At 43.2% G+C, this 54,676-nt stretch overlaps 2 protein-coding genes, 1 non-coding gene and 2 pseudogenes across 3 annotated transcripts in view; 3 read left to right on the top strand and 2 right to left on the bottom strand.

Annotated features, from left to right (window-relative positions):
- Positions 1 to 4,912, bottom strand: part of LOC135970301 (coiled-coil domain-containing protein 162-like) — a 28,729-nt gene extending 23,817 nt beyond the window's left edge. Inside the window, 2 exon segments of the mRNA XM_065542886.2 lie at positions 1,369 to 1,478; positions 4,701 to 4,912. Of these exon segments, the coding sequence (XP_065398958.1) occupies positions 1,369 to 1,398 (30 nt within the window). The 5' untranslated portion in view covers positions 1,399 to 1,478; positions 4,701 to 4,912.
- Positions 2,425 to 3,422, top strand: LOC107129399 (ribosomal protein uL30-like; annotated as a pseudogene).
- A 16,982-nt stretch (positions 4,913 to 21,894) lies between the features above and the next one.
- On the bottom strand, positions 21,895 to 49,275 carry LOC135970302 (coiled-coil domain-containing protein 162-like). Its single transcript, XM_065542887.2, has 9 exons — positions 49,051 to 49,275; positions 47,191 to 47,302; positions 45,741 to 45,790; positions 45,246 to 45,422; positions 35,424 to 35,538; positions 34,189 to 34,354; positions 29,526 to 29,664; positions 24,343 to 24,496; positions 21,895 to 22,480 (listed from the first exon to the last, which is right to left on the bottom strand). Exons 1-9 carry the CDS (start codon positions 49,173 to 49,175, stop codon positions 22,376 to 22,378), a joined length of 1,143 nt encoding a protein of 380 aa, XP_065398959.1. The 5' UTR covers positions 49,176 to 49,275; the 3' UTR covers positions 21,895 to 22,375.
- Positions 38,344 to 38,447, top strand: LOC123573255 (small nucleolar RNA U13). Its single transcript, XR_006697982.2, has one exon. It is a non-coding gene; the product is annotated as a small nucleolar RNA U13 (small nucleolar RNA).
- LOC135970364 (patched domain-containing protein 3-like) lies at positions 39,035 to 41,867 on the top strand (annotated as a pseudogene).
- Positions 49,276 to 54,676: the final 5,401 nt, after the last annotated feature.

Raw genomic sequence — 54,676 nt, 5'->3', positions numbered from 1 at the left:
ACTTCCTTGTCTCAAGGATGGGAAACTACTTCACCCACTCAGGGTATCCAGTATCATGTTTGTTTATGATTGAAAGCTTAAACTAATACATGTAAGTCATCAAGTTCTGAGGAAAAATGTATCCCCAACCAAGCTTGTGAATTCTCTACCTCATAAGAACTGAGATGTGTATTAGAAAATAATGGAGAACATCTGAAGAACTTGGAAAAATGTAAGTTTGGAGAAGGCATTTTAAAAAATGAAGTACGTTTTGTCAAGTCAAATTTCTTTAAATGGTTAAGTTTCACAGGAAACTGGATTCACAGTTACCTAAAAGCACTTGTTAACACTCCTCAAAACTCTGTTACAGTCAAATATCCATGTCTACTCTCTTATCCTGTCTTTTCAGTGGGTTGATTTGATTTAGCAAGGCACTTCCTGACAAGAATAAACATGTTTCAAAACCCAAGGACTGTGTATATGTGTGTGTGCATGTATTAAATGTATATTATTATTTAATATAATATATGGAGTTGTTATGGATTCGAATATTTTTTCTGGAAGGACACACACAGATTGCTGAAGCTGGCTTCCTTTGCAGAGAGGAAGCTGGAGATGGTGGCATGGGGATGGGTGAAAATGATACCTTTCTGTGCTGTTGGCTTTTTTTCATATGCTACATTTTAATGTTTTCTAGGTAACAGCATTACAGGCTATTTTGGTTCTCCTCACTTAGGCTTTTCATACTAACAAATCAACAACAGAATATGTTGCTAAAAATCAACTCATTCATAAACTCTAAGGTTACTTTAAAAAATTGACCAAATTTGAAATTTGCCAACATATATATTCTAATGACTCAGATCTTTACTAGAAATCAATTTTTTCCCAAAATTAAAAACTAATGATTATAGCTGGGCATGGTGGCTCACACCTGTAATCCCAGCACTTTAGTAGGCCAAGGCAGGTGGATCATCTGAGGTCAGGAGTTCGAGACCAGTCTGGCCAACTTGGTGAAACCCCGTCTCTAGTAAAAATACACAAAAATTAGCAGGGCGTGGTGGCACACGCCTGTGGTCCCAGCTACTCAGGAGGCTGAGGCAGGAGAATCGCTTGAACCTGGGAGGCAGAGGTTGCAGTGAGCCGAGATCGCGCCAGTATACTCAAGCCTGGAAGACTCTGTCTCAAAAATAAATAAATAAATAAATAAATAAATAAAGGAAAAAACCAAACAACTGACAATTGCTCTGTTTTGGGCTTAGCCTCAGTATTCATATAATCATTCTTAGGGAATAAGGGAAGCATTAGGAGAGCAGTTAAATGAGAAAGTTTTCCTTGTTTGGGATGATGTTATAAAAACCAACAGAATGACTAATTCTCAATACATACCTCTACTCCATCATCCGGATAATTCTGCATTAATCTCTATCTAAATTTTTCAACTATTTGTGGTCTTGAGACTGAAAAGTTTTCTTTCATGACTTGGTGTTTCCAGAGATCTAGGGGGAAAAACATGCTGGCACTAGTATCACAAAACATTGTGCTGTCATTGATGGCTGTAAAATGGCGACTCTGAGACAGAACACGGGACACAATAAGCTGTTTCCAAATTCAGCTGCCCCTTGATACATGCAGGGGCCTGGGAATTGTTTCCAGGAACACCCTCGGATCCTGAATCCATGCATATTCAAGTCCTGCCGTCAGCCCTGGGGAACTCGTGGATACAAATATCTGCCCTCTGCACACATGGTTTTCACATCCCGAACGCTGTATTTTCTATCCTTGTCTGTTCAAAAAAAATCTGTGTATCAGTGGACCTGCACAGTTCAAACCATGTTGTTCAAAGGTCAACTGTATGTAAAAACTAATGGGGGTTGGGTAACTGGGACCCTCTGGAACATGGGAACTAGGAAGATCTCTCACCTGACTCCTAATGCAAAGATTTGGAAGAGCACCTATGAAATCCGGGGAACAATATTCCATTACTATAACTAAAAACCCCAAATCAAATATTAGTATTAATCCTACATGATGTTTATTTTTACTAAGGCCTTCTATGTATCTGCCAATTATTTTGGTCTAAAACAATGATCAGAAATAAATGAAGAGCTGTTTATCTGCTTAAGTTCCTAATGCTAGAGGGCAAAATTAACTTGAATATATAGTAATAAAAAAGGAGAGAAAATTCTCCTTTTTTAGAAGAGAGAAGATAGAGTTACAGATTAGAAATGTTGACAGACTGAACTTTAGCTCCAAGATTGAAGCAGCAATATGGCTGACCCAGATGGGATGAGGCACGTACAAAGCTCCCCTGAGGCCAGGAGTTCAGCCAGGGCAACATAGTGAGACTCCATCTCCACAAAACATTTAAAATGGACAGGCGAGGTGGTGCATGCCTGTAGTTCTAGCTACTCGGGAAGCTGAGGTGGGAGAATCCCTTGAGCCCAGGAGGTCAAGGCTACAGTGAACCATGATTACATCACTGCACTCCAGCCTGGGAAACAGGTTGAGACCCTCGCTGTAAAAGAAAAATTTAAAGGGGTTGCATGTGATCAGTAGCTGCAACACTAGAAAGATGGCAGAACAAGAGCAAAGAAAAACCCCTTTGGTTCCAGAAAATCTCCTGAAAAAGAGGAAGGCTTATCAAGCCCTCAAAGCCACCCAGGCAAAGCAGGCACTTTTGGCAAAGAAGGAGCAGAGGAAAGGAAAAGGGCTCGGGTTTAAATGACTGGAATCATTCCTCCGTGATTCCTGGCGGCAGAAACGTGACAAGGTGCGTCTCAGACAACTAGAAGTGAAACTTCACGCCTTGGAATTGCCAGATAAACATTTCTTGGCCTTTGTTGAATGCATCGAAAGGATTAATGGTGTGAGTTTACTGGTACAGAGAACCATTGCAATACTTCGCCTAAGAAAATGTTCAGTGGTGTCTTTGTAAAAGTAACCTCCCAGAACCTAAAAATACTGTGTATGGTGGAACCTTATGTGACCCGGAGGTTTCAAATCTGAAGTCTGTCTGGGAACTCATTTTGAAACATGGACAATCTGAGGTCAAGAATAAGACCATCCCTCTGACAGGCAACACAGTGATTGAGGAGCACCTGGGGAAGGTTGGCATCATTTGCTTGGAAGACCCCATTCATGGAATTGCCTTCCTAGAGAAGCATTTCCAGGAGATCTCATGGTTCTTGCACCCTTTCCACCTCTCTGTGGCCTGTAATGCTACCTAAATTAGAGTGGGCTTCCTCAAGGAGATGGGCACACCTGGCTACTGAGATGAACACATCAATCAGCTCATCTGCCAGCTGAACTAGACCCAGGTGTCAAACCGCAGTACATTTTTGTCAATGAAGTGGGAGCATGTGTTTTTGTTTTTTGGGAATTTTTATCAAGTATCTTCAGATAAGATTATTTCCTGCTTTATCTTCAAAACTGGAAAGGAAGCGCCAAAGAAAAGATAGTAGCTGGCCGGGCATGGTGGCTCACGCCTGTAATTCCAACAATTTGGGAGACTGAGGCAGGCAGATCACCTGAGGTCGGGAGTTCAACATCAGCCTGACCAACATGAAAAACCCTGTCTCTATTAAAAACACGAAAATTAGCTGGGCATGATGGCGCATACCTATAATCCCAGCTCGGGAGGCTGAGGCAGGAGAATCACTTGAACCCGGGAGGCGGAGGTTGCTGTGAGTCAAGATCGCACCACTGCACTCCAGCCTTGGCAGTAAGAGGGAAACTCCATCTCAGAAAAACAAAACAACAACAACAACAACAACAACAACAACAAAACAACCCAAAAAACAAAAGACAGTAGCTTATGTTCATGGCAAGCACCTCTCATCACAATCGAGCTCCAAGAAAAAATTTTAGTGTTTTCTGCATTGGCTGCTGCCCCATCTGAAATCAGCACATTCCATGGAGGAAGGAGTGCTGCTTTGCTGCATCTTCTATCCTAGGATTTAATGTTGGTAAATGAGTAACTCTAGCATCTGTACAAGGCTCCCTAAGACTCCCACAGCAGTCGACCAAGCCCAGAGACATAATGGATTCTGGAGATTCCTGGGGCCTTGTTTTGAAAAAGACTTGAAATACACATAGGAAGAAACTCACAAAAATACATGTTCACTTGTCTCTGCAAAAAAAAAATAATAATAATAAATTAAATAAAATTAAAATAAAATAAAAAAGTTAAAGAAAATAACCAGTTATTCAGAGGAACATTGGTTATGGCAGCAAAAGCTTGGAAACACACAAGTGTCCAGCCTTCAGGGCGTAGTTATTTAAACTATGGCCTACCCTTCCAATGAAATAGTATGCAGTTGTGAAAAAAAGAAAAATTCTCCATATACTGTTATGAAAAGAAGCACAGATTGTTAAATGAAAAAGGCAAGGTGCAGAACAGTGGCTATAAAGCGACACATTTTATAAGAAAGATAACTACAATGATAATAAAAGGGGAAGATATTCCCTCAAACCTACTAGGATTACTACTCCAGAAACTCCCCTTTCTTCTCTATCATCATTTCTCCCCTCTTTCCTGGATCACTCACAAGAGTACAGCTTATTTCTCCCATCTCACAAAAACCTTTCTCTTGACCCCACTTCACCCATCAGCTATTGCCTCATTTCTTTGTATCCTTTTGTAGCAAAACTCCCAGAAAGAGAAGTCTACACTTAAACTGCCCTTGATGTCTTACCAATTCCCTCTTAACCCCACTTACCTGGTTTTCACTTCCACCACTTTACTGAAATTGATTTTGTCACAAACACCAGTGATCTTCATGTGGCTAAAGCTAGTGGTTTTACTCAACTACCAACAGCATTTCACACAATTTGTCACTTCCTCCTGCTTGAGAAATCTCCTTCACTAGGCATTGGGACACTGCGGTGCCCTAGTTTTCCTAACTCACTGTTTGTTCCTTCTATTCCTTCTAGATGTCTTTTGCTATTTCTCCTCTCCTGCCACCCCCAGCTGTTAACATTAGAGTGTCCCAGGTTTCAGCCGTGGTCCACCTCCTCACTTCTATATATATTCATTCCCTTGCTGTTCTCATCTCGTCTCACAGCTAAATAGCATTCATATCCTGACAACTCGCAAATTTAGATCCAATACTCACTTGGCATGTCTTCTTGGATGTCTAAAAGGCATTTAAAACTTAATTTGTGCATAATCAAATTCCCAATCTTCCCTCCCTAACTTGTTTCACAGTTTTCCTCTCAGTTGATAGAAATTCTATCTTCCCAATTGAAAACACTGGAGTCATAACTGGCTCTTCTCTTTCTCACACACTTAATAATACTCAACCTATTAGTGCCTACTTCACAATAAGCCCAGAGTCTGACCACTCAGTGTTTCCATTGCTCCCAACTTTGAACCACCATCACTCCTTTCTTCAGTAATTGCAATAACCTCCACACCAGCTTCTTTCTTCTTTCACCCTTTCTTCCTTCACAGCCTATTCTCCACACCTTAGCCAGAGACATTCTGTCAAAATATAAGCCAGATTATGATGTTCAAAATCTGAGACTGTGTCCCCACTGCATTTGGAGTAAACACAAAAGCCTCAAAAGGTCTTGCATGGTCTGCCTCCTTCCCCCTCCCTCTCTGACTTCAACGCTTACTACTTTCTCTCCCTCATGGTCTCCACTCCAGTCACACTTAGGTCCTTGCTATTCCTTGAATATAATAGGCATGCTCTGCATAGGGCCTTTGTATGGCTTGTTCCTTCTGTCTGAAATGCTCTTCCTTTAGATACCCTCATAGCTCAATTCCTCACCTTATTACAAACTTTTGCTCAAAACATCACTCAGTGAGGTCTACCCTAATCACCCTATTTAAAATTGCAATGGGCCCCCTTCAAACCTCCGCAACACCACCCTTCCTTACTCCATTATTTTCTTCTTTCTTATGTTATCGCTTGTTGTCTACCCCTTCCTAGATTATAAACTCAATGAAAGTAAGAATTTTTGCTTAATGAAAGGAAGAATATATTCCTAAAATATTTCCTAAAATATAGTAGCCTAGGACATGGAATAGTTCCTATAATGAAAGAATGTAAATATTTATTGAATAGTCATTGAATGAAAGAATGAATATATGCACAAAGCAGCACTGAAAGGACATATAGAAAACTAATGAAAGTGGTTACATACAGGCAGCAGACTAGGGTGCAAGGGGGTTCATGGTGACAACAAGACTCTAAATGTATATTTTTCATCATTTTGAGTTTGGAACCATGTGCATATATTATCTGTTAAAAATAAGATATTTAAAAATAACATGACAGTGGTGGAACGATGTGAGAATGTCAGCACTGTTTGACTTCCATTCACATGGAAGAGCAAAAGCACATGTACATGGTAATTATATTGGTAAGAACTGGCTGGATAGGGCCTACCTCCTCGTGGTGGTCCCGGGGGATACTGAAAGGAAGAGATCTGTGGAGTTGGACTTAGGAGCCACGCTCCACCTTGTTCTATTTTCTGTTAATGGGGGGTGCTGGTCATCAGCAGGATACCTGCCAGCCTGCTCCCACCCTTGCTGTTTCTAATTTCAGATAAGACTTTCTACCTGCACACTCAATTGTCTGACAGGAGGCTCAGTGCTCCCAAGACGAAACACCTAGCACAGTCCACCCAGAAATGTGGGCACAACAGAGTCAGAAGCTCTGGTATTTGTACCTATACTATTTATGGCCAAGTCCTGGTTTTGAAAATGGGATTCTACGTTTCTTCAACAACTGACTACTTTCCATAATAAACATATAAATCTGTTTTTGCTTTTCCTTTAGGAAATAAAGGCCAGAAGACATATCGCCACTGTCCCAGTACAGATGAAATGCAAAATCCAAGAGTTAATGTGCCCAGCAATTGACACTTCTTAAGATGTTTAAGACTTTTTAAAAGTCTAAGCTATGACAAGACAGGGCTCATGTGTATTTCAGATGAGAAGTTGGATATCTTTCCAGGGTGCTGTTGTGGCAGGTCTCCAGCTCACAGATAAGCCTGATGAGAGACCACATCTGTTGCACACTTCTAGTTTGGGGACCCTCACCTGGCAAATCCCCAGTGAGCTGGTTTGGGGTTTAGCTCTGCACTCAGCTGAAGGGAAAACTTAACAGAGCGCTGGGCCGCACTCTCTCCTTGCTCGTGAATTCAGGTTCAGACATGCATTTGCATCTCCAGGCAGAAGTCAGGGAGCCAGGGAAAGCGGAATCCATCCAAAAGAAACAATTCCTGGCAAAGAGGAGTTGGCTGTCTCCAAATGGGTCTCATTTTCACTGTGTGTTTGGTCATGGCTTCTTTAAGAGGAGGCAGCAGTTTTTGACAGAAGCATGGAAGTAGGAAGGAGACAGCACACTGGAGGTTGAATTAGGACTCCATTTTCTCCTCTCTGTTCAGGTCATTTGACTAGAGGAAACTTTGACTTCCTGTTAGCCAAACCACTTCCCCTCTCTCCCTCGCTGCACACCACCCCCAGCCTCCTCCCTCTAGGAAGGACATCTTGGCTGGGTAACATTCTACTTCCCTAACCTTTGGTGCCTACAACCACCAGCCTTTGGTGCTTCAGTGGTTCCTGGGTCCCAAACCAAGGCAGAACTGAAACTCGAAGGCATACAACTGCCAATCAAGGCTGTTCTCCCAACCAGCTGGGGTGCCCCAATAAGTGGGTAGGTTGAAAGCCTTATTGCAGTGTATGTATGCATCTTATACTCCTGTGGTTTTCAAACTGCTCCCCAGAGCACTAATTCTTTGCGTTGATAACAAATGTTTCCAAGGAGAGAAAAAGGTTTTGTGGTCAAATAAATAAAGAAGTAAATAAAATAAAAAATTAAAAACATTGCATATTCTCTCTCCTTTGGAGATACACAGTGCATAGTTGGATAGTAAAGGCTCTACAGTAGAGGAAACTGTTTAGCATTATTTACCCTGAGTTTCCCAAAATTATTTTGAACAAAAGACAAATGAACAAAACTCTTCTCCACCAACCCTGAAAAACATGGTAGAAATCCTCCTATCCAATGCAATCAAGACTAAGAGTTAGTTGGTTAGTAAAAAAAAAAAAAAAAAAAAAAAAAAAAAGTCAGTTAAAGCAGAGAATGCTTTACACATAACATGTACTATCTAAAACATTTTATTTAACTAAAAAATACGTAAATTTACAAACATCTGCCAGTCATCTAACATACATCCTAGGCCTCTTCATTGTAAGTACCCACTGACTGAAGTTCTGCACCATCTTTCTTCTAAAAACCTTGGTTGATAGTTTCTAGTTTTGTTTGTTTGATTTTAGAGAGAGAAAACTTAAATACCATGGAAATCCAAACACATCATTTTACACAATTTCACAATTTTACCTAGTCTTTTCAGTCATCTGTCTCATAACCAATTTGATAACTTTTCTTTTTTCTACACAACTAGCCTTTTATTGAGGTTTTCCAAATCCTTTCAACATAATTTTTTTTTACTTTCTTTTCTTTTTCTTTTTTTTCTTTTCTTTTCTTTTTTTTTTTTTTGAGACGGAGTTTTGCTCTTGTTGCCCAGGCTGGAGTACAACGGCACAGTCTCGGCCCACTGCCTCAGCCTCTTGAATAGCTGGGATTACAGGTGCCCGCCACCACGCCTGGCTAATTTTTGTATTTTGAGTAGAGACAGAGTTTCACCATGCTGGCCAAGACAAAGTGCTGGGATCACAGGTGTGAGCCACCACGCCTGGGCATTTTACTTTATTTTCTTTTTCAAATACATTTAAATTTTTAAGAGCAATTTTAGGTTCATAGCAAAATGGAGGGAATGTATTGAGAGGGCCCATAAGCTCCCAGTCCTCACACACATTCTCTACCATCAATGTCCTGCCCCAGAGGGTGCATTTGTTACCATCAGTGAACCTACATTGACATGTCATTATCATCCAAAGATGGTTTACTCCTAGTGTCCTACATCCTATGGGCTTGGACAATGTATAATGACATGGATACACCATGTTAGTATCATACAGAATAGTTTCACTGCCCCCAAATCCTCTGTGCTCTGCCTAGTCCTCCTTCCTACCCTCCTAAATGGTGGCAGGCACTGATCTTTTTACTCTCTCCATAGTTTCACCTTTTCCAGAATGTCATATTTGTAATCATACAATATGTTGCCTTTTCAAATTGGCTTCTTTCACTTAGTAATATGCATTTAAGCCTCTTCCATGTCTTTTCATGGCTTGACAGCTCATTTCTTTTTAATGCTTGATAATGTTTCACTGACTAGATGTGCTACAGATGATCAATTTCAATTTAGTTTTTCTACAATCAACAGATCTCTTTCTTTTTGTATTTCTATTACACTGGTTTACATAGTTTTTAATTAAATTATCTCAACACAATGACAGTTAAAACAGGCACAAACAGGTTTGGAGCAAACAATGATTCGTGATGCTAGGTAAAACACATGCAACCCAAAAACTGTGATTAGTGAGCACTTTGCTGGCTCATGTTACCAGGAGAATGGAAAGCGTCAGGTCACCCAGAAGCCTGTTAGCAAAGAAGGGCTGGGAGAACTACTGCTTTAATGTCTTGAGGAACTTGTGTTCCATGGCACTGCTGGGGAAATGCTGGCTGACACGATGCTCTTCTAAGAACTGTTTTGATTATGCTCTCTTGAAGCAAAACATTGTTGATATCTCACCTTTAATAATATATGTATACTTACATTTTGATTATATTTATTATCCTATACTATTATTTTCATATATTTTATATTTTATTTTATTTATGTGTATTTATAACTACCTACAATACTACCAATAGTGAATATCACAAAGCATGATATACTTAGGGTAGGATTCTTCAACAATGAGAATGGATCTCAATCCACATTCCCAATAGTTTCCTTGACTTTTTACAATTTTTTTTGTCTGCCAGGCAGGTGGCTTACACCTATAATCTCAGCACTTTGGGAGGCAGAGGTGGGAAGATCACTCGAAGAGTTCAAGACCAGCCTGGGCAACACAGCAAGAGGATGGCTCTACAAAAAATTTTTAAAAATTAGTTGGGCATGGTGGTGTGCACTGGTGATTCTAGCAACTTGGAAGGCTGAGGTAGGAGGATCGTTTGAGCCCAGAAGTTCAAGGCTGCAGTGAGCTATGGTGGCACCACTGAACTCCAGCCTGGGTGGCAGTGTGAGATACTGTCTCAAAAAAAAAGATACTGTCTCAAAAAAAAATTTATTGTCTATCTTCTTATCAGATATGATTAGATCATCTTTTCTGACCTCATAATGTGGCTGAGGATAAGCATGCACTAGGATTAGAAGTGTCACCTCTACTATTCTCCCATTACTTGTGGATTGCCTGCCCATGGTCACTTCAGGACACCTCAGTGTAGAGTGTGCATGTGACTCCTTACATATGGCTCTAATCTATTTAGAAGTTCTAATATTTTCTTCCCACACCCCTGTGATATATGCATTCTACTTTGGAGACTGCTGGCCTTAAAACTGCTCAGAGAAAATTAGAAAATCAACTAAAAATCACTTCAATGCCAAAACATCAAAGATGAGGGATGGCAGAATCTTTGTGAACCAATGGGGCCATCTCTGCTAAGATAAGCCCCGGGGGTTGAACAAAGATGTCTGGAGCTACTTTAGATAGTTTTCAGGGGGCTACTAGTTCAGCTACCGAGACCTAGCACCAGGGCCAGGTCTGGATGCCACATCCTCAGAGGCTCAATGACAAACCGGAAACTCATTCAGAAGCTGTATGATCAAGCTCCAAAACAAGGTGAGGGGGAAGGAAGGAGGGAGAGGGAGAGAAGTATTCCAGGGTTCCTTTTTTTTTTTTTTCTTTTTGTACAGAGTCTTGCTCTGTCACTCAGGCTGGAGTATAGTGGCACGATCTTGGCTCACTGCAGCCTCAACATCCCAGGCTCAAGCAATCCTCCCACCTCAGCATCCTGAGTAGCTGGGACTACAGGTGTGCACCGCCACACCCAGCTAAATTTTTTTCACTTTTTGTAGAGTCAGGGTTTTACCATGTTGCTCAGGCTGGTCTCAAATTCCTGAACTCAAGTGATCCACCTGCCTCAGCCTCCCAGGTGCTTCTGGGCTCCAGGAGTGTGCCACCATACCTGGCTCAGGGTTTCTTTTTGGCAGATATAAATGTCAACACTACAGTCAGTCAGCCCATAGGGAAGGAGAAGACCCTGAGGAAAAGGATATGGGCTTTTGCTGTCCCCCTGGTTCTCAATACTCTCCATTCCTAACTTCCTCTGGAGAAACCTCCAGTCCCAAGCTAACCTTGGCCACAAAGGGTGATCTCTGCATGAAGAGGCAGCCCCTGCTTGGAAGCCCTGTTCACTATGGCTACTTCTTGCTGCCAAGATAAACCATAGGTAGGTGGGGATTCCAATATGTTATTGCCTTCTTTGAAGGCACCAAGCCCACAGTGGTCTCAGGAAGATGACACGGAAGAAGTGTATACCAAAGCACCTTGGCACACAGTGAGGACTCAATCGCTTGAATTAGGAGAACTCAGTAGAGGTGGAGATCCAGGTCTCCACACCAAGTCATGCCTGACAGACCAAAGAACAAAACAAAATGGAACCAGAAACAACCACCCTTTCCCTTCGATATTGGCATGGAGTTTAAAAGTCTTATAAGTATAGAATCAAACAAGAGTTTAGAATTGGCCAGCACACTCCATCCAAGGTGAGGCTTTGTAATATCAACCTTGCCACTGTTAAAAATAACTCTACCCCTCCCCTCTGCCTGCCCCCCACTGCATTGAAGGCCCTTTGCAAGCACAGCTGACAGGCACCCTGCACACAGCAGCACAACCACAAAGCAAAGATGCTTCCCCACAGCCCCTCACCCCGGGTGTCTCATAGGAACCACGGCCCCAACATGTGCAGATGGTTGCACCTGCTGTAGGCTTGTGGGTTTTCTCCAAGGAATCGGAAGGGAGCCGCCTGGATGCAGCAAACACAGCACAAACAACAGGCGCTTTGTGTCTTGTTGAATGTTCTGTAACTAGAGCTCAACCACACTCAGCTCTCTGGTGGCATTAGAGACACCCAGCTGGGGAGGGGCTCGCACTTTCATTGCACAGGGTCCTGTTTACAGAATTCAGTTACTTGAAGCACTAATAAAATGACTATGTCTTAGGTGAGGACAGAGGTTATTAATTAACATTACAATGTCTGTGGACTTTGTCTCAAAAGGAAAACCTAATTTAAGTTTGTAGTCAGACAACTCCTCCCTAGCTCAAAGGTTATGAATTTCCTACAGAATATTCAAAGTTAAGAATAGATATTATAGTTCAGACAGGACTAGCTACATAACGCAGGGGCCTGGTGCAAAATAAAAATGTAGGACCTCTTTCTAAAAGCAGGAAAAAGTGTTGCACAGGTACTAAAAGATAAACCTTTTCCCTTTCTTCTGCAGTCTCTCTCTTGACCTGTCATGGTGCTTTTATTCGCTTTTAACGTTGCACTCTCTTGGTCATGGGAATACGTGCAGGGCAAGTGAGACCCCCATAAGCATCCAGTGGCCCCACCTGTGACTCAGTGTGTGAATATGCATGACCCACCAGTCACCAGACTGAGGCACCAGGCCCTGCCTGGGGATGAGAAGTTGAGTCAGGCATCTCCCCTTCCCACCACCCCAATCCGCCGTGGAAAGGCAACCCCCAAGAGTACTGCAACCTCTGTCCTGGGAGATTCCAGGTACCCAAGGTGGGCAGGAGGCTCACCCTCACCGAGCTACCCATCGAACACATGGCAGTGCTGCCAGCCTAAGACCCCTGAGATGCTGCTGAGTGCACAGGCCTGACCTTGACCCTCCCTGTGCCAAGGTTCCCCTCCCCTCTGGGTGCGGGGAGGGTCAAGGTCAGGCGTGTGCACCCAGCAGCATCTCAGGGGTCCCAGGCTGGTAGCAACACCATGTGTTCAACGGGTAGCTCAGTGAGGACAAGCCCCCTGCCCACCTTAGGTACCTGGAATTGTAACTTTGAACACATTCAAAGTTACACCATTAAAAGTTTCAGGATGGTGACCACAGAACATGAAACCCCAAGTGTCCCTCTGCATCCTGCGCGTCACATGCCCATGAAGTGGCCTCAAGTTTGGGCCTCAGATGGAAGGAAACCATTCTGATTGCCTTCACACCCTACATTTACGAATTTGACACATCATAACTTACGTACGTTACAAATAAGAAAGGCTTTAGGTTTTCCCTTCATTTCAACTCTATTTCAGTTACGAGTTAATCAGTAGAGTTGAAACTATGTTTTCTATTTTTTTAAAAAAAGCCTTTGTACAGGGAAAGAAATATACCAAAGTGCTTTGTGTCTTGTTGCAAGTTCTATAACTAGAGCTCAGCCACACTCAGCTCTCGGGTGGCAGTTAGAGACGCCCAGCTGGGGATAGGCTCGCCCTTTCATTGCACAGGGTCAAGGTGTAAAAAGTCATTTTTATATCATCTTCTGGGCATTGCACTGATTTTTTGGTTTTTGCTTGTTTTTACAACAAATGTCGATACATGAATTGCTTTCGTAATTAGGAAATTATTTTGTGAAGTAGCAAAATAAAGGTACTTTACCTGTAGGGAGAGAACACTCCTTCTTGGACTTTTCTGATAAAAGCAGTATCATCTCTCTGTTAACTTTTCTTAGTACCTCTTGGATCATATGAATTTCAAAATTTTCCAGAAGTTTTTGAAGCTAGAGTAAGCATAGGTTGAGGGTCACTCTCTACATTCAGCTTATATTTTGGGTCCCGTGTCATATTCCTGAAAAAGGGCTTTGAGCTAGGGCCTGCCCCTCAGCTACTCTCCCGAGAAAGAAGGAACGCTTCCCTTCTAGGTCTCCCAAGTGCTTCTGGGGGCACAGATGTACCTCTCTGGAGAACAACACCTGTTCTTCCTGGTTTACATCCTCATTGATAAAATATAATCTTTTTTTCAAACCAAGTTTTGCTAAATTGCAAAGTGTTCAATACCTGGGGTGACCTCATGTCTTTTGGAGTCTCTAAATGTGGCTAGGATTTTTTGAGTTCTCATTATAAGAGAAGCTCTCAGCTGGGCGCGATGGCTCACACCTGTAATCCCAGCACTTTGGGAGGCCGAGGCGATTAGATTACGAGGTCAGGAGTTTGGGAGGCCGAGGCGGGTGGATCACAAGGTCAGGAATTCAAGACCAGCCTAGCCAAGATGGTGAAACCCCATCTCCACTAAAAATAAAAAAATTAGCTGGGCACCTGTAATCCCAGCTACTTGGGAGGCTGAGGCAGGAGAATTACTTGAACCTGAGAGGCGGAGATTGCAGTGAGCCGAGATCGTGCCACTGCACTCTAGCCTGAGCAACAGAGCAGGACTCCATCTCAAAAAAAAAAAAAAAAAAAAGAAGAAGAAGAAGCCCTCAGGTATAAAACTTGATTTAGATACCAAGGAAGATTTTACAAGATTTAAAACTCCATGTAGAACCAACAGAAAAGTCTTCCAAAAACTGTGAGCCCTTACTCAATCTATTACGCTTGCAGAGCGCATGTTTCTCCCTGTTGAAGGCCCCCAGGTGCTGGAAAGGAATAGGGCTTAGAAGGGTAAGCAGTGAGCTTGGCACTGGGGCCTGACAGGGGCTGACTTCTCCTTGTTGCTCAGCGGATGGGCATCTCTGCATTGACAACCAAACAGCCGAGGCTTTGCTTGCCTGGTACAATAAGCCCAGCCACAGAAAGCTTGAGTCCCAGGACCAAGCTGAATAAAGACTCGGGAAAACAACTTCTCCACACAGATCATCTTACACATATCGAGTGGGCATTTTCTTATTCTCAGAAAAATAATTACAGGGCGCTTTTAAAAATATTTTATTTCCATGTGGCTACCTGCATGCTAAATTTTATGCTTAAGATAGTGGTTATGTTTTCTATCATCATTCTTATGAAGGTACACATCAATTTGAGGAAAATCAAAATGATAAAAATCCAAACTTATAGAACAGGGACATTAAGGGAAGTAATTTGCTTCATCAAAGCCCCACACGCCTTTAAATACTTAGTCCCGCCCTCCCTCCAGCCCATTCAATGATTTGCAACCCTGCAATTTACACTTAGCTTCTTAGAAAAAATACCATTTTGGTATGTCTGTAGTTTTACATGCTAATGCCATAAAGGACGTTTTCAAAGGCAAATTTAAAATATATCCTGCATACCTGGTGAGTTTTTATTTCAATTTCTGAGGCTCCACTGGGGGGAAGAACAGACTGATTATTTACTATAAATCCTTCAAATTCATCTTCTTTCCCCATCTGCCTAGCTATAGCTTTCATGCTGGGGTAGAGAATGTCAGTTCTATTAAAGAAGAAAGACAGAAATTAGCAAACATATTTTTTCTCATTTTAATTCTCTGATAATTATTTTCATTCATTTTATCTTTCCTATCATCAGTATCCTAACCCATTCACAGATATATCAACATCTAAATTCACCACAGTTATCATTTCTTAGCCACTTGAAATAGTGAGGCTTTTTCCCATTGGGTGCATATAACCTCAGTCCTCACTCTTCAAAATATTGACAAGTCTTCACATTTCCTAGTTATCAGGGACACTGACTATAATAATTTCACAAGATAAACAATCTGGCTGTACCAACTTTCTGTTGTTGTTGTTTGTTTTTGTTTTTTGAGAGAGAGTTTCACTCTTGTTGCCCAGGCTAGAATGCAATGGTGTGATTTCAGCTCACTGCAACCTCTGCCTCCTGGGTTCAAACCATTCTCCTGCCTCAGCCTCCCGAGTAGCTGGGATTACAGGTACCCACCATCACATCCGGCTAATTTTTTGTATTTTTAGTAGAGACAGGGTTTCACCATGTTGGCCAGGCTGGTCTCAAACTTCTGACCTCAGGTAATCCCCCCGCCTCAACCTCCCAAAGTGCTGGGATTACAGCCGTGAGCCACCACGCCGGCCTAAAGCAAACATTCTTAAGCTTGGTAAGGCCCAGGGTGTATGGGGGTGCTTAGTAAATGTTTGTTAACAGACACATGGCAGAAGCAACACGCCTTCCCAGCCAGCTACGTCATTCGAGCCAGGGCCTGCAGCTGCTAGCATGCCTCCCATTCCCCAGACCTGTGCCCCATGTGCCATCTGTATATCTCTGGCTGCAGTGCCACAAGCACTCAGAGACCCAGCCCATGGGTCTAATGGGTCATGTTAGGATTCATGGACCAAATCTCGCCCTCAGATAAAGGGGCAGGAAGCTGCCATCCCCAAGGTTCTAGTCATGGCCATGAATTTCAGCCTCAGCAACACTCACTCGTAGAGCTCTGAAAACTGTTTGTGGAGAGAGACAGAGTTGATATCCTGGCCTTGCAGCTTGAGTCGGCCCCAGTGCTCCTTTAGCACTTCCAGCTGCTTCCACAGTATCAGAAATGATCTCAGCAAAGCAAGGGACATCACCGCATCGCACGGGCCCTCCAGCAACTTGGAGGCTTTTGGGCTGTTTCGGAACTGACTTCTGAATCCTGGCACTTTGGACCAATCTGGCTGAAAGCATTATGGAAATCCTTCTTTACTGATCATGAACCAACACAGGCTAACCTTTTACTTGCAGCTTGTGCAAAACAAAGTCTTTGGAGAATTAACTTTTTCCCCAGGAGGAATGGTTCACAGGCCTACAGCACATGTCGAGTTGAGGGAGATTGACCATCCTTCATGAACAGTTTATGGAAAGGATAGGAATGTATCAACTGCAGCTTTCTGCTTGGGTCTGGAACCATTCATTTTGAAAACTCTCTTACTTGCATACTAACGTTTTATCCGCCTTTGAAAAACTGAGCCTTTTGTGTTTTCCCTCTGCATTCTGGAAAGTACTCTTCAATACACCTGAGATTAAAGTTCCCATCATGGTGGAGCCATGAAGTAACTTTCCTTTGAGGATTTTACCCATCTTATGGGTAAAGAAATGGAAATTTAAGTTTATCCTACCTCCTGTTTCTTCTCATCTTTTAGAAGTTAGGCAGAAAACATTTCTCTTAATTAGAATTTATCATTCAATAAGAAAGATTACTTTAAAATTATGATTTCTTCATTTATTCATTGGTGCTTTCCTTAAGTAAATAATTGTGGAGGGGCTGCTATGAACCCTGCAGGACGTAGAGGAAACAAGGTATTCAGGTCCTTGTTTGTCCTGCTGTCCTGCAGCCAGCAGTCTGAGGGCCAAGGTCACCCAGAGTGAGGAACAAAATGAAGACCAGATTCAGGCCCACTGCCTGTCCACAGTGTCTCAGTCACAGAAAAAGGAGCTCTTCTTGGCAGACCAGGATGGCAAATCCCATGATGTTATGATAAAAAGAGGCTTAAAGAGCATTTAGGTGACAGCACCTGAGACACTCAAGTTTCCTGGCTAGAAACAGGAAGAACAACCTGGTATAACTGGATCCTAGAGCAGTGGTATTAACATACATAAGGAAAAGCCTGCCTGCCAGGAAGAGCGTTGGTCAAATTGTCCAAGGAAGAATTGATAAGCAAGACCCAGGGGAGAGTGAGTTCCTATAGATTGCTGGTAACTCCTCAGTCTTGTAGCCTGCCTCCCCAACAATCAGCTAGTGCATGGATTTCCAGATTTCATTTTATCCTCAGAGCTCTTTCATTAAATGAATTCTTATGCACTGGCCCAAATATTCAACAGACCAAGGACAAGCATGGTGACATGAAGGGGACAGCCTGGAGGCCATGTAATTGCACGCCACCCCCAGCTCAAGAAGCCCCAAGGTGTCTCTTAGGAACCCCAGGGCTCCTTGGACCACAATTTTAAAAGCCCTGAGCCAATTCATCACCTTTACTTTGGAGCTTTGGAGACTGAGGCCTAGTGAGATAAAAAAACTTGTGGCATAACTGGGGCAGGAACTCAGGAGTCCTGACTCTCAGGGCAGTATAAATTCTGCTGATTTCTATCGTCTATGAATAGCTAAATACTCCTAAATAAAAACACATGAAATAAAATTAATTAAATAATAATTTTAAAGCAAATTTGTTTGTTTATATGTTCATATGATGAGAAGTCTTTTCTACCTACGTGCTTTAATTTAAAAGACAAAAGAAGGAACAGGAGCCAAGATAAATAACAAGGTGGAGGATGGTGGGGAATGTCAGAAAAAGATGGTAATCCATCACAGACAGGGCCAAAAAATGGCAAACAGAAGGACCTGAGGGCCCAGCATGTTTTTTGATCTTGGCACAATTTGATCTATATCCAGCTTTGCAAATGATCATACTGGGGGGCTTCTACAAAATATTCCCCTCCTTGATAAAAAGATAGCTCTCCAAGGAGAAAGCTTTTTTGCTCCTGTTTTTATCTTACAAAAATGAGGGAGATGTTTGCCGACACAGCTACATGGCAGACCTTGAGTCCTTGAAGTCACTGTTGAGGGGCTACACCAACCTGAACTGCCTCCTTCTAGACTTCTTATTATGGAGGATTAATATGCTCCCCTAATTTAAGTTATAGCTAATGGGACAACCTGTTACTTGCACCAGAAGCACTCTAATTGGCACAGAGAAGCATCGGGGGTAAGGGTGGATGATCAGAAAAATCTTCCTAAAGACAGTGGTTTTGAAGTGGAAATCTGAAGGATAACTAAGTAAGGATAAGAGTTAATCAGGTGATGAAGCAGAAAAAGGAAGGAGAGGGAAGTTTTCCACTAGAGGGACCAGCTTGGGAGAAGTACAGAGGAGAGCATGGTGCACTTGACAAATCAAAAGACGTTGAGGGTAGAAATATTGGCAGGAGTCAAGTCACGAGGGGCTGATGAAAGCATTTGGACTTTTCTCAGGGCATCTGGAATCCATTGAAGAGTTGTAGTGAAGGAAGTGACATAATCAGGCTTGCATTTAAAAATATTACCCTCGTGAATGGATTGGAAAGAGGTGAGAGTAAGTGTACGGAATCCAATTGGAGGTCACGATCATAGCCTAGTGATCAGGGATGATGATGGTTTGGACTCGTAGAAGTGGGTACTGTGGGGGAACGGAGAAAGAAGACAAACTTGAAAGATATTAAAATAACTGATAGTAAAACTTGGTGACTGGTTGTGGGGTATGGGACAGAAGTCAAAGATGGTGCCCAGAGTTTTTGGCTTGACCATCTGACAGAGACTATGGGGGAGGGGCAAGATTTAGGGAGTAAGATGACCTTAGCTTAGGACACGCTGTCTCTGAGGTGGAATAAGTGGAGCTATCCAGCAGGCAATTGAACATGTGAGTCTGATAGGATTGATATTTGGGCTAGACATATAGATTTGGATCATGGCATGTGAATGTCATCAAAGTTATAAAAGTGGATGGGTTTTCCTAGGGAGAGAGTGAGGAATGGAGCAAACTAGTAGAGAAGAGGATGAGGGAGCTCCAGGACCAGAACGTTGGGTTGGAGTCTGAGCTTGTCTCCACATTACCCATGTGACTTTGGCCATGTTACTTAACCTTTTTAAGCCTTAGTATTCTTAACTATAAAATGAGAACAATGAAACAACCTATCTCATGGAATTATTGTGGGGACTAAATAAATGAATACATCAAAAGCAATCTGAACAGACCTCAACTTGTAGGCAATAATAGTAGTGGTATTAGTAGCATTCAGGGCTGACTTAATGGCTTGGACAGAGGAGGCACAGTGCCTAGGGCTCACAAAATGCCTTATTTTTTTTTTAATCAGAAAAAAAGACCTTTTAGGCTAAAGAAAATGCCTTAATATATGATTTTAATATCTTTTTCTTTGTACTAGCACAATGTTAAAATATAACTTTTAAAGGTTTTTCATGGCGGAGGGAGGAGCCCACAAAGGTAAAAGTGTTAGGGCCTGTGGAAGTCAAAATGTGGCCCTGGTAGCAGTGGTGGGATAGATTATAAAAAACATTTTAGGGTTGGCAGAGGTAGAGGACCCTACAGAAGGGTCTGAGAAGGAGGGCTCAGCAATGTCAGAGGAAAGGTAGGAGAGACTCATGCTGTGGAAGCCAAGGGCAGAAAGGCTTTGAGAAGGACTCTGTCAAATGCTGCCAAGGGGTTAGGTAGGAAGGTGACTGAAAGTACCCAGGGGATTTAGTGACAAGGATCACCTCTTGATGAGACACGTTTCAGTAGCAAGATTGGGAAGACAGACTGTAGTGCTGCAAGGAGTAGCAGGAAGGTAAGAAAATGAAGATGACAGATTTAGGCATTGCTCAGAAAGTTTGGCTCAGACAGAAAAAGTCTTCAAGTGGGGGCACCAGCTAGTTTGTCTGGCATCCAAACATGTCTCTGCCTAGTTCCCAGATACATGCAAAATTGTTTAAAGTCATGATACTAGGAGGGCTAGTGGCTCTTGCACCTTAGAGCTTCAGAGTGATAAACCCAGAGGAGGCAGTGCCTGCCCAGGAGGCCATAGGCCAGTAGTTGAGTGTGAGGACAAGAGCCCAGGCCTGAGATGTCCACCTGGGGCTTCTATCAGACCCCTCTGGCCCTTCCAACTCCAGTCCTAGATGTGTGACTCACAAAGAAAGCATTCAGTTGGTGTTTTTGTTTCATTTGTTTCAATAGACCTCCTACAACTTTTGTCCCATTTTAAAAATTAAAATAGTTGGATAGACCATAATCATGGAACTTAGAAAATGCTTTGCAGTGGCTACCCCTGCTCCACTGTTGCTCCCAGGTGGTGTTGGCACAGTCCTGGGACCTACTGAGAGAGGCTATGGGAACATGTGGCTCCCTGGACCATCTCCCCAGCAGAGAAGTCCTTCAGCCCAATACAGTACTGGTCAATATGGAAACGATTCCCCAAGAATACCTGTGCATTTTTGCCCAGTGTGGCTTGCTGTCTTGGGGGGGCCTCCATGGTCACATGATAGCTACTCAGAACATCTTCCAGTAGCAGTTGCACACCCACCAGTTCTCCATGAGCCACCTTGTGGTCACGGTCACTCAACCCACAGAGGCACAGCTAAAAAAACAAAAAAACCTTCCATTTGAAGACCATATATATATATTTTACATATGGTTTTTAGGAAGAAAACTAGGAGTAACTGTATTTACAGGAACCCATCCTCTCAACTGCTAGAAAATTCATAAAAACCAGAGTAACATTTCTAACTTAAAGTTTTCTTTGAGCACATCAAACTTTTGGCTCTGTATGAAAATGCCAAGTTTCCAGCCCTTACAGCAGATCTGACATGGTGAATGTATAGTGTGATATCAATTTTTCCTTAAAAGTACAGATATAAACACACATACGCAGAGAGAAAATACCAGGGAAATAAAATGTGAACTGTAATTGTCTCTTAGTTGTGGGACGATGGTTGATTTTTAATTTTATTTTACCATTTTATTTTATTTTATTTTATTTTATTTTATTTTATTTTATTTTATTTTTTAAGAGTCTCACACTGTCACCAGGCTGGAGTGCAGTGGTACGATCTCAGCTCACTGCAACCTCCATCTCCTGGGTTCAAGTGATTCTCATGCTTCAGCCTCCTGAGTAGCTGGGACTATAGGCGTGTGCCATCACACCCAGATAATTTTTGTATTTTCAGTAGAGACAGGCTTTCACCTTGTTGCCCAGGCCAGTCTTGAACTCCTGAGCTCAAGTGATCTGCCCACCTTGGCCTCCCAAAGTGCTGGGATTACAGGTGTGAGTCACACCCAGCCATATGGTAAATTTTTTAAGACCATTTTTACTATTTTACTTAAAAAACCTGTTCTACTTATGGATAATTTTGAATATATAGAAATCAAACAGAAAAGTTCCTATCACACAGCCCCAAGAACCATTAACCCATGGCCAGTCCCATCCCATCCACCCACTCCCCCACCTCCATATGGTTTTGAAGCGTATTTATGGTTGATTTTCATGTTGTTCTTAATACTTTTCTATGCTTTCTATTTTTTAAATAAAAACAATATTTACTTAAATAATCAGGGGAAAACATTTAATAATGAAAAGAATCTAACAATTTAAAAGAAGTTAACGGCGGAAAAGAAAACAATGAAAAGAAATTCTCCCGACGAGTCCTGCTTTAAAAAGTTCCCTTCCCACCACTATTTATGGACAGGTCAGGAGTCACACATCTCTGAGCCTCCAGCCTGGGAGTTTCTCTAGGAGGCCCAGCCCATGACTGGAGATGATTGGCCATTCTCCCAGATCACTACTGTTACGAGAACTGCAGTTGAGTCTACAACCCAGGCCCACGCCAGTTGAGAGCATGCTTCTCTTCTATCATAAGAAAATGTGACTCACCTCGTGGTCCCAGGTTTACAGCTTCAAAATCAAACACCCTGCTTATCTCACACATTTTTCATCATGGGTGAGAGTAGGAGGATCTGACCTGTGGACCCAATGGCAACCATCTTTGCAGTCTGCACTCGAGAAGTTCTCTCTGTAACAATGGAGAAGACCTATCCTACCTGCATATTATATTCTAGGGTGTCTGGGCTGCTACTCATAGCTGGGAATAGTCCTCCATCTTCCAGAAATGCTCTCCAAGGAAACAGCTCAAATGCCTAAGAGAACAAAATAATAAACATGATAATGCTGTACTTTGTGTTCAAAATTAATAGATATCTGTATATGAATAGGATATCTGTGTCTGCACCCCAAAACAATTTTGGATGACTTATTTATTACATGGAAGTATTTCTTGAAACTTCCTAGTGATACAGGAGAGAGTAATAATCTATTTTTTAAATAGTTTTCTCAGCAGATGGTGAAACACAGAAGAGTACTTAAGATTTCAGTGTAATTAATCAGCACCAGTGTTCAGAAGTTCCAGAGCAGTATAACACCAATGGGACACATTTAAAATCAATAAAAATAAATTTACTCAAATGCTCTCAATATCAGGAACCTTAAAAAGTTGTCCTTCATCACCATTGTGCTCCAGTTCTAGGTAACAACTCAAGACCAGCGCCACAAATTATTACATGTGAGTCTCCGTCTCCTCCGTATCACTAACCAATAGCTAAGGCATCCTCTGTCCCTTGTGATACCGTGTGCAGCCCTGGAACCAGTGAGCCTGCCTATCTGACCCCATTCTACACTTCCAGACCTGGTTCTGGTTTTAGTCAAGTCCTGGAGTTGCAGTTGATTCTGACAGCAAGAAGCCAGGACTCTTGTATCCACCTAATCCCAGGCAACACCCAAAGGTAGCAAGAGCAGATCCAGTGGTCACGGTCCAGCCCTGTCTTCTGGGTCTAAATGAGGGCCAAGGCTTGGGCCCAAAGTCACTGTCTTGCAGCCACTGCAGGTAGAAATGTTGGTGTCCCTTAGCTTAGCACTATAAGATCAGAATATTAAGTTGGAAATTTTGGAGTCAAAAGACCAGGGATTGTGAGGTAGTTTGAAAGAGATATCCACTAGTTCCTTGATACTCCTCCTGTAAAGAGGTGGAGCTTAATTCCACACCATCCCCCCTACTTGAATGTGTGCTGGACTTAGTGACTCACTTCCAGTGAAAAGAATATGACAGAAGTGATGAGAGTCACTTCTGAAATCTGGTAATAAAAACACTGTGACTTCCATCTTGGGTTCTCTCTTGGACTGTTTGTGCTGGGGGAAGCCATCTACTGTGTTGCAAGGAAGCTCGGTGGAGAAGCATATGTGGATAAGCCTGGAAGTGGATCTTCTGGTGCCCACCAGCAGCCATAGGAGTGGGCTTGGAGGCAGGTTGTCCTCCAGTCAAGCCTTGAGATGATTACAGCCCTGGCCAACATCTTGACTCATGAGAGACCCTGAGCCAGAACTGCCCACCTAAGCTGCTCCCAGATTCCTGATCCTCAGAAACTATGTGAGATAATGAATGTCTATTACTTTAATCTGCCAAACTTTAGGGTAAATCATTATGCAGCAATAAGTAACTAATACAGCTTGCAACCTGGTGCTGCCATGACTCTGGAATAGTCCGATCTCTGGCCTTCCTGAATCTTGAACTCTTTGGTTATAGAAGGTCGGTAATATTGTTCCTGCCTAGGAGCAACAATAGTTGCCAGGCTTGCCTTCAACAACAGGGGCTATAACCAGGGCTATTGAAAACCCAGCTGCTGACTTCATTTATGCATTGCAATTGCTATCATGACTATTTATTACATGGAGAAGATTAAGTGTTTGTTTTGCTATCAACTGTGAACAGACAAGCTGTTGCCCCGATCAGCCTGTTGAGGGTTTGGAGGCCAAGACCCTGACTGGGAATCACAGCTGGCCCTGGGGCCCAGACTGTTCCACTGTGCAAGTGAAGCTGAGCCAGTGAAGACAGAGGGCATTAAAGTCTTGAAAGCCCCTGCAGAATCTAAACCAAATGGAAACAAACAGCCTAAATTCCCTACACACAGCACACCATTTACAGTATAAAAATACGTCAGAAACACACCTGGAGGCTCCGTGGATCCAGTGGCTGGGGCAGGCTGAGCTGCGAGGCAAAAATGCTCTTCCTGAGACAGTTGCTCAGTGCTGGTAGCCCATGGCACATGCCGTCTGTGACAGACTGGTAGGCAGGAACATTTCCAGCTGCCAAAAACGTTCTTCTACCAAAACATGGGGTCGGGGGGGCATTTCATTAAAAGCAGTTACTTACATTTCTAAAGTTCAAAACTTTCCTCAAAGTTACGGAAGCAAGAAAACATTTCGAGATATTAACAGGTTCCTTCTTCAGCCACATCAACCCCCGTGCCCATTACCCTTGACTTTCACAGTTCATAGCCCTCATGGGGAGGGTTGGCATACTCTCGACTAGCACTGTCTAGCAGAACAGTCTGCAATGGTGGAAATGTCCTAAATTTGCACTATCCAATAGAGTAGCCTCTGGCCACGTGTGGCAGTTGTACACTTGAAATGTGACTACTGTGACTGAGGGAATGAATTTTTAATTTTCTTTTTCTTCTTTTTCTTTTTTTAAAGGCTAGTCAAGCGAAGCAGTGTGAGTGGAGAAAGAATAAAGCAATCTGTAACTGGTTGTAATCAATTAGTTGTAAACACGACTGCACTCAGACCAGCCCAAATTTTTAATTTTCTTTCATTTAAATTAATAATAATTTTAATTAAATTAAATAGCCACATGTGGCTACTGAATAGTGCAGCTGTAGCTCTAGAAAAAAGCTATCAATTGTTTATTGAATGAATTATTTTAAGACCAAAAGCTGAGACAACACTTCTTTATAAAAACTAAATTTAAAGTTTTAAGCCTCCTTGGGGTTTGGGGGAGAAAAGTTCTTGTTTGGTTTTAAACAAAACTTGGCTTTGTATACCAAGAACCACAAACCCTGAAGACTGGAGCATGAAATTTATACCATAAGTCAGAGAGAAGGAAGTATGCATGATAAATTAGAATGATTTTTCTTGCCTAAAAGGAAATAAGAGTTAAACAAGGAAAGACTACTAGAGCTGAGTTCTAGTGGATGCCTCTGGATAAGTTGGAGGAGGGTATCCCAGAGCAGAAGGTCCTTTTGCTTGGATTCTCTGTGAGGTGGCCTCCCAGGAAGACTAGCAGCCCCTCAAAGTGGGGAGAAGGACCCTCACACGTGGGTATCCAGAGGAATGCTGAGCAGCAGGCTAAACAGAAGAGGCCTGGGGTGAGCCAGCTCACCCACCGCAGAGGTAAAGGAAGTGGCTGTGTCTTCCCAGCTGCCAGGAAGATTCGAAAGCACTGACAGAAACTTAGATCACCTCCGAGAGGATGGTAGAATGAGAAGAGTGTTGTGTGAGGCCTAAACTTAAGGTCCAAAATTTGTGCTGCCTTGACTTCTGGCAAAACCAGGAGGCCTCAAATAGCTTAGCCACAAGGTCCCCCACTCCCCACTCTGTTCCCACAGATAAGGTCTCCAGGTTTAACGACCCTCCTTATCAAAGGAACCAGGTGCAATTCCTGCTTATCCTTGAGTAGCGGTTTCAGTTCCCTGCCAGACCACAGCATTATTCAAATCAATCACCCCTTCCTGTGTGAAGCACGGAACATCACTCTCTCCTGATATTACAAAACCTGCCTCCCACAGCCCTTGCCTGTTCACTCTGTTCCCAAGTGGCCCTGTATGGGGGGACAGTGTCCTCTTCCTCTGGATTGTGTCTGTGAGTAATAAATTACCACCCGCCCCATCTGTCATTCACCCCATCTGTCCAGGGTCGGGTGTTTGGCCATCCCCATGACCCTAGGGCAGGACCCTTCCCTCTCCAGCAAGTGAAGAGGAGGTGATTAAAACAAAGGGGAAGGGGGAGAATCTTGCATTAACTGATTTTAAATCTCAAATGGATCACTTTTAAACTCCAAGTGTGATTCAGTAATGTGGCATTAGAAAGTTTAATCTTCTTGCCATCAGTAAAAGCTATTTTGAACCACAGGGAACTCACAGGGCACATGCTAGAGTTTTCCTCCAGGTAAGAACTTAATGAAACCTGCAAAGTGGCCCGGAGGAGGCCAGGCAAAAGCTCTTTGCTTCTCAGATGCCAAAAACGAGGGCCGTGGCCTCGTTCAGCACTGCTCATGTGAGGGCCCAGGCTCCTATGTGTCTCCCAGGAATCCCCAGACAACCCAAAGCACACTTTATTTTTAAATTTTTATTTCTTTTTGTTTTTAGAGACAGGATCCTTGTTGCCCAGGCTGGAGTGCAGCAGCGCAACCATAGCTCACAACAGTCTCAAATTCCTGGGCTCAGGGGATCCTCCCACATAGGCCTCCCAAAGTGCTGGGATGAAAGGAGTGAGCCACCACACCCAGCTGTCAAAGCACACTTAAATAGCTGCATGTTTAGAGAGAGTTAAGTAGGTGATCACGAAAATAAAAATACATTCAAAAATGAACAGAACGCCAGGTGCAGTGGCTCACACCTATACTCCCAGCACTCAGATCTCTTGAGGTCAGGAGTTCGACACTAGCCTGGCCGACATGGTGAAACCCTGTCTCTACGAAAAATGCAAAAATTAGCTGGGTGTGGTTGTAAACATCTGTAATCCCAGCAACTCGGGAGGCTGAGGCACGAGAGTCACTTAAACCTGGGAGGCAGAGGTTGCAGTGAGCTGAGGTCATGCCACTGCACTCCAGCCTGGGAGACAGAGTGAGACTCTGTCTCAGAAACAAAAATGAAGAGAAAACCAACAAACATTCAAGGAATGAGAGGCTGGAGTTGCTTTCTTTAGAAATTCCTTGATGTGCTCCTAAGGCAGGCTTGCTGCAGGAAGGGTTGTATCGCCAAGGTATCTCCTCAGCTTTCTCCTTTTTACCCTAATCACCCTGAACATCAACAATCCATTCAGACTAGAGGCACTTTTCATGTGATATATTTTACACTGTGCTATAGAGTACCTTTGAGGGACTTTGCTTCCTTCCAAACCTAAAGTGCAAAGGAATTCTATTCTTTAAATCAGGGGGTGAAAAACTAAACTTTTTCGTAAAGGACCAGACAGTAAATGTTTTCATCTTTGCAGACCCTGCAGACTCTGTGGCAACTGTTCAGCTCCGGGGTTGTAGTGTGAAAGGGGTGACAATCCCTAGGTGAATGGGCATGACTGTGTTCCAACAATGTTTCATTTATGGACGTGGAAATATGAACTCCATATCATTTTCATGGGTCACAAAATACTATTCTTCTATACATTTTTTTTTCCATCCATTTAAAGATAGGAAGGCCATCCTTAGCCCACAGGCCATACAAAAATCGGCAGAGACATACTATTCTTCTATACATTTTTTTTCCCAACCATTTAAAGATAGGAAGGCCATCCTTAGTGCACAGGCCATACAAAAATCGGCAGAGACCTCCAGCAGTAGTTTGCCAACTCCTGACTTAAATAGATGAGATTGGATAGAACTGCTTTGTCACCCAAGTGTTTACCTTCAATGCACATGATTAATTCACCTGGCATTAAAGATAAGCTTAATCCTCGGGCATTTCTTGAATTGGCTAAGCAATAACTCCTGCAAGTTGGTGGACATGTCCAGAGATGAATGCTGGGCCCTGGTCAGTGTGATCCAACCCATTGGGGGACAGCTACCAAGTTCCATCAACCCTTTGGCTAGTAGAGGGGGGTTGAGAGGGGCAGAGTGAAATGTTTTGTGCCTAGAAGCATGCACATAGCCAGTACCCAAGATGATCTTGCCTTCTCTTCAGCATCCTCTTCTCTGTCCACGCTGCCACTTGGTCTCCATAATAGCTCTTGGGTTTTGGAGTGAAACACACCTAGGTTCTAAATCTGGTCTGCCACTTACTAGCTGTATAATTCCAAACACACACAACCTGAACAGCTCTGAAGAGAAAAGGCTGGGGAAATGTAACCAGTGGAGGACACAGTGGGGTGAACCGTCTGGGTGATTCTCTCCAGAGGGTCACAGAAAAACATATAAAACCAGAAATAGGACACAATCTCCATTCCTGCAGATGGAGTGTGAGGACAAAGAAAGCCCCGGCAAAGTGATTCCAGGGAGTTTCCTGGAAGCAGAGTGGTTTCCCTGGGAGAGCAGTACCAAACGGAATCCTTCGTAGCTGAAATCCAAAAAGGACTTCTGGGGGATATTTCTGTTTCTTCACCAGTATGTGAAATCCTTGCAAATTCTGACCTTGGGCTTTCAGAGCCCAGAGGACTAACAAATGGCCATCCTGACAATTGTCTGAGGCTTTACATCTTACCTGCTTGACTAAGCTACAGCTCAGGAAGCTATCTGTCAATATAAAGAAAACAAATTAGCCTGATTTTTGTCCTGCTGAATTTACATTCTAAATCCAAGAGTCCTCTGATGTCAGAGTAAAGAAGATTGACAGTAGAAAAAGAACAAGACAGTTCAGTGCAACCCCCACCTTTTCGTTCTCCATGGATGCCTGCAAGTGCAGTGGAAAGCAACTGCAACCTACAGGTAAGAGCACGGCCCTCGGAGGCCCTCTCAGTGGCTAAATACTCACATGGGGAACTAACCTAAAGAAGTTAATTTTGACAATTAAAAAGTCAGCAGAGATCTTCAGGGCTAACCCTCTTTCCCTCTCATACAAAACTTATTTATACTGGAAACATTATGAATCCTAATCCAAGCTAATTTTCCCATCAGCATCGTGATTAATTACCCAAATAAAACATTTCTTTTGCATGTGGAGTACTTAATACAATGGTACCTACAAGGCTAGAGGTAGATTGATTTATTTATAAATTTAACGCTGGTAGCCAATTCTGTTAGCTTGAGAAGTTCAGTAAAGTTGAGAAGTTCAGAAGTTCTGTCTTTTTGAAAGGTAAACAAACGTTGAAAAAAAAAACCCTAGAAATAATCATCTTTAGAAGTATAAAAATGTTATTCCCAGCAGAACCCCCGTGTACATTGAGAGCAGCAATCATTATATGAACTGTTCTGAAATTACATTTGCTAAAATCAAGATTGTTATTCGCCAATAAGAACAGATTCTCACAGACAGCCTTTGTGACAGGTCATGTTTGGTAGCCATGGCGTTCTGGATCTGCTTGTGCCCGTGACTATTTTAAGCTCATTATCTAACCTTGCCAAGAGTGGCCTCCCTAGATGGTCACTCAGCAAACACCTCCACAGCAGAATTTCCTAGACAGGATGAATGCTCCAGCCCTTACCGGATGAGATGCCTCACTGCAGCGTCAAACTGCAAAATCATAACCTCCCTTCGGAGGAGAAGTGCCTGGGCCACCCGGGTAGGGTCTTGGGGGCTCTGGAGGCTGTCAATCATGTTCTGCAGCTCTTGAAGTTCAGACCCTAGAAGATGGACAATATTTTAGTCTGACAATGTGAAATACAGGCTACTATAGCTAAACCAGTAAACCAACATTTTGTCCCATACTTATCACCTAATCAGACTTCCCGTGTTTTGTTTGTGGGTATACTAATTATATGTTTTGCAAGACCAGCAAAGCCTTATGCTCTAGAATTAAAGGTCTGATTTATGTCTCCTTTCTTCCTCAGGAAGATAAAAATTTGCTTTGCTTTTCAGTACAATAAGAACAGGCCAGGAAAGAAAGTTTTAAAATTTATAAGGCTATGGTCTTGAAATAGAACAAAAAGGAGAAATGACAAGGAATAGGAAAATCTAGTCCTCAGTATATCTGTTAGGTACTTGAAGAGATCAGAGATTATGAATCAGCACTCATCTCTTATTGCCATGCTATATCCAAATCAGCCCTGCCTGTCACTGGCTCATGGATTAAAGAAGATTCAAGACCATCTAAAGCAAGTAAAAAGCACATGTGCATATATATATATATAAAGATATGCAACATATGTATACATACACATATGTGTATACATATGCATACATATCCTTCTAGGAGATTCTAGTCATTTTAGGAGCAAATGTGGAGGATCCATATTTGCTTTATTTCTTAGATCCTTACTGTAAGAGTAGGCTATGTATACATAGATTCATATTCATTTTGGGTGAAAATTTAACTTAGGGGCCTTGTAGGGCACTCAGTGCCAGGATGTGGAACCCAGCCTGAGTCTGGATGACCATCCTAGCATCTAGGTATATATATCCTAGTTATTGGCATAGAGAAGGAGCTAGTCAGAACAGGATAGCACAGTGGAAAGTGATGAGCCCTTGGGGAACATGCTTGGGCTCACACTTACTCGGCTACCAGAATGTCAGCTGGTCTGAAATATCCCTGTGAACATAGTGATAGTTTTCTACCCTGAGAGGACATCTCAGTTATTAGAAGAAGGATTGTGAAAACGGATACAGTCCAAGGCAGGAGTGAGACAGGAAGCCCACAGGGCATTTCTGGAGATGCTCTATCTTGACAGCTGGTCCACATGCAAGCAGCCTTCTTTCCTCCCTAGCCCAGTACTGGGCTCCAGCATCTACTGAGTGAGAAAGCAGAGAGTTGTGGGAGGGGGAAGCTGTCCATGAGAGCTTGATCAGGCAGATCCAGGGCTGAGAATGGTTGCTAACATATGTAATATGTGCTCTTGGCTTTAAGAACAGATGAGCAGTCCAGATTTCATATTCATTTGCTGTTTTATACAATACAAAATTTGTTTTATTTTTGTTTCCAGCCCCAAATAATTGAGTCCAATCAGCAAACTTTTTATGACTCCTCTAAATCTGATAGTCCTACTGGGCTGAAGAGTTCACCAGAAGAAGAGTCATATTAGAACGAATTGTACAAGAACTTTTGTGGTGATTGGAGGGATGAGAGGTGGTCAGGGAGCCTCATTTGTTCAAGGCCTAGTGTGTTCGGTCTACAAGCAATATCAGGCTATGCTGTAACCAGAGGAAAATTTCCTAATCCTCTGCAATGACAATGAAAAAAGGAGAATATAAAATTACACATACCCTGTGGTTAAAGCTCTGTAAAATATAAATATGGAATATATTTGGGCAGGGGCTAGACGGGAGTAAAGATAAATAAAATTATTTCACTTGTTAGAGTGGCTGGCTTACAGGTGATTTTTTTTCTGTCATTTCCATCGTTTATATACTACTGGTTGTGCACTTGGCATGTGATCGCTTCCCAGCAACATTGTTGTATGTTGATATGTAGTATTATCATTAAAATACAGACGTGGAGGCAGGACTGCCTTTCCTTTGTTATTTTACTGATCTTTAAATCCTCGTCCCGACTTTCCTTCCTTTATGGAGTCAAGAGGCTTGGTGGGAGGGGAGGTGGCAGGACAGGCGGCCTGGCGGTGGGGACAGGGCGGAGGGTTGTTGCAGGCAGCGATGGTGGGGAGGCTGGGGTGAACCCTGTGCCAGGAAACATCAGGAAAGGAGCCTTTGCTCAAGCCTTTCCCAGGAGGGTCCCGTTTGGGAAATCAGGGAAGACAGACAGACAGCCAGCCAGAGAGAGAGGGGGAGAGAGAGGAGTCACAGTGGCCCCGTCTCTGCATGAAGACTCGGAGATCGTCCACTTCATTCCTGGTTTCCCTGAGTTCAGTGTGAAGTATTTGGGCTTTAACTGGCCTACTTATCCTTTACAAAGGAAGTCACAATGTAAACGTTCACATTCTGATTACATCCTCTGCTTCACGGGGGACTTCAAAGGGAGTTACTGGCTGTCGGGGAAGAAGAGAATTTGGCTGCATCCACAGAGCTGGTCCACAGTGTCTAAGAGCTGTTTTCTTCAGTCAAGGGGAGGACCAAAAGCTGAAATCTTGAATTTCCCTCAAGATTTGTTTTAAAAATACTTTAAAGCGTATAAGTCCACAAAAGTAATTTGAACTAACAATTAGAACTAACAATTTAGAACTAACTCTAAATTGTTCTGAGATGGCTTAAAGGAACAGACTCTCATTTCATCTTTCCCCTTAGTTCTTCTTGCCTCCTCTGGGAAACAGGCCAAGAACTAAGCAGCCTAGTCTTTTTAAAAAGATGATTATCTTGGAGGGGATTTTTTTTTTTTTTTTTTAAGTTTGCTCTTTATTTTGAGCAAAGCAGAGCATGTAAAACTGTACATTCTCCCTGGAGCACAAATGTGCAACATGACAATGCATGCCTCTCCGCATGCTTCAGAAAGCCTGGGCCCCACATATCTCAATGGTTTCTGGGTTCACAGTGCAGAAATGGCAAGAAAACAATTCCCTTCTTCCTGAATTCCAGGTCCTCAACTTGGGCCTCATTTCCCGTGATTCCTCGGAGCCATACTCATGGGTTCGTTCATGGGCAGGTTCACTTCTCTGGACTGGCCACGTGCAGTTCTGCCTGCTGCTTTTGCCAGTGTCCTTTTCTTATGTTGCTAGGACTGTCCCTCCTATTTTCTACACTGATCCAAGTCCGCTCCTCTCCAGTCTGGGAAGCACCCTAGATCACCTCCCTGATCTGGGGAGGTTTTGCCCGGGGGCACCCTTTACTCCCAGCTGCTATAGGACTGCCTGTGTAGTGACTTCACCAGGAAATATGGCTCTGGCTCTCTCGGTTTCTATCTCATCTCCATGTAACAACTGCCTCCCCATCTCAAGGGCAGGCAGGACATTTCTCTTGGCCACACTCCTTCTTCCTGTGCCTTAGCTAAAGCTCAGCCCCCACACCCTCCCGACATCCAACAGCCCCGCTAAGAGTGTCTTAGCTTATTTTCTGAGTAAGCCCCACTTACAACAGTCCCCAAACTAGTAAAAGGAAAGGACCTAAGAGTGCTTGGAGCTTCTCTAATCGGATGCTTACGTTGAAGACTTGTGAGTCACTCTGACAGCTCATTACTCTGCAACAATTCTGTGCCTTCTGCTGAGGTGGCACCACTACCACTCTGTCTTTATCCTGCTGCTCCTAGACACAGGCATTATCCTCCTCCCAGATCAGCATGCATGCCCTTCCCTATGTCCACATCTAAAAGTTTACAGAGCCCTTCAGTGTTCCTTAGCACAATGCAAATATACCTGCCACCAGCTCCAAGGTCTCCTACAAATTTGTTTCCTTTATGCACCAACCAGCCACAGGGGAATATCCTCAGATTCTCTGACATTTGTTTTAAGAGCATTAGGTTTAAACAGGCATGTTGCCTCATTTCTTAGGCTCTTCTTGTTCTTTTAAATCCCCGGCTACTATAGTATTTTGCTATTAATTGATATTTACATGACCAGTGACATTATTTGGATGGTAGTCACATTATTAAGGCAAGATTACTTTCCCTGATTCTGATAAACATAGCTTAGTAAACATTTCAGTGTTTTTAATTCACCTCATGTGTTTATCTTATAATATAACCTGTGCTGATGAGCACTGGGCGTATAAAACTAAAGCCTCAATCATTCTTACCACAAAGACTTTTAGGTCATTGATAGCTAACCAAGGGCTGTTTACAAGCTTCTTAATAGGGAGTGATTGGCTCTCACCTTGCCATGTGAGTTTATGAAGGCCAGGAAGGAAATGGGAACAAAAGAAAACTAATATTTAATGGGGGCTTATATATCCTAGAATTTTGACATAAATTTCAATCCACAGAACATCTATATGAGACAGATACTATCACTGCATTTTATAGATGGACAAGCAGAGACCCAGAGAGTAAAGTACCCAGCTTTCAGTAACCAAGTGGCAGAGGCAGAGTAAGACCCAGGCCTCCCGACTCCTGACTTGGTGCACTTTGTGGTGTAGCCCGTGAATGCGGAATCAAGCAGATAGCTGTGCAGTGTGGAGACAGTCTATAATACAGTTCGGACTCTTCCTTTGCCCTTCTGATTGCTGTCATTTATGAGAGTATATTGTAGTTCTGTCTTTCCGAGTATTAAGAGCTTCATAGAACTTCCAGTGAATACTGAAGGTGATTTGAATCACCTTTAATCACTCACCAATGCCCTCAGTTCCTCCCCAGTCTCCTCTCAAAGGGTTGGGACTTAGAGGAAATTCAAAACATGCTGCACAATTGCCAAGCTTAGCAAAACTGACAAGGTAGGCCACGATATCATGCAGAGGAGCTATCAGCTGTAAAGTTCGCTTTAAGGCTTTAAAAGCTGCCTGTGGATAAAATCAATACAAGGAAATACATTTTAGGACATTTCTAAGAGGCATGTAAAGACATATGAACACTGAATGGGGACGATATCTTTAAACAAGAATATTTCAAAAAACATTGGCACAGTATATACAGGATAATATCAGAAAAGGAACAATAAACCTATTCATGAACCACGGTTACATGCCCTTGGACAACGGAGCGCCTATGAGGGGTTAAAGCAACATGTTTCTTTGTTTAAAGTCACTGAAGGCCATGAACACATCAAAATGTTTGTATGGCCATCAATGAATTACAAGGGTCACAAATCAATTCATAGAAGGGACTCATATTCAGACAACATTATCTTGAGGAAATACCTGTAAGCAAGGTATAGATATTTATCAACATTGTTTAAACCAACACATGACTGAAAATTAAACCGTGGATCTTATATATTAATGTCCAAGTGGAGGAAAAGTGAAAAATTATGATCTAACTGCAGAAGGTAGTATTTCCATATTTTTAAAAATAAAAATCTGAAACTTCTTCAATGAAAGTAGGGGTAAGAAACCAAGTTTGCTAAACAGGGTTTCACTTACTAAGAAAAATCAGAATATTCCCCAAATGCCATTTTCAACATTGCAATTTATTTCTTTATCAAATACTTATGTTTTATGTGTTTCTATGTTTTCTTTTTTAAAAAATTGTTACCAACATTGCCCTTGATCAGTAAGTGAGGTACACAGAACCCCTCAGAAAACACTAACCCTGAGTTACAAGTGTGATCTCAACCTCTCATTAGCTTCAGAGCATCAGTGGGGTTTTTGGAAGGGTTGGAAGGAAACTGAAGATTAATAAGAAATGTCAGAGGCTTGAATTAGGGTTCATTAGTGACCAGTGAGAGAGATAAATCATAGCATAGTGAGGCCCAAGACAAATTATGATAAAGCAGAAAAGGCTTCTGTGAAAAAGATTTCTGTAGTTAGATGTCTGAATAAAACAAGGCATGTTCTCTGGAATTGATACGTTTAACTGTGAGACAAAACCCAGCCAGTTTCCATTCTGGCACACATACAAAAAAATACAAACCTTTTCTGGCAGAGTTTTGAACATAATCAGCACTTCAGAAGAACGGGGTATGAACCATAAATTGAGGAAGACTTTTCCATCCGCTGACAGCAAACATCGTGGCCGGGGCTGAAATCTGCAAGTGTTAGAAAAAAGGATCCATAGCACGCATTTCCCTCTAAACAAGAGGCGTCATGAATGACCCTGTTGGATCACCGCCCTCTGTCACACAGGCCTGTCACCACAGGCCCAGCATCCACACCCCAGGGCAGCAGCCCTTTTCATGTCGCTCCCAGGTGGCCAGTTCATAAATAACTCAACAGGAAGAAGAGCAGTTAGGCTGATTTTAGCCAGAGCTGCGTGGGGGAAGGAGTGGGGATGGAGGGAGGGAAACGCGTGGTAAGGAAAGACAGGAAGGCCATGAATTAGATGGCCAGCACCACACTAGGTGGTACATATTTTATGTCACTTAATTCATCTGGCAACCTCAGGATGGATCTATTTTTGTTCCTCTTTCACAGCTGAGGAAATTGATGCCCTGAGAAGTTATGGAGATCTACCCAGCTCCTAAAAGATGAAGTTAGAATTCAAATGCACATCTCTTTGGGAGGCCGAGGAGGTGGATCATGAGGTCAGGAGATCGAGACCATCCTGACTAACATGGTGCAACCCCATCTCTACTAAAAATACAAAAAATTAGCCAGGCGCAGCGGCGGGCACCTGTAGTCCCAGCTACTTGGGAGGCTGAGGCAGGAGAACAGCATGAACCTGAACCTGGGAGGTGGAGCTTGCAGTGAGCAGAGATCGCACCACTGCACTCCGGCCTGGGCGACAGAGTGAGAGTCCGTCTCAGAAAAAAAGAGAGAATTCAAATGCACATCTATCTGTCCAGCTGTAGAATCTGGGCTCCAAAACCAGGCTCTGTTTCTCTTGCCTTGCCACCACATTTCTTGCCAGGTTCTCCAGCTTCTGGTGTTCTTTTCCTCCTTTCTCCTCCTCCTCCAAATACCTTATTATTTCTTAATAAGGTTAGTCATCTCTTCGTTTAGTCGGCTCTTTGTTGCAGGTTTATATATAAACGTATTGTCCATATATGTCTGGTTTAAGGATTCACACAAGCCCAGGTACCCACCACCTGAGAAAAGGAATGTTGAAGCCTGATATGCACTTCCCTGGTGGCCCCCAGATGAACCTCCATCCTGAATTTTACATCAATCAATGCCTTGTTTTTTCTGATGGAAAATCCTTGGTGCATCCGTGCTGCTGCAAGTGACTGATTTGTGGGTTATTAGGTTGATTCCATATCTTGGTTGTTGTGAATAGTGCTACAATAAACATAAGTCTCAGGATTTTAATCAGTTAATTCTCAGCTCAGGAATAAAGTATGGTCTTAGTTTGGAGAATTGCCTGTCTTTTAGCAACCACAAAGTCAAACAATTCCTGTCCTGAAACAGACCAAAGCCAGCGTAATCCAGTCTCATCTCTATTATTCAGTTCACCGTGCTCATTCCTGCCTAGAGGTAACAATGAATATCAAAACTAAAAAGTTGCAGGGTCTGCATCTCCTTCCTTAGCCTCCGAGAAGCACATGTGTCCCTGGAGCCACTGGGCCCTCTACCAAGTGCTATCCTTTACTTCTTACCTGTTATTTCCTGCCATTTCCAGTCCTGCCTGCAGTGAGCAGCCATCGTCTGAGAAGAGCAGAGATGACTGCAGAAAGCTTTAGGTGCTCAGTACATGAAGCATAGCCTGGTTCTCAGCCCCACAAGGAGACTTGCCCTGCCCCTTGTGGATGGCCTGCCAATTATCTGGCCTGGCAGTTCCCCAACCTGTTCAACACTGTCCCCTTTCATTCCCCTTCAGCTAACCACTTCTGGGCCACACCCAAGACTTTATTATCCTCTGAAACCATATCACCTCCAAAGTCTTAACTTTCCCAGTCCCATATTTTATTCCTACAGTTTTCTGAGTCATCCACTCTCACTAAACTTCCCTTCCTTTATTCCAAAATAGGTTCCTTGACATCATCCAGTCCTCTGGTCTCCCTTTCCATCTGTCAGCTCCTTTCTGACCTCACTCCCTTCCCTACCCAGACTGGATCTCACAGTCAAGCACACGAAGCACTCTCTCCCCAGCACCTTCAATTCTCTGCTGCTTTGCACTCACAACCCATCTACCTATCAAAGCCCCAGTTCTGGGTCCTCCCAACTGCTCAGCTTGCTGTTTCTGACGGCATGCCGCTGAGCACAGCTGGAGGAAATCACACTGCTAATTATACTGATGGAAATGGTTTCCAGCCTGAGCTATGTCACCCTGGAACAATCCTTTTCCTTTCCTTTCCTTTCCTTTCCTTTCCTTTGATCAGCTCTAGTGCCCATTTTCTTGTTTCATGATTCCAAGCCTTCTTTAAGGCCCCCATACCAAATTCCTGCCAGCAGATGATGACACGGTCTGCTATTTCATGATCAAATTAAAGGCCACTGCTGGAACTCCCTCTCCTTCCTGATGGCCTATTTCCCCAACCCTCACCCCTAATACACATACACCCTCCCTTTCAACCAGTGTCAAAGTCAGAGGTGCACACCGGGGATACAAAATGAAGACATCCTCTGCCCTCCATGCTCTTACCTTCCAGAGGCAGCTGGGAACCATGACACTGTGGTAGCAGCATGGCTAATGGAAGTGTACCATAGTGCAGAGGATGCACAACAAGAAGCACCTGAGCCTTGTTGAGAGGCTGGTGGACACAGCTGAGGCTTCTGAGCTGTGATTTCTCATCTCCCTCCACATCTCTTTGTCCTAATGACATCATCATTTTTCCCCTCCATTAAAAAAATTGTGGTAAAATATACATAACACAAAATTTACCATTTTAGCCTTTGTTTGTTTGTTTGTTTGTTTTTTCAGAGCAGGAGTGGAAGTTTATTTAAAAGACTTTAGAATTCTTTTGTAGTTCATGAGCCTGACAATTGGGTGTTCACACATATGTGTGAGATGTGCTACTCTCGAACCTTGGTACAACGTCATCACACTACCTGTCTGACCTCAAACTGCTACTGGGTGAACTCCAAGAAAGGTAAAATCTGTAGCTCAGGACACGTGGAATTTCTGAGCCGTTTACGTGTTGGGGGGAGAAACACCCAAATTCTCCCAATACATTGCAAGTCTCCTAGGACAGGCACGCATTTGATGGCCTTGAAGAAGTGTTCGTTGTATTTGCTGAACCTCCTGAGAGGCCAGGCACGCCACCAATACATTTCAGATTAGTTGGGCAACGGGGCCAACCACGTGCTCCCCACGCCGCCTGCGCTCCAGGGGCACTCACACAGGCTCCCCTAGAATTTCTCCAGGAAGCCGTTGGGTAGGGCAGAGGCGGCAGCTCCGCCGGCAGTTGCTGCTTCACCCGCTGTGCCGAGTGAGAGCGCCGCCTGTGCTTCCCGGAAATAGGCTTCAGCTCCTCTAAGGTCGTGGCGCAGCTGGACTCCGAGACTGAGTCGCCGCCCAGGAAGCGGGACTGGGCAACAAGACAGGGGTCTGGCCGGGGTCAGAGCCGAAACCTGGGTCCGAGTCAGAGGGGAAGCCGGGGCCAGGCTCCAAGAGGCCGCAGGGGTCCCAGACAGAGCGTAGCTTGACGCCACAAGGTTCGGGGCCGGGGAGGTCCCGGAGTCGGATCAGGAACCGGAATCGCTGCCGGGCGGGGCTTCAGGGCAGCCCTCGGAGCGGCGACCGTCGATGGGGCAGGGGCAGGGGCCGTAGCCATCCCCGGCGTTGGAGGGGACGACGCTCCTCTGCCAGAGGTGGAAACCCCGGGGATCCGGTCTGCAGGCGCCACTGCCACACTGACTGCCTGGAGGCACCGCTCTTCTTCCAGTGGCCAGGGTGGCAGGTGGACGCGCACCACTGGATCGTCCTGCTGGCGCCCATGATGCTGATGGCCGCGCTGGGCACCGGCTTCCTTCACCTGCCCAAGGACGAAGAGGAAGATCTGGAGGAGCAGTGCACCGGTGGGGAGCCGGGCCAAGGCGGAGAGACACTTTGTGCAGGGGCTGTTTCACCACCAACAATTCCTACCACCTCTCCGCCTCCAGGAGGCGCACCCAGGCCAGTTTCATCTGGATTCTGGTGGGCTCCCACAGCAACCCACTGCCGGAACCGGACATCTTTGCGAAGTCAGTAAATTGGACAGCGCGGTGCAGGATCTACGTGTGACACAGGGAAACGGAAGCCAGATCCAGTTCGAGTAGGTGTGCGTGAGGTACAAGAGGCTCTGTGTGCCTCCCAACCCGTTCCTGGATGCCTGGCAAGTGGACAAAACATTCGACCTGAGTTACAACCACAGTGAGCATGGGCTTCTTTGGAGGACACGTCTTGAAATGTAACTGGCCTAGGTAATGGGCTGCTGAACTGCCTGAAGAGCACCCTGAGGAAAACATGCAGAGCAAGAGTGGCTCAACCCATTTCCTCAACCAATTTAGCAACATTAAGAACACTCTGGCCTTGAAGAAAATTGAGGTATCTGGTAGTTCAGGTTTACAGGGAGGTCAGGAGAAAGTGGGAGGGATGAGGAAGACTTGCTCTGAGAACCCAAACAAAAGCACTGCATGATTACTTGACGGGGTCCTTGCCTCACAGCTGGGTTTGCTCTACTTAATCTGACTCTCTTTTTTCTTTCTTTCTTTCTTTCTTTTCTTTTCTCTCTTTTTTTTTAAAGGCAAGTTTTGCTCTGTCACCCAGGCTGCAGTGCAGTGGCATGATCTCGGCAGCTGGGATTACAGGTGCCCACAACCATGCCCAGCTAATTTTGCATTTTTAGTAGAGACAGAGTTTCACCATGTTGACCAGGCTGGTCTCGAACTCCTGACCTCAGGTGATCCACCTGCCTTGGCCTCCCAACGTGTTGAGATTACAGGCATGAGTCACCACACCTGGCCAATCGAACTTCCTTAAATTAACACTATTGGGGCCGGGCATGGTACCTCACACCTGTAGTCCCAGCACCTTGGGAGGCTGAGGCAGGTGCATCATCTGAGGTCAGGAGTTCGAGACCAGCCTGGCTAACATGGTGAAACCCTGTTTCTACTAAAAATTAAAAAAAAAATTAGCCAGGCATGGTGGTGCATGCCTGTAATCTCAGCTATTCCAGAGGCTGAGGCAGAAGAATTGCTTGAACCCAGGAGGTATATGTTGCAGTGAGCCGAGATCGCACCATTGCCCTCCAGCTTGGGAACAAGAGCAAAACTACATCTCAAAGTAAAGAAAGAAAGAAAGAAAGAAATAACACCAACGGATGCCGGAAATCGTGAACCCTTGGTAACATTCAAGTCGATAACACAAATCTTGTGTCTACCACATGAGGCTGTTCAGTATAAACATTGATGTTCATGTTTGATTTGGAGGGTTGGTTTCCAACCAAATTACAGTACTTTGAAATTCTACTTTTAGTTGAAGTTTTCACTGGTTTTGGGAAGTCCCCAAAACTTGCTTGTAGCTCACTGAGTATATTTTTTGTGGCAGGTGGTCCACTTTACATTGCTTTCCAGACAACTGGAATTTGAGGCAACTTCTATGACAATGATCCCTTTGTTTCACTTGGCATACATTCTAATCATACTGCTGGCTAATCATATTATTGTTGCTGCAAGTTCTGGATCGAAAGTATCATCTGTGAGCCTCAAGAGGAGGCTGAACTGGCCCACCCCACTCTCGCCAATGATGAGGATCTTCAGGGTGGTCTGCACGTCCTCGTCCATCCTGACCCTGCTCGGCTCCGAACCCAGCTGGCCACCCCAGGGCCCACCTCTCAGTCATTTAGCCATTTTTAAGTGTATAGTTCCATGGAACTGAGTGCATTCACAGTGTTGTGCAACTATCACTACCATCCATCTCCAGAACTTTTTTCGTCTTCTAAAATTGAAAGTCTGTGTCCATTAACAATAAGGGCACTGCTGTCTTCTCATTCACCCAAGCCAGAGATTCTGAGTGACATCTTAGATTCCTCCGTCTCCCTCAGCTTCATATTATATCCGCCATCTGGCCTAGCTGATTTCACCTTCTAAACATCTCTTGTCTCTACAATTTTAGTAGCTTCCTACATAATGTCACTGACAATCATCTTGCTCCACTTTTCCCAATGACCTGAAGGACAAACACAGACTTCTGGCTCTTTCCTCACGCCTCAATACATTCTACTTCCCATTGCTGCCCTCACAAACTCTGGATATGAGTCCCACACAAGTCCACATGCTGTCTCACACCTCTGCTCCTTTGTACATGCAATTGTCCCAGCTTGAGCTGAATTTCTTTTCCCTGTCTCCCTGGAGCACTAGTTGTCATTCAAGACCCAGGTTAAGCATCCCCTCTTCCCTGGAGCCTTTTTTGCTCCCCATTCCCATCAACCCAATCCTTCAGATAATACTATTTCTTGGTGGGTGCTTTCATTAAACATTTATTTTACTTTATTCTTTATCACAGCGTACTGTAATCACCTATTTCCCATTGCTGGGGAAGGACCAGCACTTGATACCAAGGCTGCCATATACTGTTGTTCAGGTTGTACCCTGAGGCAACAAGCGATGGCCAAGATCTAACCTGTACTTTACTTACTAGATGCTTTTCCCTGGTATGAGACTACAGCTGCCCAGATGAAGGGGTGCTGCCTTCTAATTTGCACAAAGTAACTATATGGGATGACAGTGGCTCTACTTGTCACAAAGTAAGGGCTCAATTAATGTTAGCATCCTCTCTCTGTTCATCAGCAAATGCAGCTGCTCCTGGAGTGGATTGGAGTGTCATCCTAGGCTCCAGACTCCAGTCTCCTCTAGGGCCATGAAGGGAATGGAACCCTCAAGGGACTTCCTGCTTAGGAAGAGGGCTCCCCTTGGCTCCTCCTCTACCGGGACAGGGGTGTCTTTGCTAAACCAAACACAATACATTACAGCCTTTGCAGAATTAAGTAGGGCTCTTCTAGTCAAGGATGGGAAACCCATAGCATGGAAATTACTTTTCTGCCTTTCCTTGAGCATGGTAGACATTGCCAATCAATTATAATTACCCTCACAAACTTGAGATGCCTCAGAATCCTCAGCAGGGCCATTAATGCATTGTTTGAACTGACATTTAGAATGAACCTTATTTCTTATCCTCATTCTAACTCAACCCCTTATTTTATGAATCAGATGAGGACCTCTTTCCTCTATGGTCCTCACTCCTCAACTCTGTCCCTTCATCTCTAGTTAACTCTGGCTTGGGAGGATTCCTATTTGCCATGTCCTGAGCAGTCTTAAAAATGGTCCCTTTCCATAAAGTATTTCTTCAGCAGTCCTATTCCTTGGAATCATGCTCTAGATAACTTACCACCAAGAATCATAACATGTTTAACTTCAGAGAGCTGCTTCTTCAATTTCCTCAGTCATTAGATGAAGAGATTGAGGCCCAGAAATTGAAGACAAGTGATTTGCCCAAGACCTCAGGGCAACGTATGACTGAGCTGGGCAAAGTCCACATATTCTGACTCCCAGTCCATGTCTCTCTCCACCACATCTTCTTGTGGCTGATATTTAATTTTCATTAGTTGTTCCTCAGTGCATGGAACCACTGACTTTGGAGTTAGAAGAGTCTTATACAGTATTTTTCCAAACTTTCACATAAGACAGAATTTCCTTTCTCTACACTCCCTTTTACATGAGTGTATTAAAAGGGTTATGTTAACATCTAGAGAGTTTAGGAAGCAGGAGATGGGTGTAGGAGAGAAACACTGAGCCTGTATCAGCTGCAGCTCATCTGCTGGCTGACTGTGTGACTCAGGCTCTGAGTGGGCACTCACTTTGCTCATACTTTACTGGCCCAAGACCCTACCCTGAAGTTATCACACATTAACTGACAAGATGATTGAGGGGTCTAGGCTTCACCGTTTCCCTTAATCTTTAGAAAACACACAGCATCTACAAGAAATAATAAAGGAATAGAGCAAGACCTGTAAGGTAGATTTTTCCCTCCTCTCCATATCCGGATCAACTTACATAGTTGCTGCAAATGAAACAGATCAGAAATAAAAATGGACTCCCTGAATACATTTTATCCAAAACACAAATGTTGGCAAGTTCATGGTTAGAATTCTGGAAACTATTTTTAATTTTAAAAACTTATTTATTGAATTTTTTAGAGATGGTGTCTCCTATGTTGCCCAGGCTAGACTGCAGTCACAATTCACAAGCATGATCAGAGTGCGGTACAGCCTGAATTTCTGGGCTCAACTGATCCTCCCACCTCAGCCTCCCAACTAGGTGGGACCACGGGAATGCGCTACAGTGCCTGGCTAAACTATTTTTAAAGTTCAATCTCAACTGTAGACTGGGCTAATAAATAGTTAACTTGGCTAGAGGATAGGTGACAAAATGGCACTAAGAAGTCTTAGAGGATTCTCCTGTGATGAGAGGATACACTGTGGCCTCACTGGGCAACAGGTGTCCAGTCAAGCCCTTCAGCAAAATAGTCTACTGAAGTACCTTTGCCTCCACTCTTCTCTCAGATGCATTTTTCCATTCGGCAAATACTGACATCTACCCAAGTGAAAGCATGGCTGAGCTCATGAAACCAATCACTGGTATCCATAAACTTGGCATTTCATAAGTATCAAGGTGGGACTGGCCACAATTTTGGTAGTTAGCCATCAGTCAGTCAAGGGCGTAAGGACTTCTTGCATTCTCTAACCTGTTCTATCAGTCCCATTTTCCTGGTGAACTCCAACTTTCCTATCCCTTTGTCTTTGAATTCCTCTCTGTAACCCTGGGGTAGAATAAAACACTGCCTCTTTTGTGTCCTCATAGACCTCTTCGCATACCTCTTACATGTTATTCTTGAAGTTACATGTTTGTTTATAGAGCTTTCCCCCACTAGACTGAATTTATTTCCAGAGTCAATGACTTATTTACCTTTGTAAATCTAGCACATAGCAAAGTGCCTAATGCTAAGTAGGTATTGAATAAATGATGGTTGAGTAAAACCTGCATGAATGAATGAGGGAAAGTGGTCTGATACAAATGATCTTTCAATTCCCTTCCATCTATCCAGTTTATGATCGTATGCATTAAGTATTACTGTTACTCAAGTTCCATGCTACAAGGGGAAGAGTGAGGAATGAGGTAAGCTCACCCTACAGGGTGTTTTTGCTTCTGTTTGGAGGCTATATAACCATATAGCAGCTTCTTTTTTTTTTTTTTAAGAAAGTGTGGTTACTGACTGCACAGATATGCTAACTCCTCCATCCAGGTAGGTGAACTCTAGGTAGACTGAGTTAAGAAAATTTGGAAAACTGGATAATACATGGTATGTATGGAAGCAGCTCTGCTCTTATCACTTAATATCACTAATATAATGTGTGTGTATATATATATACACACACATTATAAACAGAAGGACACTGATTTATCCAAGGCACTGGTATATCATTTTTTTTTCTCAATATTTCTTCTACTCCATTGAGCAGAATATTTGAAGCCAGGACAGCTCAAGATCAAGTTTACTTATTTGTTTGATTATTTTAGATGCTGGCTATGTAAAGGGTTGTGACTGATTAAAAATTTCTGGGCTCCCCAGGGAAAACAAAACTGTATAGATTGAAAAAGCAGTCAAACAGCCCATAAACAAGGAACCCCTTCTGGGTTCAAATACAAAGATACTCTTATTCTTGGAGTATTAACTCTTCCTTTTACCCTTTTGTACAAGAAGATCAAGGTCAAGTGCAGTAAAGGGAGGAAAGGTTTAATATTAAACTTAACATGCCTCTCCCCAGGGAGAAGTAGGGCCAGGGAAGGAGAGTAATAAACACTGAAGGAAATTACGCACCTGGGGTCAGCCTTGAGGCCCTCCTTGGAGTCTCTCAACCCCTTCTTCTCTTGTGGTTGCCCTACCATGAAAAAGGTGTCCCTGATGGTAGGAAAATCTTCCAGAAGATTTCTCAGGCTATTGCAGTATGCCATGATCTGACCCCGAAGAGCATAGTGAGACATGCGGTGGTTAAACCTGAAAGTCAGAAGACAGGATGTCCAGAAGGAGAATCCAAATTCTTCCACCTCTCACAGAAGCTCCAGGATCTACATCCCTGGAGGACTTTTCAAAGAGAAAGAGTACTTCTACCAAGAAGAAATTTCCATTTGGGTCAGGTGGCTATGGCCTGAAGGCAGAGGCATGAACCCCTTCATAACGACCCCTATCCTTCACTTCCGATGCTTTTATGCATGTCAAAGGACAGTTTAACTTGATTTTACCCAATAAAACTGCTAGTTATTACATTCAGAATCAGAGAAATCAGCATGTGTTATTCACATGTACTATACTTACTTCTGACAATATTCAACTATAACATCTCTCTTGACTTTTCCAATTTCATCCTGTGATAAAGGAGAATGATATTTTTAGTAGACAGTTGGCTATAAGAACTCCCCACCCTAGTACATGTGTACAAACTTAAAGCAAATTTCAAGCAGGAAAAGGCTACAGAGCTGAGACATTCTTTCTAGGTTAAGCTTGTTGGGAGGCACTCCTCTGTGTCTCTCTCCCGCTCCTACCCATCTTGCTGAGTATGCCGAGGATGCAAGGCTCTGATCACACTTTACCTCACAACCATTTCTCAGGGTTGTGTTTGCAGAGAGCAGTCTTGAGCGATAAGGTAATGTCTCCCTCCAGGAAAAAGAGCAGGCTTATTATAAAAGCGGTAGGTTCCCCAAGCTCACTGATTTTCACTGTGACACAAGCCACTACCTGCATGTAGGCTCCTCCACACTGTCCCCGTGGGACTGACACAAACATGAAGATCATATTGCCTACTCTGCTGTGCATAATAAAATTCTTTGTCTCTGACAGAAGAGTCTTGTGTGCCTTCTGTCAGCATCCATGGAACAGTAACAGGTTAACTTATTAGCCAGTAAGTGGTCCCCAGACCCTGACACAATTAATACAGGTAATTATAGTGCCTGAGCTCTTTCTGATCTGATAGGAGTTGAATAATCCTGAAGGTCAGTTCATGAATGATTATATTTTTTCCACTTGGTCAATATTTTTTGAGAATTGCTTATTAGAAGGGACCCTTTGCTTCTATTATGGCTGAGCAGTAATTGCTGGCCCTCGTCATATCCCATCTGTAGAACTAGATTAGGTAAATTTAAGTCTTTCCTTTAAAGTCACAAGTAGGGAAGAAAGCCTACAATTATAAATCTTGTCATTTTCCTCCTAAATAACTAGGTATTACCATAATGATTTTCTCATCAAAAAATTAATAATGAAATGATATTTGCAAAATTAAGGAAGACTTTTTACTGAATAAAGTTTTTAGTTTTAGTATTTTTCAATAGATTAGGCTAATATAAAAACCTTTAAACACAAACATTGTGGTAGTGTCTGAAAAACCAAGATAACCAGATGGTTATCAGGTGACCAGATGGGTAAGAGCCATTGTTTACCTTGTCTAATCCCCGAACCCCTGTGGGTCACTCAAGAGTAGGTGAACGTTCCAGTGCAGGTGCTGAAACTAGTTCATTTAGAAAGTGACAAAACAAAAATGCAGCATTGGGAAAATGCATACATTTTTAAAGCATGACTGTAATCCACTTGAACTGATTCCTTTCTACTTCTTATTCAACTTCCCTTTTCACTTCTTTACAATATATTTTTAATGGTTCTAGTCAAATAGGTTGAAAGCATCAGATCAACAGATTCCAAGTGAAGAATTTTCATTTGCTTAAATACAAAAGAGGACCAGAGCTTTAGGCAGCATTTGTCACTACACACTCACAGGGCTCTTCATTCTGTCAGCCATGGTTTGTTTCCTCAGGAGGAAGGCATTCAGCATCATGTCCCGCAGCCCCACCTTTTCCAGTTGAATAGACACAAAGGCCTCTGGAGCCCTGACAAGTGAACAGAAACATGGGAGCCCAAGGCAGGAGGTATGTGGATATGAATCAGAAAGACAATGTGTATAACGGGCATTGCAGCAGGAGGGCAGGTGGCTGTGTCTCCATGGTTCTTGCCTGCTTCAGGTGTTTCTGATTATTCACCAGGGATGCGGATATGTCACATCCTGCTTGGGGACCCCATGTGCCTGAAGCGTGCTTCAGCAGTCCTTTTTCAGTCCTAAGCCCAGTGTTTGTACTACCCGTCTCCCTTTGCATTCTCCTAGCCTTGACTGTAGGAATATTTAGATTGAAATGAACTCCCAAGGTCCTCTTGACTTGACATATTGGTCTTAAATCTTCCATCTACACATTGGAAATGTGGACTTTAATACACTTGAACTCTGGCCATGTGTCAGACTAACAGCATCTTGAGTAGCAGAGTTGCTTTGCCTGTTATTATTTTTTATTCTAAATTTGCCAGAATTCAATTAGAGTGTCATTGGTAGGCCCCGATAAAATACTCAGACTAATCATACGGAGTATGATTTACAGAATATTCAGACAGAGTATCATACAGAGTATTACAAAGTAATTCATACTATAGAGTATGAATGTCTCTCTTTCTCTGTCATGGTGAAAAGAGATCCACACAGAATAGGGCATCTCTGATTTGTAGACATGTCTCTGGAGAGGCCATGCTTCTCTGACAATAATTCACCATCCTATTATTCTAAGCAATGTTAGAATCTTTGTTAGAACAGTGAGGACAGGCTGGGCACAGTGGCTCATGCCTGTAATCCCAGCCCTTTGGGAGGCTGAGGCAGGCAGATTACTTGAAGTCAGGAGTTCAAGACCAGCCTGGCCAAGATGGTGAAATGCCATCTCTACTAAAAATACAAAAATTAGCCAGGTGTGATGGTGCATGCCTGTAGTCCCAGCTACTCGGGAGGCTGAGGCAGGAGAATTGTTTGAACACGGGAGGCAGAGGATGCAGTGCACTGAGATCAGGCCACTGTACTCCAGCCTTCCAGCCTGGGTGACAGAGCAAGACTCCATCTTAAAAAAAAAAAAAAAAAAAAGGCCAGGTGTGGTGGCTCATACCCATAATCCCAGCACTTTGGGAGGCCTAGGCTGGCGGATCATGAGGTCAGGAGAATGAGACCATCCTGGCCAACATGGTGAAACCCCATCTCTAATAAAAATACAAAAAATTTAGTTGGGCGTGGTGGTGCTTGCCTATTATCCCAGCTACTTGGGAGGCTGAGGCAGGAGAATCACTTGAACCTGGGAGGTGCAGGTTGCAGTGAGCCGAGAACACGCCACACTGCACACTCCAGCCTGGCGACAGAGCGAGACTCCAAAAAAAAAAAAAAAAAAAAAAAAAAAAGTGAGGACAGTTCTGTGCTTCTCAATTTAAATAGATTTGGAGAATTTGGAAAGGCCTTCCTTGTGATATACACTCTTTGGAGTCTGTAAAATATACAGAGAGAGAAGAATGGAAGTGAAAGAGAAAAGAGAAGAGGGGAGGAAAAAGAGAAGAGGTTAAATTGAGGAACTGTTCACTGTCCTTTATTGACTGGAGCATATTGGAAGGAGTTGAGCCCTCTCAGTATTTGTACAAGGTCTTTATATAAGATGCTAGTCACTCCGAGAGTTTAGACTCCTTCAATCCCCCCAATACTGTTTATTAATTGACTTAAAAGAGGACACTTTTGTTATTCTAAGCAGTATCCCTCCTTCCATCTCACCAGGTACAGTACCTTTTGGTAGCCTGAAATCTTTCTGGAGAATGAGTAAGAGCAGCTGGGGCTTTTGGAGTTGGGGCTATCAGTGAGCCGTCTACACCGTTCACAATTCTGGACTGTCTTCTTCCGGTTGGGCCCATCCCACCATGAGTTCTCAGATTTGAACTTATTTCCTAAAATATTTTAAAACAAAGTAAATAAAATGTGTTGGGCAGTAAATAAGTAAAAAATTTGTGTAAGTAAAAAATAAGTATAAAATGTGTTGGGCAGTAAATAAATAATAAAATAAGTCCTGAAGTACTGCTGTAAAATGATCTCACAGCCACAACTGATCCCCAGTGCAAGGAAAGACCTGGGTACATGTGACAGGGGAGTAGAAAGAAGAGAAGAGGAGGAGAGGAGACGAAAGGGAAAAGAGTGGAGTGGAGGAGGAGAGATAACATTTTGCACAAATAAGAGGTGAGGCATTAGTGTGATTATTTTCAGAAGAAAGTGCAGTTGTCTAAAATGCTCTGAGAAAAAAATCTCCATTCTACAAAGTGGCTAGTGTGCTCTGTGTACAGAGGTCTTTCAAGGAATACCAATAATAGTTTTCATGGCTATAAGATCTGAAAAGTTCCCACAGGGCACCTAGGCAGAGGGAGGGGTGTTGTATATGCCACCATGCACAACATAATGACAAAGAAGGGAGGGAGAAGGGAGAGGGAGAAAAAGAGGAGAAGGAGGGAGAAAGGAATGAGGAATGGGGAAATAAAAGGGAAATTCATGTCTTCCAATACTCCAGCTCCATTGGCTATGGAGCTGCAGGGCATGATGGATGGAACTCATTTATATTTTTCTAAACTACTAACTAAAAGAAAAAGGTTAAAGCTTTGAAGGAAAGATCATTCTTCAATGAAAGACACAAGGAGTTACCCATAGCAGAATTACCATAGGAGACATAAGGAGAAAAAGAAAAAAGATCCTAGGTAAAAAAATCTAAAGTTTTCAACCAGATTTTTTTTCTGAAGACCCTTGAGGTATCCCAGTCTCTTGGAAATACGAGCATCTGTAGTTCAGGGGATCAGGGAGGTCTTATAAGGTCATGAGTGAAGGGAGAGGGAAGAAAGCACACGCTCTGCAATCAGATCCTGATGCTGACACTGAGCTGCTCATCTTGTCTCTTTTTCTTAACCTCTCAAAACCTGTTTCCTCACCCAGAAAAAGAAGGTAACGCCACCCCCCCACCAATCACATGGGGCTGTGAGAGGACTCGATGAGTCCACCTATTTCTATCGCCTAGCTTCCTGCCTGCCTGGGCCACAGAAGCTGCTGAATTAAGTCATTAACTCCCTGACCCCCCACCTGCACTCTCCATTCCAACCATGCCCAGTATTCATACTCACCTCTATTCTCAGTTGCTTCCTCTTGTCCAAGTCCCTTCCTACAAATGTGTTCACTTCATTTTTTATTCTTTAATCTTCCTACCCCTTCAAGTTTCTTCCCCAATTCTTAAAGAGCTATTATGGCCTGCATGTTTGTGTCCCTCCAAAAGTTGTATGTTGAAGTTCTAACCCCAAAGTGATAGTGTTTGGAGATGGGGCCTTTGGGAAGTAATAAAGTTTAAATGATGTCGTAAGGGTAGGGCCTTAGTCTGACATGGTGCTGTGCTTATAAAAGAGGAAGAGACACCGGGGCTCTCCTTCACTTGCTTCCCACCCATGCGTCCTTTAGTGTGAGCACACAGTGTAAAGCAGCCATGTACAAGCCAGAAAGAGAGCCCTCACCAGAAAACAACCATGCTGGCACCCTGATCTCAGACCTCCAGCCTCCGGAACTGGGACAAAATAAATTCCTACCACTTAGTCCATGGTATTTTGTTATGGCAGCCCTAGCAGACTAATACGAGAGCAATAAACACGCACTCCTTCTACACATCTATCAGCCCCTTCTTGCTCCTTTACTCTGGCACTCTAGCTTTCACCCTGATTTCATTAGCAGAACTGCTGTGAGAATCAGCAAGAAGTTTTTGTGGTCTCATTTTAATCCCTACTCTCTGACTTTTCCCTCTATATTCAAATCCATTGGATTCCTCCTTCTTCTTCTTCTAAAAATAATAGCTTTATTGATGTATAATTGACATTCAATAAATGACACATATTTAAAGCGTTCAATTGGATTAGCTTTGGTATATGTACTCAACTGTGTAACCATCATCACAATCAAATTATGACCATAGCACCCTTTCCACCTTACCTCTTCCTTAAGCAACCACTGCTTGGCTTTCTGCAACTATAGATGAGAATGCATTTCCTAGAATTTAATATGCATGCAATCATGCATTATGTGCTCTTTATTGTCTTCATATTATTGTGGATATAAATATTTTATTTCTTTGTATTGCTGAGTAGTACTATTCTGTTGTATGGATATACTACAATTTGTTTATCCATTCACTTGTTGATGGGCATTTGGATTCCTTCCAGTTCTTGGCTATTATGAATAAAACTGCTATAAACATATTGTGTAAAAATCTTTGTATAGATGTGTGCTTCATTTCTCTTGGTTAAATACCTAGGAGAGGAATGGCTGGATCATATGGTAAGTATATGTTCAATTTTTTTAAGAAACTGCCAAACTGTTCTCCAAGGTGGTTGCACCATTTTGCATTTCCACTAGCAGTGTGTGAGAGTCCCAGGTTCTCCACAACCTTGCCAACACTCAGATAGTCAGTCTTTTACATTTTAACCATTCTAAAGGGCATGTAGATGTTTCTCAATAGGGTTTTAGTTTGCATTTTGCTAATGACTAACAGTGTTGAACATCTTTTCATACTTATTTGTCATCTGTACATCTTTGGTGACTTTTTCCTTCTTGAAATGTTCTCTTCCTTTGGTTTTGGTGGTAGTGCACAATTTGTTCTCTGTTTCTTTCCTTTCTTACTCCCTTCCCTTTCTTCCCCTGTACTCTTTCATTGTCTCCACCATTTATTCCTTCTTATGTCATCAGCCCTCTTGTTGTTTCACACTTGTAAGAGAAGCAATGTGTGTGTGTGTGTATCACAGTATACCATTTTATAATGAAGTAGTCACAAAATGCACTTTAGCCAAGTTAAAAGAGTCATGAACACATCCTAGAAGATACAATGACTGAGTTGAATCTTGGAGGCAAAAGAATAACATGGGAGGGTGGGATGTAGTCAAATAAGGTTAAAATTTTCTGGGAAATATGAGTAGAAGCAGAGAGACATGAAACAGCACAAAATGCTTAGGATACTTCAAATAGAGGGCAGGGGAAGTGGCAGAATAGAGGGCTGGGGTCAGGCAGTGAAGGCCTTGCATGCCTAGCTAAGGAGGTTGAGTTTTGCTCTTTGGTCTACAAGAAGCCACTGCAGGGGTTTAATCAAGGAGGTATAGTTTCTCTGGTCACTGTGTGGAGGATAGATATGGTTGAGGGCAGAGGTAGTGGTGTAAGGCATGGACTCAGAGGGATGGAGGCCAGTTAGAAGGTCATTACAGTCACACAAGTGAGATCATGAGAGTTTGAACTAAGGCAGTGGGGATGGAGAAGGGTGGCCATATTCAATAAATATGTAGAGTGTGATATTGGCAAGAGGTAGTGCTTGATTGATCTAAGGTAAGAAAGTCAGAGGAGTTGAGGACAATACCCCCATTTTAATCCTGTCTGACGGCTGGGCATGGTGGCTCATGCCTGTAATCCCAGCACTTTGGGAGGCCAAGGCAGGCGGATCACCTGAGGTCAGGGGTTCAAGACCAGCCTGGCTGACATGGTGAAACCCCGTCTCTACTAAAAATACAAAAATTAGCCAGACATCATGGCGTGCATCTGTAATTCCAGCTACTTGGGAGGCTGAGGCAGGAGGATCACTTGCACCTGGGAGGCAGAGGTTGCAGTAAGCTGATATTGCACCATTGCACTCCATCCTGGGTGACACAAGTGAAACTCCATCTCAAAAAACAAAACAAAACAAAAAAAACCCTGTCTGACTACTCAGATGGTGCTACCTTAACCAAGAATAGAAATACTAGAGAATTAGATGGGAGAAGAATGAGTTGCCTTTTGATACTGAGTTGAGGTGTTTGTGGGATATTCAAACACTATCTGTGAAGCATTTAGACACTCTAGTTTGGGGCTTGGGAGAGAGGTTCCATGAAGAGATGTAGATTTGAAAGTTGACAGTATATTGGAGGTTTTAAACCTCAAGAGTCGATGAGATCACCAAGGGAGAATATGAAAGGAGAATAGGAGCTCTAAAAAGAGGATCCAGGAAAACACCATCATGTTAGAGATGGGTGAAGAAGAGGTCCCCCACTCCAGGAAAATAAGAAGGAAGAATCAAAGACGTGGAAGAGATCCAGGAGAGAATGGAGTCACAGAAGCAGAGGAAGAAGAGTATCGAGGACAAGGGAGTGGTCAACAGCATTAAATGAAGGAAAGTAGTCAAATACAACCTCGAATAATGTTCCCTGGATTTAACAATTGAGAGGTCATTGCTGACTCTAGTGAGAGCAGTTTCAAGGGTGTGGTGGAAGAGCAAGCTACATTACAATGAAAGGATATAGAGCTAGGCGGTTAAAGAACATCCTTTCGATGAGTTCGTGTCCTTGTAGGGACATGGATGCAGCTGGAAACCATCATTCTGAGCAAGCTATCACAAGAACAGAAAGCCAAACATGCATGTTCTCACTCATAGGTGGGAATTGAACAATGAGATCACTTGGACACAGGAAGGGGAACATCACACATTGGGGCCTATTGTGGGGAGTGGGGGGGAGGGATAGCATTAGGAGATATACCTAATGTAAATGACGAGTTAATGGGTGCAGCACACCAACATGGCACATGTATACATATGTAACAAACCTGCACGTTGTGCACATGTACCCTAGAACTTAAAGTATAATTAAAAAAAAAAAAAAAGAACATCCTTTCAATAAACCTGAATAAAAAAGAAAGATCATAATTAGGGTACTGGCCAGAGAAGCACATAGGATTCAGTTAAGCTTTCTGAAGAGGATGAAAACAATCTAGCTTGCACATAAGTGGAATGTGGGAAGTACCTGTAAGTGGAAAGAGATAATGGAGGAAAAGCTTGAAAGTGCAATAGGGAAAGAAGATAACCAATGAGTCAAGGCCTCAGAAAAGGAAATGGATTGAGAATGTTGGTGAGAGGCATTGAACTTGACTGGGAAGAGGAACACTTCACACTCTGAGGCTAGAGGGAAGCATGGTAGCAGGTGGAAGATAAGTGTGAAGGGTGTGCATTTGAGGGTGGCAACCTGGTAGGAATCTTCAATCTTGTCTGGGAGCTCACCCCAAGCCTGTGTGCCGCATGCATTCCAACACTCCTGCTCACACCCATCCCTCCCGCTCATCCCCACGGCTGCACCCATGGCTCAAGACTTCACATCTTCTTGCCTTTTGGTCTCTCTAACTTACCTTTCTCCCCTTCGACCTGCCAAACACAGTGAATATTCCTAATGAGAATCCCAGGTCAGGTCCTTCCTCAGCTCAAAAACTTTCAAGTGTGAATTCAGCAATCATTCAACAAATGGTACTTATTATTTGCCTTTGTGTCTGTCTACAGCATTTTAAATCTCTATTAAGTGTGAATTCGGCAATCATTCAATGAATGGTATTT

This window comes from Macaca fascicularis, chromosome 4, assembly GCF_037993035.2.
Source record: "Macaca fascicularis isolate 582-1 chromosome 4, T2T-MFA8v1.1".
Classification (NCBI taxonomy): domain Eukaryota; kingdom Metazoa; phylum Chordata; class Mammalia; order Primates; family Cercopithecidae; genus Macaca; species Macaca fascicularis.
This window is presented reverse-complemented; position numbering and strand designations above follow the sequence as displayed.

Excerpts from the sequence above, each read along its gene's own strand:
- LOC135970302 (XM_065542887.2), bottom strand. The coding sequence starts at position 49,175 with ATGGGCCCAACCGGAAGAAGACAGTCCAGAATTGTGAACGGTGTAGAC. Across the intron at positions 34,355-35,423 it reads TCAAAACTCTGCCAGAAAAG|GCAGCTTTTAAAGCCTTAAA; the intron begins GTTTGTATTTTT and ends TTTTATCCACAG. Across the intron at positions 29,665-34,188 it reads GGGAGGAACTGAGGGCATTG|GGTCTGAACTTCAAGAGCTG; the intron begins GTGAGTGATTAA and ends TCCATCTTCTAG.